This window comes from Spermophilus citellus (assembly GCF_964194105.1).
Source record: "Spermophilus citellus genome assembly, chromosome: 4".
Taxonomy (NCBI): Eukaryota; Metazoa; Chordata; class Mammalia; order Rodentia; family Sciuridae; genus Spermophilus; species Spermophilus citellus.
Genome location: NC_138185.1, coordinates 14,834,137 through 14,905,383, shown reverse-complemented (window position 1 = coordinate 14,905,383; position 71,247 = coordinate 14,834,137). Strand labels below are relative to the sequence as shown.

Sequence of the window (71,247 nt, the reverse complement as noted above, 5' to 3'; positions counted from 1 at the left end):
GAAGTTTAATAGATAAATGAGCTTGTTCCACAATGGCTTGACCTTGGGGGTTATAAGGAATTCCTGTTTTATGATTAATTTTAAACTCCTGGCAAAATTGTTGAAAGGAAGAGCTTACATAAGCTGGGGCATTATCTGTTTTAATCTGCATAGGACACCCTAAAACGGAAAAAGCTGCTAAGCAATGAGAAATTACATGTTGAGTATTTTCCTTAGTACGTGCTGTGGCAAAAATAAATCTAGAATAAGTGTCCACTATGACATGCACATAACATTGTTTACCAAATTGAGGAATATGAGTTACATCCATTTGCCATATTTGATTTGGTTTTAATCCACGGGGATTTACCTCTGATGGCAGAGATGGAGTGTGAATAACACACTTAGGGCATTGGCTTACAATCTGACGAGCTTGTTCTCTGGTAATATTAAATTTTTTACGTAAGCTAGAAGCATTTTGATGATGCAAGGAATGGGAAGCTAGGGCACAGTCATATGAAGACATCTGTTGACAAAAGGCTACTAATTTATCAATTTTGTCATTACCTGAAACTAGAGGTCTAGGAAGATTAGTATGGGCACGGATGTGTCCTATGAAACATGGGTACTTTCGCATTAACACTGTCTTTTGTAAGTTATGAAATAATTTAAATAACTCCTGTGATGAAGTATACCCAATAACTGAGGTTTCAATATTTTTGGTAACTCCGACTGCATATAAGTTGTCAGAATAGATATTAATAGGCTCATTTGAAAAGTAATCTAAGGCACAAATCAGAGCTTGAAGCTCTGCCCTTTGGGCAGAAGTATAAGAAGTTTGTATTACCTCTGTGTGAACACGGCTGAAGAAACCTGCCTTACTGGAGTTGGAACCATCCGTGAACACCGATAAAGCTTCCTCTATTGGATAAGAACGTACAATCTTTGGAAAGATAAGTGACGTTAATGATGCAAACTGTACAATCTTATCACGAGGATAATGGCTATCTATCTGTCCAGGAAAATCTGCAAAAGCTATCTGACATGAGCTAGAAGTTTGAAAAAGCCAATTAGTCTGTTGAACAGAAAATGGAATAATTATGATATCAGGCTCAGATCCAATTAATTGTAAAATCCTAGTTCTTTTAATTACTAATTGAGCTATAGGATCATGAAAAGGAATTAATGTTTTTTGAGGGGAGTGGGATAAATAAATCCACTCAAGAACTCCTAATCTTTGCCATATGGCTCCTGTTGGGGTATGCTCAGTTGGAAACATTAATAAATACACTATTTCTTTAGGATCTATTCTAGTAAGCTGTGCATTTTTAATTGCAATTTCAACTTTTCTCAAGGCTGTTTAGGCCTCTAAGGTTAGTTGACATGGAGAGGTTGGAGAAGGATTTCCTTGTAATATCTGAAATAAAGGACTTAACTCCGAAGTAGTTAGTTTTAAGGATGGTCTTAGCCAGTTAATATCTCCTAATAGTTTTTGAAAATCATTAAGGGTACGTAACTCCTTAACTCTTATCTGAAGATTTTGAGGAAGGACTATACTTCCTTGAATTATCTGACATAGATATTGAAAAGGAGATACCTTTTGAATTTTTTGAGGAGCTATACATAAACCCATTGCTGTAAGCGAAGTCTCTAACTGAGTAAAAATTTCTGAAAGTATCTTTGGATTAGCATGAGCCAATAATATATCATCCATAAAATGAATAATATATGCATCAGGAAAACTATTTCTTATGGGATCTATCGCCTGGTCAACATATTTTTGGCACTGTGTAGGACTATTACGCATTCCCTGGGGAAGTACCTTCCAGCAATATCTTTTAACAGGTTCCTTAAAATTAATTGCTGGGACAGTGAAAGCAAATCTTTCACAATCTTCAGGATGTAACCTTATAGAGAAAAAACAGTCTTTTAAATCTATTACCATCAAGCTATAATCTAAATGAATGGCTGTGGGGGAGGGAAGTCCTGGCTGTAATGATCCCATAGGCTGAATTGCATGATTTATTGCCCTTAAATCCTGTAGTAATCTCCAATTCCCTGACTTTTTCTTAATAACAAAAATAGGGGTGTTCCAAGGACTAAGTGTTGGTTCAATATGACCAGCCTGAAGTTGTTCCTCAACTAATCTATGAATTATTTTAAGCTTTTCCCCTGAGATGGGCCACTGAGAAATCCATATAGGCTCCTCTGTGAGCCACGTGATTTTTTCAGCTGTCTTAGGGATCGGGGAAGTACTCAGGGCCCCTAGTAAAAATTTTGGTCTGGAGTATTTACTAATCTTTGTCGTGGAGACTGGCTTGTAAACAGATATTCTTCCTGAAAGGTCTCCTTATCATCTCCAGGAAAATACCTTTGATTAACTTCCTCAACTGACCTTATAGAATTTGGGGTAACTAATAACAATTCCATTTTGGCTAAAATATTTCTTCCCCACAGGTTAGCTGGTAAAGACTCTAATACATAAGGCTTAAATATTCCACTGTTCCCATCGGAATCTTCCCAATGGAGATAGTTGGCACTTTGAGCAGGCTGTGAAACCTGTCCTATTCCCTCTAGGTTAGCTGGTGCTACATGCAAAGGCCAGTTCCTAGGCCAAAACCTACTGGACCATACTGAGATATCAGCCTTTGTGTCTATTATACCTAGGAAATTTTTATTATTAATTTTAAGTTTTAATAAAGGGCATTTTTGTCGTACTAACTGGGACCAGTATACTGTCTGGCGGTTTAGAAACTGAATCTACCGGCAGGTGCCTTTCTGAGACACAAGGCAATAATATTAATTGAGCAAAAATATCCTTTGGGGTAAGCCTTAGGGCATAATTGGATTTTACAGTAACATATAACTGTCCTTTAAATTCTGAATCTATCACACCAGGTATTACCTCAATAGCTCCCTTCGATTCATCACGTCCCAAAATCAAACCTACAGTATTATCAGAAAGCGGCCTGAAAATCCCAGTAGGGATTTGTTTTGGCCCCGTTTCAGGATCTAATTCAACTGTCTTTGAAGGTCCTAAGAAAACTGTCTGTGATCTCTGTCCCTGTGCTGGTAAAAATCGCGGACTGTCCTGGTCGGCGTCAGTGACGTCACACTGTGCGACCTTTCCTGGAATTCCTGGGCTCCCGCTAGGAGGGAACGATGGCGGCGAGAAGGCGGGCTGATCCGCGCCATCTGAATCCTCTGCGTGGGGCTTGGCCCCTAGTGCTTTTGTTTTTAAAGGGCTCAAGGGAAAGGAAATTAACTTAGCCTCAGGCTGATTCTCCATTTGAATAGACTTAACAGCTCTTTGAATGCCTTTTAAAAGGTCTTCAGGGGGACACGAACTTTGGCCCATATATTCAAAAAGACAAACTTCTAGGGCTGTCCAAGTTTTCTGTATATTTTCTATACCTCCAGGTATTTCAATAGAAAGACAGACTCTCTGTAACTTTCTTCCTAATTTCTCCCAAGTAAGTAAATTTGGAGACTCTTGGTCACAAAACCAAGGACAATATTCACCTACAATCTTTAAGAATTGTAATAACTGAGTTTTCTTTATCTGTTTTCCTTTCTGATTAATTATACTGTCTAAAATAGTCAGATACATTTCCTTATCCATAGAAGTAGAATTTCCCATTTTAAGTAATTTAACGTCTCTTTCCTTCAATATCTCCAGGTACTTTTGTGACCCAACTGTCACCTCTTCCTTTATCTTTATTTTTATTCCTTATCTTCCTTTATCTTTATTTTTATTCCTTATCTTCCTTTATCTTTATTTTTTTCCTTATCTTTTTAGCGCGCACTCCCACTCAATCTAACTAATCTAGAATGCCCCACATTGGGCGCCAATTCTACCACACGGCCTGCGCAATGGTTTCATTAATGAGGTTCTAGGCATAAAGTTAGTTAGAAGAGATCGAAATAAAACACACAAACAAGTTACCTTATTTATATTGCTAGGTCCGAGACGGCTCACCTCTCTGGTTCCCACCTCTAGCCGCCCAGCAGGGCAGCGAGGATTACTCTGGGCTAGCAGGAGAGAGAGTGAACACGCCAGGGAGTAGCCTTTTATTTGGGGAACAAGAGATTCAGGGGAGAATTCCATCCAATGAAGGTTGAGGGGGGGCTGCACTCCAAGGTCAGGGTCAGTGATTGGGTCCCCGGGGTCAGTGGTCAGGCACACCCCCACACGGATGGGCTCTCTCATCAGGAAAGGGTCGGGAAAGCTTCGACAGAGCCAAAGCACCTCAGGCCCTTAACGGGAGTCACCCAATCACGTGTCAGAATGGCTCCCCACATGCTGGGTTGGATCCTCAGCTCTGAAGGAAGGAAAGAAGGAAAGGAAGGAAGGAAGAAAGGAAGGAAGGAAGGAAGGAAGGAAGGAAAGAAATAAAGAAAAAGTTGTTCTTTGAAAATCAAATTAGTTGATATACTTAAATCCTTTGAATGTAGCTTGGTTTTTAATTTCGTTACTGATTTTAGGGAATACACTTTAACAAATAGTATAAGGAGTATTTTTTTTTCCTGGTTTTTGTGTTTGTGAGATAGAGTTGAGAACTATGTTTCCCAGGCTGTCCTTGAACTCCTGGCTTGAGGTAGGAGAGAAGAAATTAAAAAAAAAAAAAAAAGGACACGGAAATAAAATTTTAATTCAGAAGTTCTGAATACGGTTCCAGGTTGGTCACATCGCAAAGTCCTCTTTCAGGCCTATTTCAATTTCCTGGGGAAACTGTAAATTTCTCTTGTGTATTATTGATTAACAACCCTCCCCTAATAAATAGACTAAGCAAAGAGAGATACATTTTAAGAAACCTATAATCTAGAGGACTTTTCAGTTTTATCAACCAATCAGATAATGGAGGCAATATCAGCCCAAGATCCTAAGAATGGCCAGACCACCATAAAATTCCTTGAGCTCATCAGACTCATATCATCCCTACTTCCTTCCCATACCCACCCCTCACAAAGTTTCCTTTAAAAGAGAAGTTGGGAACCCCCCAAATGTGTCTCTCACTCTCATGCTTGTAATCCCAGTGGCTTGGGAGGTTGAGGCAGGAGCACCATGAGTTCAAAGCCAGCTTCAGCAAAAGCAGGGCACTAATAAACTCAAAGAGAGCCTGTAAATAGGGCTGGGGATGTGGCTCAGTGGTCGAGTGCACCTTAGTTCAATCTCAGGTACTCAAAACAAAACAAAACAAACAAACAAAAAAGGACATGGGGTCTGCAGGGGAAACCACAGGCTGACTATAGCCTTGCTGTGGTTGAAGGTAGGCTCCCTACTGGAAGGGTGGGGACCACTGCGTGAGTATGGAGACACCCTGAAAATGCAAAGCAGGGTGCCATAAGAGTTGGAAGCAACCCCCAAAGTAGTAAGCACAAGAAACCAGTGCGACTGCAGTGGCACAGCAGAAGAAGCCTGTGCACCTCAGAGTTAGCCACAGCCCAGGATGTAGCTATTCAGGCTCAGTTCCACAGAGGGTGGAAATAATTAAAACTAGAAGGAGACATCCCTTTTAGTGCAGGTTGACAGTAAGGATGTGCTGTCACAGTACTTAGAACTTGCAGACAAATGTCCACAGGTCATGGAGAGCCATTGTGCTAAATTAAGGGAACGTCATAGCTTGGATTCCAGATTAGGGCATTGGTGACTAGTGAAAACTGGGACTCTCAGACTTGGGGCCCCCTCAGGGAGTTCACTATTTCCAGTCATTCATGGAAGTGGATGTGGCAGATGAAACTATAGTGGAAATAGACCCGTGGTGGCCCATAAGGAAAGGCCCAGCAGGAGCAGCTTGAGGGGTGGGTGCAGACCTGCTGCCCATACCACCATTGGGCCTCATGCCCTGGTAGAGCTGGTGGACCTGGGGTCCAAGTTTAGGCAGAAAACAAAAGAAAGTGTGTGGGAGGCCAACCTTATGGGTGACTGAGTTACACTCCCCAGCTGGGTGCTGAGGCGCTCAGTCACAGAAATGGGTGTGTCTTGCTACAGCCCCATGGGTGAAGCTATGCTCACCTGTTCCTTTGTAATATAACCCCTTGCCCCATTTAGGATAGAATCTTCCATGGAAGTGCCTTGTGTCCCCTCCTCTTACTGTGCCCTTGGGTGTGGCCTACCCAGGTGTCAGTCAACCTGCTGACAGTGGCCATCATGAAGATAGACTCAGCCCCTGAAACCTGACCCCTTGCCTCATTTGAATAGCTTCTCCTCAATAAAAGGGGTCAGCGCATGCTCTGGCTCTCTCTCTTTCTGCGGACCCTTAAGGTCAGAGGAGCCATCACAGCAACCCCAAAGAAAAAGGTATTTGTGTCTCTTGTGTGGTTATTTCGTGCAGCCCATTTAGCCCAGTTTAACTAGAGTGACCCCTGAGCCTTTTAGTCGCGAGAACAGAAACCCGGCAATTGGCGTCCAATGTGGGCGGAAAGGTCTGCATCTTTAAGCCGCTGGGACAAAAGCAACAAATGCTGGCTCCTAAGGGGACTCCAATTTAAATATTAAAGAAAATTAGTGAAGTTGAAATTCTCTCCAGAAGTTAAGCATGCTTAGGATTGCAGAGTATTGTGGGCAGAATTGTAGGAAGTAAGTGAATTAGACAAAAGGAAAATATGTGACGTTAAAATTTTTAATATTGGGGTATAATTGTAGAGACTCTAAATAAATATAGTTATTAAGATGATTGATGGGCTATGTTGTTGAGTTGAGTCCTCTCCATGGAAAGCGCGCTTTTGTGGATTTTTAAAATTTGTTTTTATAAATCTTTATAAAATAATTTTTGGGGCTAGGATTGTTTCTCAGTGGTAGAGTGCTTACCTAGCATGGGCAGAACCTGAGTTTGATCCTCAGCATCACATAAAAAAAAAAAAAAGCTTTAAAAAAAAAAGGAGATTTTTTTGCCTTTATGTTCTAGAAGTTTGTGCTAGGAGAGTGAGAAAAAAGGAGAGAAAATGTGATGTTTACCTGGAGAGAAATAAGTTTCAATTTTCTATTGTTTTTGTCAATACTCAGAAAGTATGTATGGACCTTTTTACTACTTGATTGTCCTATGAATCAGAATGCCTGTAACTTGGCTGCTGGGGACAAGAGACTTTAGCTGCTGCTGCTTGCTGCTCTCTATGGGGTCCTAGCCCCTGCTGCCAGCAGTGCTTTTAACCCTTGAATTACTTGACCTAAATGCCAAATACAGACTAACTTAAGATCTGATGGTAATGCTAGCATTTGCTGCTAAAAAAAACCTTTGGAGCACCCACGTGCCACAGAAAAAAGTGCAGGATGTACACAGGTCGCAGAGACAGAACAAGCTGCTACCACAGTAAGATCTTGGCCAGGCGGGGGAAAATGCAGACAAAATCAAACAAAATGCAATCGGCTAGGAAAACTTGGGGAACTTTTGCCCCAACAATGGGCAGCGGACTCCATGTTGTTTGCATCACCATGGTAACCACGGGGTGCCTGGCCGGAAGAGCGGGCTTCCTGGTCCCACCTCCCACACTTTCACAGACTTCCGATTGGTTCTTCCACAGTCACTCAGATAGGACTTCTAGTCCCACCTTCTAGCCACTAACCTGTACTACTGTGTTTCAGATTTCTACTGGAGCTGTTCAGAGCCTGTATTTTTAAGAATGCCTACCTGTGAATGCTAACGAAAGATATCTTTTTCAGACAAAATTTAATTCCACAGGTTTCTTTGTTGCAGTCCTAAATTTAAGTTAGTTCTGAGTTAAATAACCTGACTTTTCTCTATACTTGTGTTACAAAATAATGTCCTATTGATGAGAGATATCAAACATGCTTCTTTATATTTTACTTTTAATTTTGGAGGTTATGAGGATGCATTTGCTCGCCACAGGAACAAAGCCGGCAATGTTCCTGTGATGACCAAAAAATCCTTATTCTCATTCCTAACTATAAAAAATAAATATGTGTACTCAAGGATCTTATTTCAGTTACATCAAGTGATATCACATAGAAGAGTGCACTCCTAGTTAAAAATAAATTAAAATGGATCCAAATATTTTAAGACCATGTGGTTACATAAAATTAATACAATTATAAGTTATGTTCTTATTCTTAATATATATTTTTAGATATTTAGATAAATTATATTTGTTAATCTATAAAATAATTAGCACATGCCTAATTGATTAGTTAATATATATTTGCCTAGTTGTTTTTCTTCAACAGAAAACCCATAATTTGTTTTATATTTATCAGATATGCTGCCTTTTCAGTTACAGATATTTGAGATAAATGTGTTTACTATAAATTTGCTTTTAAGTGAAAATACAATCTTCAAGTAGTTTCTAATTCTCAAAGTTACTGTTCAAACTCATAAGATGATAAATAATTATAATTATGTCTACAAAATATCTAAGGATTTTAACTATATTTTCATTGATATTTTTAATCAAAGTACAATAATTTGTTTATAAATTCTAAGGTTTTCAAAAATTGTTCCAAAGTATAACCAAAAAAAAAAATTTTGTAAAAGAAAAAGATGCTTCAACAAAGAAAAAGGCACACATGGATCCTAAAAAGAAAAAAAAAAATCATCTTTGGGTAAGACAAGGTCTTTATATTCATATTTCTTTTTTTTTTTTTTTTTTTTAAGAGAGAGTGGGAGCGAGAGCGAGAGCGAGAGCGAGAGAGAGAGAGAGAGAGAGAGAGAGAATGAGAATTTTTTAATATTTATTTTTTAGTTCTCGGCGGACACAACATCTTTGTTGGTATGTGGTGCTGAGGATCGAACCCGGGCCGCACGCATGCCAGGCGAGTGCGCTACCGCTTGAGCCACATCCCCAGCCCTATATTCATATTTCAATGATAAAAGTATTTTCCTAAGTAAAAAAGATTTTTATATTGTTATCTAAACAGATGATGTAAAAAGTTAGAATGATTAAAAAGATTTATATATACTAAACTGACTATAATTAATTTAAGGGTATTTCAGGCTATTTTCCTAATTTAATTATACTAATGTGAGCTAAGATCTTGTTCATATATATATTTTTTTAAAATATTTATTTCGTTTTTTAGTTCTCGGCGGACACAACATCTTTGTATGTATGTGGTGCTGAGGATCGAACCCAGGCCGCAAGCATGCCAGGTGATCGCGCTACCGCTTGAGCCACATCCCCAGCCCTCTTGTCCATATTTTGACATGATAAGCAACCTATTAAAATGTAAGTTTATTTCTTTAAAGTAAGATCCTTATTGCCTAATAATTCTTACTGTTTAAGACAAAGATTAGTTTTGGTAAATAAATTCACATTGTTGATTAAACATTAAATATATTGAACTACTAACATAAATCCCGATTTTAACAATTGTCCTTAGAGACTAAAATTGATTGATTCTAAGACAGTAAGATACTAATTTTTACATATTTTGTTTGTTAGATAATTATAAAATTTAAAAAAAAACATTTTATTAAGACTAAGGTTCTCCAAATTAAAGTTTTATATTAATTTTAAACAATAAAGGTTACAAACTTAAAAAAAATTCATTGATATTATATAAGATCTCTGACTAGATCTATTGTCCATAAAAAATATGGTAAGATTTATACACTGCTCCCTACACACAAAAAACCTTAATCATATTTTTAAAGACAATTAAGAGATACCTATTTAAAGGATAATCTCTCAAAAAGATTGAGGATTCTTTCTAAATTGTTAGGATGGATCGACTAGTCTATATTAAAAATTTTAATAATCAATAAAAGGTAAATCTATTCTTAGTCATTTAAATACTTGTACTATTATCTATAACTTAAACTAATAATACTATGACTTATGCCAAGCCTTTACTCAATTTTATTAAATAAGGAAAAGGGGGAATACAGGATCCCAGAGAGACACTAGATTTTACAAAATACTTTAAAAGTTTTTTTTCTTAAATTGTGATATTGAGAGTCTTAGTGTTACTGAACATGATTCAGTAAATTTAATCAGATATCAAAGGAGAGTTTAAACCAGTCATCATTATAATGAGTGAGAAACCTGGCACAGGAAGGTAAATTTCCAGCTACAGAGTTTGTAGCCTTGCAGCTTCACGACCTTGTCAGGTAAATAAAAATTATGAAAAGACTTGTATGGACCCATTTCCCAGGTCCACCTTTAATGTGTCTTGCAGTGTGGACTGGAAAGTCCACCCATGAAACTAAATTAATTGTCCTGACTGTAATGGTCAGTTATACCTATATATTGATTCTGTGGTAAACAGACTGCCTGGAAGTATCTTTTGAGAAAAAGACAGTGTTGAAATAACGGATTGTCTGCATCCGTATGGATAGCAGCTATGGACCAGATGTGAGTAACACCAACTAAGGGCCAGTTATCTATGAGGGATCTCTTCTTCACCTGTCTCTCTCAGCTTTGTCACTATATTACTGTTTGTCTTTCTATGGCCTGTCTCCTTCTATCCTGAACGCATCCCCACCAGCCCAGTGCTGTGAGCTGGGCCCTCCATGGAGAAGAAACCTGAGTTTGCTGATCCTAGGGTAAATGCTGGTGTAGAGGCCATGGGGGCATTATCTATCAAGGAGACAGAAAGCCCTCTTGGGGACGATGCCTTGCACACTCCATATCACCCTGTTTGGCCCCGGAGAATGGCTGGTTAGCCAATGATGGGTAAGATTCCTCAAGGGAGGGACAACCTAAGACAGGCACAGTTGCAGAGGGGCCATCAGGAGAAAATGTGGGGGCCAACAGAGGTGAGGCAAAGAACCTCACCCCCCCCCACTGGTGCAAAGGCCTAATTCTTCTCCCCTTCTGAGAGAGGTCTCCTGCCCCATGGCTGCTTTGCTCCCCACATCCAGCTCAGATCAGAACCCTAGTGACAGAGACCTAGTCAACAGTGACTGCCTGCTCACACAGCAGGAGACAAGTGCAGCTACAGGAATGGGCCATGTCTGGATGCTTTTCTCTTTCTTGGTACTCATTTTTTTTCTATGCCTTTCCTTTTCCTTTCTTTTCTCATCAGGATTCTCCTCTGACAATAAATTTAATAGAAGAGGAGAAAATGTTAGAATAGCCTTCAGTTGCAACTGAACGAACATATAGAGTTTCCTCACAGTATGGTTACATTAGGCAGAAGATGATTGGCTTATGGATATTATCTTGCTTATGTAGATTGACAGGCACGCCCCACTCAAACCCTATAATAGTTGTGTACATTCCAAAAAGAAACTGAGTTACTGGACATTGACTTGAGGTTTGTCACCAGTCAGTTATCACCCACTCCCGGGACTGAGGTAGCCAAATAGCGGAGCAACAAATTGACCACACCAGTGACAGAAACTTATGCTATACAGCAGATAAAAAACTCAAGGCAGCCAATTTTGCTGGACTTTAGTGACTAAGACTACATTTACCTTTATGAACAATTGTTGGAAAGATTATTAAAATAAATTGTTCCAAGGGTATTTGTATTACTGACAGACCTAATTAACTCCTTAAATATGAGAGTGAAGAGAAAAAATGATAAATAACCCGTAGCCTATAAGAATACAACTTATTGCCTCATTAATTATTGCCAGCTAAACTATAAAATGCTTAAGTTAGTATTCAGGCTTTGAAACAGGTGTATGTCTATTAACCAGACCTAGACAAATTGCTGGTCTCATAATCCCTAAAGTGACTACTTTAAATATTATTCCTTACTTATTCAATTTTGGCCCTTGTGGCTATGTCTTAAAACTTACATTGTATGGATTTTCTTAATGTTTGACTTAAACTACATCCAACTTCCTTCATGGTCATATAAGTGCTGATGGAAGCATGAGAACTAAGTAATGATGTTCTAGAAGACAATGTAATAAATAATGTGAGTGAGCCCTTTGCTCTATGGTTTATGGAGAGGCCTAAATGCCATGGCAATGAAAATGTCTGTTACTATGGCCAAAAACAATGCATCCCAATAAAATTGGGAAAAGATTAAAAATCTTCTGATGAGTGTTTGGCAAAGTAATAATAATCCAGATTATTGTGTTGACTGTTATAAAGATAATATGTTTTCTACTAATTCTTTTTGTGTTTCAATAACAGATTGTGATGACCTTGGACCAAGAGCCAAGTGACTGAAAAAAAAATCTTCCACATTCTTTTTTTTTTTATATTAAGAAAGGGGGAATATGTGGGAGGCCAACCTTACAGGTGACTGAGTTACACTCCCCAGCTGGGTGCTGAGGCGCTCAGTCACAGAAATGGGTGTGTCTTGTTACAGCCCCATGGGTGAAGCTGTGCTCACCTGTTCCTTTGTAATATAATCCCTTGCCCCATTTAGGATAGAATCTTCCATGGAAGTGCCTTGTGTCCCCTCCTCTTACTGTGCCCTTGGGTGTGGCCTACCCAGGTGTCAGTCAACCTGCTGACAGTGGCCATCATGAAGATAGACTCAGCCCCTGAAACCTGACCCCTTGCCTCATTTGAATAGCTTCTCCTCAATAAAAGGGGTCAGCGCATGCTCTGGCTCTCTCTCTTTCTGCGGACTCTTAAGGTCAGAGGAGCCATCACAGCAACCCCAAAGAAAAAGGTATTTGTGTCTCTTGTGTGGTTATTTTGTGCAGCCCAGTTAGCCCAGTTTAACTAGAGTGACCCCTGAGCCTTTTAGTCGCGAGAACAGAAACCCAGCAAAAGTGTACCTGCATGGCTGCTCTGCTTGTGGGACCCAGAGCACATGGGATAATGTTGAATGGTGTAAAATTGTGGAAAGTGGCTTCAGGAACTCCCCACCCTGCTTCGTGTCAGTTCCTTTAACTCCAGTGCCGCTGATGAAAGTGTGGCACTGTTACTAGCTTGGTTGCTTCTTGCTGCTTGCAATATGTGTCCAAATTCCAGAGATATTTCTATGCCAGAAGCACCTGGACCTCAATGGAAGAATTACAACAAGCCTGTTTGTGGGACTGGGGATGAAATATGTGATCTGTACCAGGACCTGACATTATAACTTTAATTACTGGGGTGAGGGATACAGCCTTCCTTACACGTGGCCCCTCCATCCATTTAGGGTGCCCTGGTATCCATACTATTCCCATTGACAAGGCAGCCCCTCTAGAAAGCAGCACAATGAATATCAGATCTAAGGGAGACCAAAAGACTGTGGCAGAAAACACAAGTCTGTAATATCCAGCTGAAACTAGAGGGACCTCTGTGAGTCTCTTTAAACAGATGTGGGTGGAACTAAGAACAGCAGGAGTGGATGAAAGGAAAATAGGTAAACAAACTAACGCCGCCCCCCCCCCCCCAGTACAGTTATGGAAGCCACTGCCAAAGGATGAAAGCTTCCTGCGTTCCCTCTTAAAGTGGCACCCCCTTTCTCCACTGAAAAGTGGGCCTCTCCTGAAATCTTCACCCAGACTGATTTTTGGACTGTCAGCAAAACAGTCTCTGCAAAAGAGTTCAATGTGGATATGCCGCAGTCTGGCTGGGCACAAAATCACGAGCCACTCAAGCAGGAACAAACTTTATTTTTGAAACTGCCGCCTTCTCCCGGATCCCAACAGGAAGTCCCTCCTCCGGAATTCCCTCCTACCGCACTTCCCCAACCAATGGGAACTCTCCAGGAGTCCTGTAGCAGCCCTAGGTGGACAGCAGGAGTCCAATATCCATATGAATGCAGATCTTAACATAATCATATCATCTCAATGGCTTGCTGGCGTCACCTTTCAACCAAAAATGCCATGCATCATATTACTTGGCTGTGGCTCTTAGCATGGATAAACTTCCTGTTTTTGTGTCACCCTGTTTTACTTGGCCACTGGCCGAGAAGATACCAGCACTCTAGGTGCTGAACACCCCTTACTAGTTTTTCACAAACATATCCAGTATAGTACTTTGAAGAAATGTGCAAACAAGGCCTCTGGCCTTGAGCTGGGCTTCAAAGAGATGTCTATATTTTTAAGATATGTTACCAACTGGGCTCCATGGTAATAGCTGGCAGAGGGAGGAAAGAAGGGGAAAAAAAGCTCTCCCCTTCTCAGGTGTTGTCCTTGAAGGGTTAACATGCCCAGAAAAGTGAAAGAGAAAGCTGCTTTTATGTGAACTTCTGAGCCCCTCTCTTACATGCTGGGTATAAAACTCTGAAATTACCTGAACTCGGGGTTCAGGGGGTTAATTGATTACAGCAAAGGCTGTGCCCTATGAACCTGCCTGAAGCCAAATAAAACTGTTTCCTGCTGTCTTACACACTAGTACAAAGACAATGGTCCAAATGTTTATAAGGAAAAAAAAAACAACAAACAAACGTGGCCAGACAAAATAGGAAGCCTCCAGTGGACCTGGCAGACAAGTACCCACTGCCATGCTGAAAAGCTAAGATTTGAACAGAGAAGGAATGAATGTTTTGTCCCCAGCCCCTCCTTTCAGTTTCTTCCCACTTGCTCAGAAGTCTGTGATTTACGAATATGGCAGGGGTCCCATAGACACACACAAGTGTATCTAATGCATGGGACCCAGCGCCTCAGGAGGGCTCAGCTGCTGCAAGCCCCTCAATGAACCAGGAATATATTTATGTTAACAGCTGATAGTGGGCCATAGGGTGCTCACTTCAAAAGGATATGCCACCCTGGCTCCAAGCCACACGCTGTGAGCCACCAGCAGGAAGGGCCACAGAGCCCCATGCACCCAGGCTTACTGAACAAAACACAAGCGGGGCAGCCGCTATATACAATTAGAGCAGGCTCCCACCTGGCAAGAAAAGAAAGCCACGCAAAGAACAACACCTAGGTGGGCACAATGTGGCTGCCACACTGGGACCTTCACGGAACTGCATCACTGCCCTCCAACCTTGGCAGAAAGCCCACGGCGAGATTGACATAGGTGACTTTTATACAAATTATGTCCCAGGTCATCAGTCTCTGCTAAGATTTACATTAGATTTAAGAGTTGGAGAATCCTAGCAGCCAAGATCTTGCACTGGGAGATAACAAAAAAATTCCTGCATCTTAAAGCACCAGAGGTTCTATGTACGCCTCCCTTTCCTAAATGACAGTTTCTCCCAGGGGCTCGAGTACACCATCCTTGGGATAGCACTGGACTCTGACTTAAAAGCCCATAGCTATCAAGAAAAAGGTCAAATATGTTGATTACCATCTAACTCAGCAACAGAACAGAACAACCACTGAGCCTCAAAAGAAACAGGAGATCTGCTCAATTCCAGTCCCTTCAACCTGCCATCAGACTAGAGAATTCTTGGGGGCTACTGGGTTCAGCCATATATGGATCCCCAATTTTCAGTTATGACAAAAACCCCTCTATGAAGCCACAAAGGGGGGAGAATGGGATCCTCTGATGTGGGGATCAACTAAGCAAAAGGCCTTTGAGGACATTAAACAAGCACTCACCAGTGCACCTGGATAGGGCTCCCTGACCTCACAAAGCCTTTCTTTCTGTATGTACATGATAGGTCTGGAGTGGCTATGGGAGTTTTTGACTCAGATGCTGGGGACCTGGCACTGTCCAGTGGCCTATTTGTCCAAACAGCTGGACTCTGTAGCCCAGGGCTGGCCACCTTGTTTACGTGCCCTTGCAGCCACAGCTCTTCTGGTGTTAGAAGCTGACAAACTGGCCATGGGACAAGAACTGGTTGTCACAGTTCCTCATTCAATTTTGACATTGTTAGAATATAAAGGACACTATTGTTTGACTAATGAAAAAATGGTCAAATATCAAGGCATGTTATGTGAAAACCCACGTATCCACACTGAGGTCTTCAGAACTCTAAACCCAGCAACTTTGCTGTCCATTGGACCTGGAAAACCTGATCACAAATGTGTTGAGGTCATGGCTCCAGCAGACCAGACCTAACAGACCAGCCTCTCAAGGACGTTGATGCAGAGTACTTCACACATGGAAGCAGTTTTATAAAAGATGAGGTATGTTTTGCTGGATATGCAATGGTCACTCTGGACTCTACTGTCAAGGCAGAATCTCTGCCTCAGGAAACTTCAGTACAAAAAGTAAAACTTATTGCTTTGACTCAGCACCTCAGTTGACAGAAGTCTGTGTGAATATTTACATAGACTCTGGGCTGGGGATGTGGCTCAAGCGGTAGCGTGCTCGCCTGGCATGCGTGCGGCCGGGGTTCGATCCTCAGCACCACGTACAAACAGAGATGTTGTGTCCGCCGGAAAAAAAAAAAAAACTAAAATAAATAAATAAATTCTCTCTCTCTCTCTCTCTCTCTCTCTCTCTCTCTCTCTCTCTCTCTCCTCTCTCTATCCCCCCTCTCCTCTCTCTTTAAAAAAAAAAAATATTTACATAGACTCAAAATATGCGTTCACCACCCTTCATGTTCACAGGGCCCTATGTAGGCTAATTAACTCAGGAGAAAAAATCATGGCTGATTTTAGGACTGTCAGCAAAAGAGTCCAATGTTGATAAACTTCCTATTTTCATGTCACCCTGTTTACTTGGCCACTGGCCGAGAAGATACCAGCACTCCAGGTGCTGGATACCCCTTTACTAGTTTTTCACAAACGTATCCAGTATAGTACTTTGAAGAAATGTGCAAATAAGGCCTCTGGCCTTGAGCTGGGCTTCACAGAGATGTCTACATTTTTAAGATGAGTTACAAATGGGCCCATAGTAACTGCTGGCAGGGGGAGGAAAGAAAGGGAAGATGAAGCTCCCCCCTTCTCAGGTGTTGTCCTTGAAGAATTAACATTGCCCAGAACAGTGAAAGAAAAAGCTGCTTTTATGTGAACTTCTGCAGACTGTGAACTTCTGAGCCCCTCCCCTTACATGCTGGGTATAAAACTCTGAAACTCCCTGAACTCGGGGTTCAGGGGATTGATTGATTACACCAAAGGCTGTACCCTCTGTACCTGGCTGCAGCCAAATAAAACTGTTTCCTGCTATCTTCGGTGACTTGCCTCATTTGTCCCTATAACAGGATGCTTTGAAATTTCCTCCACTGGATTATTTAGTGCATCACCTTTAAATTTGGCCTCAAAATTTAAATCTCAGAACACAAGAAAAATGTAGAAATTTTTTTTCCAGAAAATTAGATGAATGGCCTCTAGTCCAATTTCCAATACAGTCCTTATTTCCTCCGGAAACCTCATGAGCACAGTCTTTACTGTTTGCATTCCTATCAGCATTCTGGTCTTCTGAGCTCCCAACAGAATTGACCATCAAGCTCCACTTACAATATTCTAAGGCTGAATTTCCAAACTTTTCTAAACTCCTTTAGCAAACCAACTCCAAACACTTCTGAATCACAGGGTCAAGGTTAATCACAGCTCCAACCCAACTTCTCAGTACCAGTTTCTGGATTAGTCAGCTTTTCAGTGCTGTTACCAAAATACCTGACAAGAGCCATTTAGAGGAGGAAAAGTTTATTTTGGCTCATGGTTTCAGAGTTCCATGGCCAGCTGACCTCATTGCTGGGACCTAAGGTGAGATAGTACATCACAGCCAAGGAAAGCTGCTCAGCTCATGGCCAACAGGAAGCAGAGACAACATCCTGTTCTTAAAGATAAGTAGAGTTAGGAGTAGGACAAGAGTTCAGCCAGGCTGCATGATTATTATGTGGGTAATAGGACTTGTCAAGAATCACAAGATGATTAAAAACCCTATTGTTTGAACAGCTTTAGCACTCCAAGGAACAGGACATTTATATCTTCCATATTTGAGTATTATTTAAAGGTTTTGTGTTTCTTTTTTCAAGCTTTCCAAAATAATCAAGGAATGGTTTTCTGGACTTTGGCGGGACATTGTTGAATCTTTTTCCAATCCAAAATTTTAGGGAAGACTTGGGAAATAGCCTGAGCTGATTCTTGTGCCCTTTTAGCTCTTGGCTATTTTAATTAATTAATTAATTTATTTTCATTAACATCCTCTATAGATTGGTCCATCTAACCTCAGTGAGCCAGATTTTAGCTTTCAGTTTTCTCACATATACAAGTTGATAAAGATGAGAGTGGCCTGGCTTATGTGTTCAAATAATGAATTCCTTGGCTATCCCTACTGGGTCAGGGAACCCTTAATGATGGTCCCTAACTCAGTCTTAGTCCAAGGGACGCACAATGTTGAAGGCCCCTCTTGACATGGGCCAATTCCCATGACAGAGAGATCAAACCTTGTGAGTGACTGGTGATGACAAGGCAACAGTGCTGGTGAAGCAGGAAGGGAAGAGAAGAGATGAGGCGAGGCAATGGAGGGAGCAGAGGGCGTAGAGGAAGAGGCAGCGATGGAAGAGTTTCATCCAGAGACAGTCTCTGTTGGTTTTTTATGTAGCTCAGTGGTTCAGCCCTTGCCTAGCATGTGGGAGACTCTTGATTCCATCTCCAGCATCACAGAGAAAAACGTTTTGATTTACCAGTTGCAGAGAGGCTATAGGCTGCATTTAGAAGTGTCCAAGTACCATTTAAAACAAGTCTTCTGTTCTTTTTTTTTTTCCTTGGTTTTAAAACTGGATTTTGGCAAATGAGCAAACCAATTTTGGAATTTCAAAAGATCCTGTTTTGGTGATTGGAGGCTTTTTTTAAAAAACCATTTCTTTTTTAAAAAAATCTTTATTGGGCTGGGGATGTGGCTCAAGCGGTAGCGCGCTCGCCTGGGATGCGTGCGGCCCGGGTTCGATCCTCAGCACCACATACCAACAAAGATGTTGTGTTCGCCGAGAACTAAAAAATAAATATTAAAAAAAAATTCTCTCTCTCTCTCTCTCCTCTCTCTTTAAAAAAATGTATTTAAAAAAATCTTTATTTTTTATGTAATTCTTAAATTTATATATGACAGCAGAATGCATTACAATTCTTATTACATATATAGAGCACAATTTTTCATAACTCTGGTTGTATACATAGTATATTCACAACAAATCGTGTCTTCACACATGTACTTTGGATAGTAATGATTGGTTGGAGTTTAGGATCATACTTAGTCAGATTAGACCACTTTCCAAGGTACCTGAAAGATGAAGCTTCTTAAGTGTCATGCACGAGACCAGCTGGGGCACAAATGGAGAGTCCCCAGTAGAGAGACCCAGTGTGGAACATTGGCTTCCTGTAACTTTGGTTCCTGTTCTAGGTCAAGCGTGTTTCTTGTGGGTATGGCTCCCCAAGGAATCACCATGGAGAGCCTAACACCTCTTCATGTGTCACAGGAATCCAATTGCCTATGGTATGTGTGGTGCTTGAGGTGCCAGGTTAGCAGCCACTACATGCACCTCCTGGAGAGCCAAAAGTTTCCTAAAGATGTTCTTCTGGTGGCAGAACCCATGAGACCACTGCAGGCCACAGACCAACATCTCAACCTGTCCACTGAGGCAACTGGACATCTAGGTCCCCTACCCCAGTTGGCACAGACATGATGAAACCCCTCCCCACCATGGCAGGGACCCCCTGGCTGGAGAGTCTAGAAGGGTAATCTGAGGTGATGTTCACACAGGGCTCAGGACTGGCTGGCACATTCAGCTCCTTAGCACTCAGATGGCCTTTTCTGTTTTGCTCTCTTACTCTTCTCCTCTGGGTCACAAGGAGGCTCAAAGACTTAAGCATGAGCAGGTGACATGGAGAGTAGCATCTGGTTTCCTATTAACCAGCCTTCCACTTATCCACACATCCCTCCTCACCCTCTGGGTTACTTAATGTGGCAGAAATGGCTGGTGGCCTTCCAGTATCTACCTACTATTCTCTTCTTTAGTAACAGAGCCTCCCTTTTTATCAGGGTACCTTGCTTTCTGGCCAAAAGACATTTCCCAGTCTCTTTGCAATTATTTGGGCCATGTGATTTTACAAGTAGAAGTTGTAAAGAAATCTAGGGACCAGGAGCTTTCAAGGAGGCATGGCAGCTTCTCCTCTTCTTCCATTCCAATCTCTGAACAGCAAATGTGATGGCCACTGCTCCGGCAGCCATACTGGACAATGAGAAGAGTGGCTGCACACAGGGATGAAGGCAGAGAGAAGGAAGGTGCCATCTTCATGGGGTTGCCCTACCAGCCCTGTGTTGCTGTCTCTGGGCTTCTTTAATGTGTCAGAGAAATACACTTCTATCTTGTTTTCACTACTATCCTTCGTAGGGTTTCTCTTGTGTGCCAGTGATGCTAATCCTGATGTGAGTTGAAATGTGAGTTGAAGGACAATCTCTCTGTTGTTCTCTTTTCATTGAGACATCCTATGAGAATCAGCAGGGACCTTAAGTGTATGGAGTCCACAGGTTCAAGGACTATCTGGTGTACAGTTTTTTTTTTTTTTTTAATTGAACCCAGGGGCACGTAAGCACTGAGCCATTACCCTAGCACTTAAATTTTTTTTTTTTTTAAATTTGGAGCTAGGGTCTTGCTAGAGAGTTGTCTATGTGTTATCTTATGAACCAGGAATGTCCACAGGTTATTCATGAATTGGGGACATCTATGGCTTATCCCATGAGCTAGCATGAGTATGTGCTAACCCCACTCCCCAGATGAGTAAACCAAGGTTTAGAAGGATTTGCTGAAAGCCACAGAGCTGTGAGTGGGGGAGCTGAGGTTCCCAATCATCTGCATTCTATGCCTGTCTGTCAACATTTGAGTTTGCAACCTTTGACCTCCTAAACCTGCTCCGTTTCATAGAGGAAAACACTAGAGACAAGGAGGAGGAAATATTTGCAACCATTGTCCCAGAACAGTGATCCTTTCACTTTCTGAATGTAGCCCTCATTGCTCTGAGGCTTACTTTTTAAAAAAAATACTTTTTTCTCTCTTCTCCCCTCTCCCACTCCCTAACAAGATTAGGGAGACAGGGTTACCTTTTCCTTCCCTAGTTAGCTGCCCTCCCACACACCCACTACAGGAAGGAGATGCCTGCTGGAGATCTGGGGAGTGACTATCTCCCAAATTCACAAATGAATCCTATCAAGCCATCTGGGAGCCCTGGGACCCCCTACCAGAGCACACCTGGAATGTAACCCTTAAGGTTCCTTTAAAACCCCTCTGTGCCCCCTGATCAGGAGAGTCACAGCCTTTGGGACAGGAGTCCCTTGTGTTTCTCCTTTGCTAGCAAAGCCATAAATCTTCTTTTTCCTTTTTCTCAAAACTGTGTCCTCATTATTAAATCGGCATTGATTGGCATTGTGGACAGGGACAGAGCTTTCAGCTACAGTCATACTGTGTCAAAATGGGGAGCTGGTTCCCTGCTGCACCATGAGCAACTAGAGTGGGTTTCCCCTCTATTGTCAGTGCCTGGAACAGAGCCAGCCTAGGAGACTGTGAGCTGAACAAACAGGGGACCCACCCTCAGCCACATGGAGCCAGAGCAGAGCCAGGATGCAAACCCAGGACTCCTGCCTGCCCATGCCTCTTCCTGCCACCAGGCTCTTGTCCAACCTAACCTGCTTTCTTCTGATGCTGACAGAAAACAAGCACACTGGCTCTGACATCTAGCACATTCACATCCAGCCCAGGTTGCACTTCTCACCAGCTGTGCCCACTTTGAGCCTTGGTTCTTCCCCCCGTGATGGGGCTAATCATGGTGTCCACCTCACAGGGAAGATAAGGTGAGATCATACATGTGATCCTCTCTCAGGGTGACCAGCATAATAGGTGCTCAATAAATAATAGCTATTGTGATCTTTTGTATGAACGTGTGTGGTGGGGAGGCATGACTGCAGACACCTGGAAATCCTCACCCTTAGGCAGCAACTTGCCCTCCCTTAACCCAGGCAGCAGCAGTCCTGCTGCCCATGAGGGCTTCTGCTGCACCCCAGGACAATAGTTGAACTGCCCACTTACATCCTGCTATTTCTCCAACACACAAATACTCTTCTCTCCACCAGGCCCCAGACTAGGGCAGCAGATCCGGAGAGAAAACTGGCATTGGGGACAGGAACAGATTAGCTATCTTGATTAGACTATCAACATTAGCCAAGGCCATGTGACATTTTGATGCAAGGAATGTGATGGCAAGTCTCTTGGGAAGGGAACAAGAGTCTTCCTCAGGAAAGGTGCCCCCACTCCCAGGGATTGCTGGGAGTGCTGAATACATTTCCCAGGCTCCCCTGCAACTCCACATGGCCAGGTGCCCAAGCTGTGGTGGGCTGGAGAGAAACCTAAGGCTTCCAAGTCTGGGTCTCCCCAAGCCCTCATACTCTCTCCCCCTTGACTGCAAGGAACAAAGATCACAGACAGGGTGACCTTGAGCAATAGGCTGCAGGCTCAGCCTGAGGTCCCAGAAGGATTGAGAGGACACGGCCTCCCACCCAGAATTGTTACCCGAGCAAGAACTCTATGGGCATGATGTGGGGGTTATTTGTAATATTCTCTGTGCTACAGGAGCTAGGGTTACCCTCACTAATGTATCTTCCTTGAAAGTAAAGAAAAAAAATTTTTTTTTTTCATGTAGCTTTTCCCCTTCAAACTTTTAAAAGTTACATTTGTTGTCTTGGTACTGTGTTACCAAAGCTATCCTTGCAACTGAGTTCGTGGTTTCTCTGGAGAGAACTCCTGACCAGTTTTCTGGTGTTCTTGTATTCTTTCACATTGGGATTCATTATTTCTGTTTTGTTTTTGTTTTGCTTTGTTTTGTTCTGTCAAAGTGAGTCAGAGCTCAGAATAGATTTCTCAGGAAGGCTATGTGAGTTAGAATTCCTGCATGTGTGAGAACATAGCTCTGATGCCTTCTTAGATCAACTCATGCTGTGAGCATAACACATCTGGGGAAGGTGCCTGTCTCCATCCCTCCTCCAGCTGTCTGTGGACATGTGCCCTCTGTGGGTGACAGAACTCAGTAACTCAGGGTCAGCTTGTCTCACCCAGGGTCCTGGTAGGAGCCAGGTGATGCACTACAACAGAAAAAAAAAAAAAGATAGTTTAATTAAGGAATTATTTTAAAAGGTGTGGCCAGGGGTGGTGGGTGTGGTCAGTGTCCTACCCAGAGGCTCTCGTGCCCTTGGCATCACTGCTACATGGCAATGGCTACTTATGCTAATACCTCAGCCTCAATATCTATCATCTATCTATCTATCTATCTATCTATCTATCTATCTATCTATCTATCTATCTATCCATCTCTCCCCTCAGGTGTTAACCAGCTATGGGAGTGAGCTTAGCCAGTTATGCTGATCTGACTGAAAGTGCCAGGAAGTTAGTGTCCTGGAAGCAGTCCTAGAAATACAGAGCAGGCCTGGGGGTGGAGCTCAAGGGTGGAGTCCTTGCCCAACATGTGGAGGTCCTGGGTTCAATCCCCAGAACTACACAAAGCAAATACCAGAGTGGGTGGATAAGCCCGCAGCTTCCTGGCCCCTCAGTTGGGGTGACTCAGACACATCGTCCATCATCTCCCAGACTGACCAGGGCCTGGAGCTCCAGGAGTAGAGGTAGTAACCTGCCCACTGGCTTCCTCCGCTCCCTGTCTTATTCCTGCTCTATCCCTCCTGTGTGTCCTGGGATTTCTTCCCAGGTCAACTATTTGCATTCCAAAGTATCTCAGCCTCTGCTTCTGGGGAAACCCTACTCCAGAGAACAGAGTTTAGGGAAAGAACGGGTCATAGAGTAACTGGGGGCTGGTTTAGGAAGGAAGGAAGGAAGGAAAGAAGGAAGGAAGGAAGGAAGGAAGGAAGGAAGGATGGAAGGAAGTAAGAAAGGAACAAACTAGCTAACTAACTTTACCCTTGGAGAAAGGGCAGGAGGGGACCTGGAGAGGGAGGGGATTGTATGGAGAGGAAAGCCTGCCATCAACCAGAGCCATGGCAGAGCCATGACCACCCCCATGACTGCAGGGAGGGAGAAAGAATAAACACCTGGCTTCTGCCTCCCTCTCACCCAATCTGCCTGTGCCCATCATTGACCAAATAAAACCAGAAGCCAGAGGGCAAGGGGGCCTGTGGTGTTACCCAGAGTGCAAGGCTGGGGCACAGAGCTGTGGCAAAATGTAGAGTGCGACTGGAGGACACACAGGGGACCTCAGGAGGACACACAGACTCTGCTTTCCTGGGTATCTAGTCTGCCCAGAAAGCAGAATTCCAGTAGCCTAGAATCTGGGAAATTGAAATTGCCCCCCTCACCCCCAACATTCCAGCTCAAAAGAACAACCCTCTCTCTAGCTATCACAATTGTGTAGGCCAGGAGTTGGGGCTGGGCTCAGCTGGGTACTTCTGTTACTTCTGGGTACGCACTGAGGGGAACAGCAAAGAACTCCCTTAACTAACTGCAAGTCATCCAGGTTGACCAGGGTTTCAGGAACATGCCGGGAAGCGCTGGGACTGATTTTGGAGAGATACTTGAATGTCACGACAGGATGAGGAGATGATGATCAGGTGGAGATTCTAGAGTTAAATTCAAATTCAAATCCCAGTTCTGCATTCTACTTACAATGTATGAGCCAGGCATGTTGTTCCCTCTGACTCAGTGTCCTTACCTGTAAAATGAAAACAGTTCCTGCTTTGCAGGGCATCTGGACAGATTAAATGGGATGGTTTGGATAAAGAACTGGGGCCAAGGACATTATCAGCATGGCAGCATGAATATTTATCCTGAATTATACCGAGAGATCTTCACAAAGTGACTCTGGAGCTTTGATAATATACTAGAAAGGATTACTTTAGACTCTCTCTCTCATTCCCATATACAATCCAGCCCCAGGTCCAGCTAATTTTTTTTTTTTTTTTTTTTTTTTTTTGTACAGAAGATTGAACTCAGGGGCACTGGACTACTGAGCCACACCCCCAGCCCTATTTTGTATTTTATTTAAAGACAGGGTCTCGCTGAGATGCTTAGCACCTCACTTTTGCCGAGGCTGGCTTTGAACTCACTATCCTCCTGCCTCAGCCTCCCAAGGCGCTGAAATTATAGGTCTGCCCACCAAGTTTGGCCCAGGCCCAGCTAATTTTGCTTGAACATATGTAGCTTGAATCTGAGTCTCCCGTCTTCCCTACTGTCACCACCATCTTCCACCCAGAACACAGCTGTTGCTCCTTTCTGGTCTTGGACTCTTAACTGAACTCCAACAATGAATTCTTCCCTTCATGGCAGGGCACTCAGTCTTCTCAACCTGTGATGTGGACTCAGAATGCCTGATAGTGGCTCCATAGATCTAGAATGGGGTCTGAGAATGTCCATTTCTTTTCTTTTTCTTTTTTTCCCCAGTACTGGGGATTGAACCCAGGAGCACTCTACCACTTAGTTGTATCCAACCCCTTTTTATTTGTTTATTTTGAGACAGGATCTAAGTTGCTGAAGCTGGCCTTCAATTTGCAGTCCTCCTGCCTCAGCCTTCCCATGCACTAACTATGCCTGACTCTGAGAGTGTCCCTTTCTACCCAGCTCCCCTGGGATGGTGATGCTGATGGTTCCCAGGCCATACTTTGAGCAGCTGGAGAATTCCCCCCCAAAAAATGAAAGCTTGATCCTGGCTTGCAAACACTTAAAAACCCTTCATGGATCCCTAGCACTCTCAGGGGAAAGACGAAACCTCACTGTGTCCCACAGGCCCCACATGATCTATTTTGCACCTGACTCTGTAGTCCTTACCCTCTCACGCTCTTTCCCCCTTATTTATGAATTCGTTAATTTATTTATCTATCATTTTGAAGCAAAACCAGCATCCCACCCCAGACTGGAATACTACCAATAACTTGAGCAGCCCTTTGTGCTCCACTCCTGAGATAGTGTTCTTCTAATATTTATGTTTATCTTTCCTTTGCTTTATATTTTTCCTTACTGATGAGTGTATCTAAATATGCATATTATGGGTTTTGCTTTTATTTATTCTAAGAATTGCACATTAGTGTGTGTAGTTTTCGGGATTTTTTTTTTTTAAACTCACATTATCTATCAGTAGATGTCTGTTTTTCTCTTGCTTTTGTTTTGTTTTTTAAACAGGGATTTGCCTAGACTAACCTCCAACTTGCAATCCTCCTGCCTCAGACTCCAGACTCACTGGAGTCATAGGTGAGCTCAACCACACCCAGCTACCAGATGCCCCTGGTGGGGTCTGTGGCTGAAATGCATTCAGTTTCACTGCTGTAAAGGAGGCCACGGTGTGGATATTTCAGTTGATTTGCTCATTCTCCTGTGAATGGGCCTCAGGGTGCCTCCATTACAGCCAGTGAGGGTGTGAACGTTTGGTTCAGGTCTCTGGGCAGGTTTATCCAGGTAATTGCTCAGACTTACTGTGTCCTGGTCCCCTGGAGGTCTCCAGCCACCCTGGGTTTTCTTTCATCCCCAGCGCCCTGGAGGCTTCTCCACCGTGACCCCTCCATTGGAGCTCTCTAATCACACAGTTCTGTCCAGTGATTCTGCAGCGAGCTTGGATCTAGCACGTAGACCCAAACCTCCAAGGCTTCCGAAGCTCACGGGTCCCCTCACCCCACCGATCCCCCCGCACCCCCGCAACCTGGCCGCCTCTAGCTCCAGCCTGCACACAGTAGGCGCCCAGGCAGCAGTGGAAGTGTGGTTTATTGTTGGAAGCGCCGGGGAGGAGGCAGAGCCCGGCTAGGCGGCTGCGGCCGAGCCCACAGGTGGCTCTGCACGAGTTTTCGGGTCGGTGACAGCCCTCCAGAACGCGGGGTCCGGAATACCAGGAAATGCGCGGGCCCGGAGGCGGCGAGGCTGGGGCTCCGGGGAGGGGCGGGGCGGGGCCTGGGAGCGGGGGGGCGGGGCGGGGCGGGGCCCGGCCCGGTAAAGAGCAGCGTGGCGGGGAGCCGGCTGTGAGGGCCACCGGGAACTGGACCTGCCACTGAGCCAGAGGAAACCCACCGGCCTTCGGCGGAAGGAGCAGCGCCGGGACGCACGCTTGGCACCATGACCCAGAGGCCCACCTTCGACAAGCCCAAAGTGAGCGCGGGCCGGGGCTCCGGGTTCGGGTCTGGCTCCCGATCTGTCGGGGTTTAGGGGGCCCAGCCGCGGGCGTGCTCGCCCCAGAAGCACCCCGGAGCTCCTGCGGGCGCTTTCTTCCCTAGGATCAAGTCTCGGCTCGCCTCCGGGTGTTCAGTGGGCGGCAATGAGGCAGGGAGCTTCCAGAACCCGCGGGCGTCCCTGGCCGGCCTGCGGTTCTGCTTCTGCCCCTGATTTGTTCTCTGGTCTCAGCCTCCCCGTCTGCCAAATGCGCGCCTCGCGTCGCAGCACTGAGCAGCTGTGTGAACCTAGGCAGGGGCTGGGCGTCTCTGAATCTCAGCGGTATCCTAGTCCTGAGGTCTACATCTGTAGGCACCTAGCTTTGAGCCAGGGCGCACTGAGGATCAAAGCAGCAGTGAACTTTATAATGGCTTTCCCCGCGCCAAGGAGCCCAGGTTTGTGGATGCCCCCATGGGATGAACCCTGAGCCAAGCCAGGAAGGGGAGGGAAGCGAGCGCGGCGCTCCCCTTCCTATGCTGAGGCCAAGGGACTGAGGAACCTGGGCTTCGGGCTGCAGTAGGATTCACTGGGGCCAGGACAGGGCCCCAGGCCCCAAGGGAGAACCCCTGGTCTCTCCACCCACCAGCTGTGGAGTCTTTGTGGCATCTTGGGAACAGCGGGGAGTCAGGGTGGGTCCCAGTCCACTTGGCCTGCTTTGGAGCCCTACAGATTCTGTACAGGAGGGGCGGGTCCCAGGAGTCCACCAAGTCCTGCGAATCAGCCAATAGGGTGTTGAGACTGAGAGGCCTGGGGACCTAGTCAACTGCAGCTGGTCTGAACTTATCCAAGAGAGGACAGCGGATATCACAAAAATTTTAGTGAGAATCATGGGGGACAGAGTGGGGAGACAGGAGCAGGCAAGCCTGGACCCCATTATTGATGCCCCCACCACAGAAAAAATGCTCCGCTGCACCCTGTCAGAAGTAAGGAGTGTGGGGACAGCCCTCCTGCCCCAACCCAGGCCTCCATAGCGTCTTGTCTAGAAGCCCCAGCCCATCATTGCTGCTCATCAGTGCCTTTTTAAAAATTTATTTTTTATTTTTAAAATGTTTATGCTTTAGATTCCCTCCGCCCTTGGGCTGCGAACCACCATCCCCTGATGTGAATCTAAGGGAATAAGGGTGAAGCCCCTCGATTGGGTGTGAAGTGGAAATTATGGAGCCAATAACAGGTGACACTTCTATAGTGTTTGGTATGCGCACCAATTTGACTCTGGTCATACTTTTGTATCAGTCCTATAGGGAGGCCTCATACTGTGGTTCATGTTCTGGGGTCTCATCCAGTCTCCTCATCTGATTCCTATTGGCAGGTCATTTCTTCCCTCTGAGCCTCAGTTTCCACATCTGAGGAATAGGGCACCATTTGCTTGCATGGGTGTCTGGATGCTTGAGAGTAAAGATGGCATGTCACCTGCCATGTCTGAGATATGATAGATCTTGTGTCATTGAGCTGGCAAGAGGACAGGAAAGGAGCTGCTGTGACTGGGCCTTCCTGTGGGTGATCAGATAATAAGTATGACCACTCGTTATCACAGGAGACACTTACCGAGGGCTGGTTTTTCTGTGCCAGGCACCAGCCTAAACACAGTAACTACGAGAATTTATTGGATACTGGCAATGACCCTGTGAAGCAGCCAGACTCATCCCCATTTAGAGATGAAGAACAGGCACAGAGAACTTAACTAGGCCTGAGTTCAAAGCAGCTGAGTTGAGATCCGAGACCAGGGAAGGTGGCTTTGAAATTCTGTGCCCCTAACCACCTCTCCTGAGCTCTGTTTGTGGGAGCCTTGGGGATGGGGATGCTGGTATCTAGGTGCAGACATCTGGGAGAGGGGCATTTGCTGGGTTCTTTAGCTTCTCAAACCTGTCACTCACTGGGGCCCAGGACCTGGCCAGCTTTAAGAGGGCAGCATGGGTGGTACTTTTCAAACTTCATGTGCACCCAAATCAACTGGCTTTGGGTGTTTGAATATTTGGGCTTTGGTTGGGGACATCTGCCTCTGGTCTACAGACACCTTTAAGAAGCAAGTCCCTCGGATGTGGCTATCCCATTTGATGATCATTCCAAGAAATGCTTCCCAAGAACTTTCTGGGCACCAGAGAAGGAAGCAAGGGGGTAGATGTATGTCCCTTATCACTCTTTGTTCCCAGGAGGCAGGGTTAGAAAATCCTGTGGTCCTCAGGTGTTATTTATCCTGGAGGGCAGGGCTGACCACACACCCATTTTTGTAATTATAAAAATGGCTGTCCTGTGAGTGGCCTTGGGTACCCTCTGGCAATTTTTCCTCAGAATTCTGGATGACCCAACAAGGCAGATGTCTTCATCACCATTTATAGATGAAGAAACTGAGACCTATAGAGGTGAGGGAACTTGCCCAATGCTACACAAAATCTGAGCACCTTGAAGCTGTAGACTGGCATGTGAAGTGCCCAGGCTGGGGAGGGGCTGTGCTATCTCTTCCCCATGCAGAGGGATTGGGACCAAGCACCAGTGTGCTTTTTCTTTCACACACTTAAATATCTACCCTGTACCAGGCACAGTTCTAACTGCTTTGCATATATGTTAACTCATTACATGCTCACATAGCCTTACATATGAGGAAACTGACTCAGAGAGGGGAAGGAACTTGCCAAAGTCACACAGCCAGAAAGCAGCAAAGCTAGATTTGAACCCAGATGGACCTGAAACTCAAGTGAATGCTATTAACTGTTTTCTGTTTTGCTACATTGTCCTCCCCACTTTGTCGGTGGGGGTGGGGGGGTGGAAGGAGGAAGGAGGGTGTGGGCAGAGAAATTAGAATCAGGGTGGCAACTTGGCCTTGCACTTGAGATACACCATTACATCCTCAGATAGGCAAGTCCTGAACCTCAGCTACTTCTTCCATAAAGTGGATTGAAAAATACCAATGTCTTTCTGGGCTTGGGAGCACATACCTGTAATCTGGCTTTAGGAGGCTGAGGCAGGAGGAACATAAGTTTGAGGCCAGCCTGGGCAAGTTAGTTGAACCCCAGTACCAAAAACCAAAACCAAAACAACAACAACAACAAAAGCAAACAAACAAAAAATCCAAAACACAATGTCCTGGGGTTCTTGGGGAAAACTGAGGTGCCAGTGTTTCTTCTGCAGTGATTGGCAGGCCCTCGGGTGTGTGTGTCCTAGCTGTAGGGTCTTTGGAAAGCCTCCCCACCCACAGAATGGCACTCCTTTGTGTCCCTGGGACAAAGCCTCTGATTGCTCTTGTCCTGGCTCTCAGTGCCTTTTAGTAACCAGAGCCACCAGGACAGCCTGCCTACTATGGAGATGAATGAAGGAGACTGGGTTTCATTAAAACCTTTTGACAGAAAAGGACAAGGACCGGAGAATTGACCCGTGGGTACACAGGGAGCAAGGAGGCCAGCCAGCCTCATGATTCCACATCCAACCTCAGCATGGTGTGGTGGGGGGAGCTGGGAGGACTTGTCCTCCCGCCCAGGCATTCTGAGATGATTTCTATCTTGCCCCTCTCAGGATGCTTGGGTGGGAGGACAAGTCGGGGAAGGTGACAGTATGGTCTGACCTTGGACCACAGTGGTATGGGGGAGCCCGAGGTGAAGTTTGATGGTGCTGAGGGAGGTTCACCCTCACCCCTAAGTGCACCAAGGTCCCAGAGCAGCTGTGGGGGCAGATAGCCACTGTGGTTTTGGTGCCTGTAATCTGGCTTTAGGAGGCTGAGGGAGGTAGAAGAGCTGAGGATTTGATCTTGAGCCCTAGACAGGGCCTGGGTTGCCCAGGTCTGAGTCCTGATCTCCCATTTATTAGTGAGGGAGTTTGAACAAACTACTCCACCGTGCCTCCGTTTTCCCCTTAAAATGGGAATTTTACCCACATGCATCTCACAGACCTCAAGCCTGGGCTCAGCATGGACGCCAGGGCTAGCTGCTGTTGGTTAGTGAGCAGCAGCAGCAGCTGCAGCCTAGTTGTGAGTCGTGCTGCTTGACTTTCCCATGGTATACCCAGCCCTGGCCTCGCAGGGTGTGGGGGGCTTGTTGCTACAGTGAAAACTTTTGGATTTAGGGTCAAAACAATTTCTGGCCGTGGTATCCATTAGTCTCTGACACTCATCAGTCTTACGTTAATCTCTCTGAGGCTGAGTCTGGTCACCTAAAAAGTGGGAGTAACTGGATCATTTCTAGGCTATGGCCCCACATAGTATCCATTAAGCAGAAAGCACATCTTGCCATCCGGGAAACCTCTGGGGAGGCTCACGGCAGCAACAGAGAGCTCAGCCAGGCGCCAAGGGACTGCTCGGCCAGCACCTTCTACTCTGTATCTAGCAGCTGCAGAAGCCCAGAGTGGGCTGAGCATGAAGGGCTTCCTGGAGGAGGCAGGGCTGAAACTGTGTGGACCCAGGGCTGCTGTCTCCTGAACTGCCCCCCCAAAAAATTCAGTTGAGAGACCATGGGGGCATGAGGCACTGACCCCTGGCACCACCCAGCTGGTTGCCAAGCAGAGTTGGGAAGGAAGGGCTCATAGCTGGCAGTCGGCACCTGGGGCTCATCTGGGTTCTGGCTGCAGTGCTGAGGCCCCCAGGGTTGGTCAGGCCCTTTCTTACAGCAAAGGGACGTGGCGCAGGGGAGGAGATGGCAATCACTGGGTCATTTGAGCATGTTTTGTAGTGCCAGGTGCTGTGCCAGCACTGAGGGTGCAGCAAGATGACACAGACAAGGTCCCTGCCATGAGGAGGCGGGGGGGGGGGGAGACAGATGTGTTATATAAATGAGCCAAAGGTCAGCAGATGAGAACAAGACAGAGTTGTTTTGGGATGGGGGAGGGCTCAGAGCCAAGGAGAAGACATCTGATTGCGGCCCGTCCTGCTGTCCCTGTGGTTGTCAGGAGCCTGAGTCAGACCTGGGAGTACCTGGGCAAGGGGTCCAAGACCTGGGTCCTCACTCTGGCTCTGCCATTGACAACTGGTGGCCTAGGGTGATGCAGGGTGGGAATGCTCCTCCCTGGGCCTCACCTGGCTGGCTCGCATGTCTTGAGACAGACATAGTAAGCATCTGCTGCTAACTGAGGCTGCTTCTCTCTGAGCTGAGGCTGCACCTCAGCCCAGGGAAGGTTTCCTGGGCCAGCTGTGGTGAGTGCAGAGGAAGGAGACAGACGTGTTATATAAATGAGCCAAAGGACAGAGGATGAGAACAAGGAAGGAGGGTGAGATTGCTCCCCAGAGAGGTCAGGAGGCCAGGCACAGGCTTGGCAGGAGGGCCAGGGAGGGACTGAGGCCTGTGGGTGGGACTCCAGCTCAGAGGCGGGAGGAGATAGGTTCCAACCTTGCTCTACCATCATCAATCAGTGTGACCCTGGCAAGGTCACTGTGGTCTCCAAGCTGAGCTTGGCCATCACCACGTTGAACATTGTCAGTTGCTGTACCCATTTGAAGAGAGCCCTGGCTCTCTCTTGCATTGACATTTAAACACTTTTCCCAGAAGTCATCTCACAGATCCTTCATGTCTCCTTTCCTGTTCACTGCCCGAGTTCCCTGCTCTCAGAGGCTCTGAGGAAGTAGCCCAACTCCCTGTGGTGGCAGGAGCCCCATCTGGGTGGTCCTGCCTGGCAACATCCCCTGTCCCATGACCCCCTTCTCTGAACCTGAGCTTCAGTTCCTCCATCCGCCCCATTTTCTCTTGCTGCGTAGAATTTGCAGTGCTGTTCCCTGTGCCTGGAATGCTCTTCCTGCCCCTCCCTCTCCTGCGCTGCCTCACTGGCTCCTCTTCATCCTTCAGCATATTGCAGCTGGAGGCCTGCTTTCCTGGGAGGCCACCACTGGCCTCCAGCTGGGCTCAGTTCTTTGGCTGTTGCTCTCCATTTAGGGCTATGTTTGTATTTCCTGAGGGCCATCATGTTTTGAGCCTGTACATTTATCCATGTGACATTTGCCTGACCCCTGTCCCCTGTACTAGACGGCATGTGCCATGGGATCCCCTCCCCCAGCCTCATTTCTCAGCAGCCTCTTACAGCTCACATCTCTCAGCCTCCATCATCCCCTCCAAGGTTTAGGACCAAATTCAAAGAAAACAAACTTCTCTTGAACCCACATCCACTTCCTGCCCTCTTGCAGGTCATTTGTTTCTCATTCAGAGATAAAATTTATGAAATAGTCAAAAATTTTCCATTTTTTTACTCACCCCCCCTCCCTGTTCAGTATGGATTTGGCCCTTGCTTAGGCCTCTCTAGGGCATTTATTCTCAACTTGACTGCATGTTTAAAAAAAAAAGAGTAGATCTTTAAAGACAGTAGGGCTGGGGTGTAGCTCAAAGGTACAGCACTTAACCTAGCAGGTGGAGGAGACCCGGGTTCATTCTGCAGCTGAGCCTTTTGTTCACACACACACACACACACACACACACACACACACACGCACACGCTAGGCCTGAGCCCACCCCCAGGATCGTGATATGAGTGATCTAGGGCTCGATCATTTGTGACTTTCTAAAGGTCCCCTGGTGCTCCTAATAGGTTGAGAACTACTCCAGGGTCCCTAGTGCCTACATTCTTAAACCAAGGGGTGTTTTCCTGCCCGCGTACCCTTGACTTCTGGGAGGCCTGGCTGTATGTGTTTCCTGTAACAAATTACCACATACCAGGAAGCCTAAAACCACAGAAATTTATTCCCTTATAGTTCTAGAGGCCAGAAGTCCAAAATCAGGGTGGCAGCGGGGCTATTCACCCTCTAAGGACTCAGGGGAAGGGGGTCCCATTCTGTATTTTCCAGCCTCAGGAGCACTGGTCTCTGGCTTGGTGATCACAGTGCTACTTCCTGTGGGGTGCATATCTCTGTCTCTGTGATAAGGATACAAGGTTTTATCAAGGCCCACCAGGTTGTCCAGAGAATGTACTTTCTCTCAAGATTTTTGAGAGTCTCATATTCTGACATATAAGGTCATATTTTACAGGTTCTGGGGATTGGGCTATAGACAGCTTTAGGGGAGTCAGCATCGAGATCCCACTATGCTGACCTGGTGGGCACTGCTCCCCCTTGACGTCCCATGGCCAGGCCCTGCTGCTCATCAGGCAACTCTGTCCCTCCTACTTCTGCCTCCCTGGCTCAGCCCTGGAGTGCTGGCCTGTCAAGGCCTGGGCCTAGGCCCAAGCCTCTCCTTCCTTAACATGCTGTCTCTGACTGCAGCTGCAGGTGCCATCTCCCGCCTGGGTCTCAGAGCGCCTCCTGACCCTGGTATCACTCTGTCTGTGAGACAGTTGACAGAGAAGGTGACCTCCCTTCCCTGAGCCTCTGCTTTCTCAAGTGTCTCAAAGGTGGCTCCGGCTGAACCAAGCCAGCCATGCCACTCTCTTCACATCCCTGTCCCCACCCTTAGGATCTGGCTGTCTTCCAGGCTCTCTGCCTTAGGCTGTGGGAATCACCACCCACCCAGGCCTACTCTGAAGTGTATGTTTCCTTTGACAGCTTTCTGTCCCCATTTTCCCCTGTCTACCTCGTGACAGGGGTCCAAGCATCTGTGTCACCCTCTCCCTCTGGCCAGCTTTGAGCCCTGCATGGCTTCTCCATGGCCTCAGGAGAAAGCCCAGCTCCCTGTGGCTGCAGAGCCTGCCTGGCTGGTCCTGCCCTGCAGTGCCCCTCTCCCGGGACCTCCTTCTCTGAACCTGACCTTCAGTTCCTCCGTACATCCCATTTTCTCTTGTTCTGTCTGCCCAGAATGTTCTTCCTGCCTTCCTCCCCACTCTTGCCTAGTTAGCTCCTCCGTGTGGAGCTCAGGGCCTGTTTCCCTGGGAGGCCACCACCGCTGGCCTCTAGCTGGGCTCAGTTCTTTGGTTTGTTACTCTTGCAGGATTTATGCTTGTGTTTCCTGAGGGGCCGTCTTGGTTTGAGACTGCACATTTATGCACGTGACATTGGTTTGTTACCTCTGTCCCTTGCTGGACCGCATGTGACACAGGAACAAGACTTCATCCCTTTTGCTTTGGTCTGTACCCCTAGCACCCAGCAGTGCTACATGATTTTTATTAATTGATTGATTTTTCTGTTCTGGGGTGCTCTACAACCCAGCTGCATTCCCAGCCCTTTTTAATTTTTTCAAATTTTATTTTGAGACAGGGTCTTACTCTGTTACTCAGGCTGGCCTGGGACCTGTGATCCTCTTGCCTCAGCCTCCTGAGTTGTTGGGACTCCAGGTGTGGTCCACCTAACCTGGCACTGTTTTTTAGTGAAAGGTTGGCGGTGGACTCGTGTTTACCTTTTGGTGTGTGTCGCTGTGTGTAAGGTGCTCCAGGTGCATTAATGTGGTTGATCTCATGAAGCCTTAGGAGGAAGGCATATTGTTCTTCCCATTTGACAGATGAGGTTATGGAGACACAGAGAGTGGTGACTTTCTTCAGGTCACACGGGAAGTGAACGGAGAAGCCAGGATGCCAGCTGTCACTGCATGATGCTCTCAGAGTAGTATAACTGCCTCTGTTATATCTTCCCCATAGCCTTATGAGGGTTAAGGATAAGAAAGTAGAGATTCAGAGAGGGGAGGATACTTGCTCTAGGTCACACAGCTGCTTGGCAGATCTCTGGGCTACAGGGTCCTAATGCTGAGTGTGCTTTAGCCAGGGGTGGGAATTAAATTAGTTGGTCAGGGATCCAACAGCTAACTTGACCCCAAGTCTGGGTGTGAGGACTGCTGTTCCTCACAAGGTGGAAGACCTCAGGAGAGATCTGGGCACCCCAAGTCCTGCCTGTAGGAGGCTTGGCATCTCTGCTCCTTGCCAGTCCTGTGGGTCCCAGCCAAGTCTCCTCTGTAAGGGCCAGCTCCCTAGTTGCTGCTCTTCCTCCCCAAGGCACCTCACTTTCTTATCTGGGCCTCCAAGTTCCAGAGGTGGTCCTTTTCTGTGGAGATGTCAGTGGGGATTTTTTTTTTATTCTTCCCTGGCCTGGGAAGTTTCCTCTCTGACCTGGAATAGGCAAAGTCCCTTAGCCCACGGTCTCCCGGTGTGCCTCTTACCAGCTCACAGTGAATGCCCTGGTTGAAAGGCAGGGCTGTTCCCCTGGGGCCATACCTGAGTGCCATAATGTCTTTTATAAATCCTTATAATTTTTCTTAGACAAGGCAGTGTAAAGTCCCATTGTTTTTGAATTGAGGAAGCTGAGGCTTAGGAGATATCAAGCACCTTGTCTGAGGTCCCACAGCCAGAGAAGGAGCAGCACTAGAGTAAAGCCAGATGGGTGGTCTCCAAGCCCCTGCTGGTAGTCTTGGCTTTGTGTACAAGATGTGAGATGAGACTGAGTCCATGGGGAGTGATCGCCAAGACCACCAAGTATCCAGTACCCTACCTAGAGTACTAGAAAGACCTCGTGCTGCTGAATATCAGTTCCCCCAACTTGGAGCCTGAACTTTTAAATGTGTTGCAGGTTCTCACTGTGGTATCTGTAGTCCTTAACCCTCTCTGCTGAACTTGGATTTGGAGGTGGCTGAGAGTAGGAGCTATCTGAGAGGTGGCTGGTGCTGAGGGCCATTACCAAGTAGGAAATTTCCTTGCCAGCGTACCCCATGTTAATTTCGCTGTTGACATTGCATGTTAGGTGACCCTGCCCAAGGACGAGGATGGATCCAGGATTAGGGTGTATCCTCAGTTTGAGGAAGTATCCCAATCCTTGGGTTTAGGGCGTTCCCAGTTTAAGACCTTGGATTTTAGGGAAGTTCGATGTTGAGGATTATTGCTGCTGGAATTAGGGCGTTCCTGCTGCCTAAGCTCCTGTTGAACTCTCGTGAGATTCAGAGAGCATTTTGGGAAATAAGCCTCGTGGAGTAGGTGAATTGGGTGGCAGGAGAACGGGGATTGCGAGAGAACGTGTGTGGAGGCCGGTGTGAGTTCGGGAATAAAGAATTGCTGTTTGAATCTACAAAGCTGTGTGGTGGCTCGTGATTCTGTGCCCAGCCAAGACTGCGGCAGCTGGGGCTCAAGGGTTCCCAGGGGACCCTGGCTGGCCTTGTGGTTAAGAGCACAATCTTGGGAATTGGCTCTGCCATTGCCTGGCTGGGGTTAGGAGCAGGGCCCTGGGTCAGGTTCCTGTTGACGTTGCTTGCTCCATGGCCTCAGACAAGAAATTTAACCTCTCGGAACCTCAGTGTCCTCAGTTGTGAAAGAGAGATAGCAGCTGGGCCCACCCCATGGTGAGGGTTAAATCAAAGCATGTGGTCAGTGTCCAGGCAGTGGTGGCCAGTGGTCCTCATGGTTGACGTTAACAACCCCTGAAAGTTTCTTCAGGCACCCATGGGTGTTCCCTCTCTCTTCCCTCTGCCCCTTGCAGGTAGAACTGCATGTCCACCTGGATGGAGCCATCAAGCCCGAAACCATCTTATACTACGGCAGGTAAGTCCATAGCCAGGAGCTGCCTCCCCAGAAGTTGAGGGAGTCCATGGCTCCTCAAAATTTCCTAGAAAAGTCCAGGGTCACTGCTTCTTATGGATCTTTGTGGGAATCAAGCCAGCCCATGGGCAGAAAAAGGTGGTCTGTGGAGACATTTTCTCTCTGTGCACTTGGCCTCTATGGGTTGAGGTCAGCTAGGGCCTCCTTCTGGGGCTGTCTGGGAGATGCCCCCACCCCGCCACTCCTCTCTGCATCCTTCATCTGTTTGCTGCCGACTCTCTGTTTGGAGCTGGAAGGACTCAGTTCTCCCCCATGATCTTCAAAAGTTCAGCTCTGGATCTAAACTTGAATGTTCTATCCTGTAAACTAGAATCCTCTTGGTGTCCAGGCACCTGCCCCTCAGGAGAGAACTAGTGGCCCTTGAGAGTTTGTCCCTGACTCGGGAGCACCTCTTCCACCTCCCCAAGACTGTTCTGGTGAGCCGCTCCCTCCACCTTGGTGCTCTTCCAGTGACCCTTGGCCCTGGGAGGCTGCTGGTATGATTTCCTTAGCTGTGTAACACGGGCACACTGGCATTGCTGGTGCTCCACCCACTCCCCAGCACTCTGCCTCATGCTCTCGTGAGGTGGGTACTCTGGTGCCCCACTTCATAGGTGAGGACACAGAGCCATGGCAGGTGCAATAGCTTGCCTGGTAAACACAGGGCAGAGGTTTGAGCAAGAGGTGGACCCAGTCCATGTCCCCCACCATTACACACGCAGCTGGAGGTTTTGGAGAGGTAGCACAGGAAACCCACTTAGCTCAGGGCCTCCCACCCATAAACAGCCCAGGACGATTGTGTTATCAATCAGCACCTCCTGGCTCCAGCGAATGGAGTGAATCATTGGGCTTATTCTGCCTTCCCTTTACCCACTTGGTGCTGCCAACTATTGCCACAGAGCCCCAGTGAGGTCTTCGGGGTGGGACAATGGGGTTGAATCTGATCACCACTGCGAAGGGGTCAGATAGCGCTCATTAGCGAAAGCATGAAGGCCAGAGCGCAGGGGCAGGGTGTTGGGGAAACGGAGGGAGGAGTCAGTATGGCGGCTGGTCTGATGTCCCTTGTCTCCTGCCACCTCTGTGGACCCTGGAGAGAGGGTGGGCAGGTGCCAGCTGGAGTTTGGCCTGGAGTCAGCAGACAGGGGCCTGGACGTGGGTATGGAGTTCGGAGGGGGAGCCACTAGCCTGTGGCCTGCAGATCCAACCCACGGCGTCTCCTGTCTCGGTGACTCTCTTCTCACCCTTTCTTCTTCCTTCAGCTCCATGACTCCTTCCGCCTTCTCCAGGGGCCTCTTTCACCTCTTCTCAGTCTCCTTCATGACCTGTCAGCTTTCTCCAAAGCACACTCCGAACCTGGCCACTCTCTCCTCCTGTTGGTGTCCTGCTCTGACTCCCTCCCTTGGCCCTGGGAATGACCTCCCAACTGTGCACAGATGCCTCCAGTGTCCACTCTGGCCTCCCCATCTCCTGAGCAGGGCCACCATCAAAGTCATTGTCTTCACACAGTCTTACGGCTCGTTCGCCCACAGGCTCTGCAGGGTCCAGTGACTGGACATGGACCTATGGAGGTGACCTTGGGGCAAGGTGGCCAGCAGTGGGAGACTCGACACTGGGGGTTATCATAGGGTGCCAGGCATCTGTCCTCTATATACCAGGACCACACAGGGTCACCTTGTCCCCTACAGTAAACAGCCATAGACAGCTGACTGGCAGCCTGGTGGGCACCCACAAGACCTGGGCAGTGCCTAGTGGGTCCCCATAGGGAACTAAGTCTACCAGATAGGAAGGGGCATATTCACAGGGCTTGGGGAATAGGCAGTTACATATGAAAAGACTTTAAAAAGTTCATCTTCAGTGCTGGGGATGCAAATGTGATAGGCAAGCACTCTACCACCGAGCCACCTCCCCAGCCCCTTGAGGTCCCTAAAAAAAAAAAAATCTTGCTTCAAGGATGCAGCATCTTCTCAACTCCTTAAGGCCGTTCCCTCTAGATTTTTTTGTATGTCCTCTTCTCTGCTTTGTTCCCTGAGTGACTATTATCTGCTCTTGTTTTGTCTCTCGTGTTGGAAGCATTTCCTTGGTTGTCACTTCTCTCTCTCTCTCTCTCTCTCTCTCTCTCTCTCTCTTGTTCCTTTTATCTTAAAAGTGGGGAAACTGAGGCCTGTGTGCCAGGGTCTGGGTGGGACAGGAGAAGGAGGCAGGAGCACGTGCAGAAGGAGGCGGCCCTGAGCTGGCACCACCTTCCCATAGCCACAGGGGGGCAGGGACACCAGTGGGTAAAGGGGGCTCTGAGCAACAGGGGTATTCTCAGCAGGTTGCCAAGGTCCAGCCTGTGCCGGGAGCTGGGGAAAGGAGGGGACAGAGCTCTACGCTGGATGGCCAGCTCATTGAGCCCTCCCACCTCAGGAGCTGCCACGCACCCCCTCCTAGTGTGCTAGACCAGGCAGGCCACTCTGATGTGCCAGAGGAGGGTGGAGGGGGAAGTCGTGCCCCAATTTCTGCCTCAGGCATTGTGAGGCTGCAGTTATTGCCCCTGATAACCCCTGCCTGGGCACAGGACCAGCTGGCTCTAGTCACTCCTGGGGCTTGGGAAGAAGTCCTGGGCTGGTTCTGGCACTTGCAGATGCTGGCCCAGCAAGGACGTGGAGGGTATGTGACATGGAGACTTCAACCCCTGCTTGTCACTCTTGAGATCTGCTGACTTCCCCTGGCTTAGGGCCAGAAGGTCTGGGAAGAATTCCAGTCCTGGTTCTATAGGGGCTGGACCTCAGTTTTCCCATTCATCTGAGGGAAGGAGTTGGATGGAGAGTCCCTGGGTTTCCTGCTAGGCTCCGAGTGGAGACTTCCATCCCACCCTGTCAGGCCTGGCTGGATCCTCCACCCTCACTGTCTTCTTCTCAGGAAGCGAGGGATCGCCCTCCCAGCCAACACAGCAGAGGAGCTGCAGAACATCATTGGCATGGACAAGCCCCTGTCTCTGCCCGAGTTCTTGAGCAAGTTTGACTACTACATGCCTGCTATCGCGTGAGTGAGCCCAACCCACGGGACCCAGGGCAGGGTGCATCTCTGTGCCTAGCACCAGGTCTAGGCCTCAGCCTCTGGGAACCACAGAGGGGCCTTTTGGACACATCTCTCCAATGTCTTTGGGCCTTGGTTGTCCCTTCTGAAAAGTGGATGTGATGAATGGAAATGCCTGCCATGTCTACAAAAAAGTGGCAGAACATGGGAGTTAAGAACACTGATGCTAATCTCAGACTCTGGGGTGGAGTAACAGCAACACTGGGCAGTTACCTTCTTTGGGCCTCAGTTTTCCCATCTGTATAATAGGGCTGGCATTTGGAAGGGACCCAGCACTGTCCTCAGCAGATCCTTCTCACTTGGAAGATTAGAAGATAATTACTCCCTCTGTAGACACCAGGCACTGGGGCCTGTGTAGTGTAGCTCTCATTGCTTCCTTTTTTGTTTTTGTTTTTGCAGAACTAGTGGTAGAACCCAGAGGCACCCTACCACTGAGCTACATTCCCAACCTTTTTTAAATTTTGAGTCAGGATGTCACTGAATTGCCCAGGCTGATCTTGAACTTGTGATTTTCCTGCCTCAGTCTCCTGCGTAGCTGGGACCACAGACGTGTGCCACTGTGCCTGACTTGCTTCCATTCTTAACAGCAGAAATCTCTTAGGCAAAGAAGAGTATAATACATGTACAGCTTACAGAATTGGATTTGACTTTGTAAATTGTCAGTAGTCCTGCAAGGTAAACATGGCCCTCATTTGCAGAGGCTCTGGGTGGTGAAGGAGCTTGTCAGGACCACAGAACTGGCCAGGGAGAAGCTACAATCTCACCCTGGTCATGCCTCGATCCTCATTCTGGTTATGTCTCAGACCTCCTGGCCCGAGGAGAGGGCCCCACAGCAGGCAAGGATCTGCCTTAGCACTCGGTCCTGTAGACTCAGGAGACAAGAGACAGGGTGGGGTGGTCTGGGGAGGCTTCCTAGAGGTGGAAGTGTGGCCTGTTGTGAGGGACAGAGTTGTGGGACATCATGCTAGACTTGAGGAAAGTATTGCAAGATGGGCCAGAGAGGAGGGTGTGTGAGGTGGCCCAGACAGGCTGCTGAGAGACAAGACAGAGCGCAGAATCCGGGGAAGGACGAGGTGGGCCCAGGCTGCTGACTCCTTGCTGGAAGCCTCTGGGCTCAGTGTTGAAGGTACCTCTGCCCTTGCCCATGGCCTGGTGAGCAGACAGGCAGGGACAAGTGTCTCTTCTCCCCACAATACCCCTATGCCGACCACACAGGTGCATAGGCAGAGCTCCGGCCCACACTGTGGTGCCTCATGAGGCCACCATCTCCCATGCCACTGGGCAGCTCCCATCTCACTAGGCAGAAGAGGCCCAAGTACCTGGAGGCCTGAGTTGGGCTGACCATTAGACACCATCTGTCCAGAGCTGCGTGGTCCCTGAAAGTCTGTCCTCCCTGACTCCCTGCCACCACCACAGATGACAGACAGGGAGCCCCATCTGCACCCTATCTAGACCCAGGGAAACAGGTCCAGAGAAGACATGGGGTCAAAGGCCAGCATGCCATGAATCCAGGGCTCTCTCCTTCAGTTCAGGGTCTTGTGTTGTGAGGCGGAGGCTGTCTTCCGGGGCCTGGGTTCGGGGAGGGGTTTGAGGCTCTTTTTTGCCTGTCTTGACTCAATGAGTGGGTGGGGACATTATTAAGCCATGAAAAGGGTCCAGAGGTGGGCATGGGACAGTGCCAGAGAAGTCTCATTGACCCTTTCCCATCTAAGCCCCTTCCCTGCCCCAGTTCCCTGTCTTCTGTGTCCTTTGGAGTAAAAGCCAAGGGCCCCTGTCAAGGGCACAGCCTGTGTGCTCTGGGTCCTTACCTCCTGACCCCCACCCACCATGTCCCCTGCTCACTCCTCCCCTGTCCTTGGACACCAGGCACACTGTGACCTGGGACTTCTGCCCTTGCTGATCCCTCTGCCTAGAACTCACCTTCTTCACATCTCAGCTCTGATGTCCCTTTCTCAGTGAGGCCTTCCCTGACTACAGTCTTGAGAGTCACAGTGCCTTTTCTGCTTTCTTGGTGTCTGTAGAACTGGCAGCCGTGGGGCCTACTGCGCATCACACACTTGCTGGCCTGCCTCTTGCTGGATGGCGGCCTCTACAGGGCAGGGACCTCCCCTCCTGCCCACAGCACACCCAGTGCCTAGGACCATGTGGCCACAGTGCTGGGACTCAACACCCTCTTGGGGAACGAATGAGTGACAGCACCACATTAAAAAAATTTTTAAATAAAGTTCTTAAAAAAAATGCACAACAATGGTTTAAAAAAAAGAAAGAAAAAGAAAGAAAGCCAGGATGGTCTCAAGAGCTGAGGAGCAGACTAGCCGGCAGGAGCGGCCAGTGGGTGTTCCAGTGCTAGGCATGGAGGGTTTGTAGGGCTCAGCCACACGGAGGCCAGCAAGAATGGTGACCCTGGCCACCCCAGGGTGCAGGGACAGGGTGGCGCAGCCTGGGACTGCCTGCCAGCCACCTATCTGCTCTTGCAGGTCTGCCCCTGGTCTAGCTACCTCACAGGCGCCTGGAAGCCAGACACGGAGCACGCAGTCATTCGGTGAGGTCTGGTCCCTGGGACCCATTCGATTTTGTTCCTGGGAAGCCAAAGATGGGAAGGCAGTGCAGGGCTAGGGACCGGCCCACGCTGTAGGATACCTTTGGGAAACAGCTTAGCTGTCCTCACCTTCCACACGGGGAACCTGGAACTCAGATGTGCTAGAACTTGGCTGAGGTCACCCACCTACCCTCTGGCAGAGCTCTTCTTCCTGGGCCTGCAAGGTCAGTCTTGCCTGTGTATGCTGCTCCTGGGGCCGGGGTGCTCTTGGTTCCACTTTCCCGGCTCTCAGGCCAAAGCCCTTCTGTCCTGTGACTGAGTGCTGGGACGTGGTGTCAGACTCTGGGAGAGCCAAGCTGCCTTTTCCTGAGGAGGATGAGGACAGCCATAACTCAGAGTGACTATGGCGGCCAGTGCTGGCCTGCCTGCCACGCTTAGTGAAGGGAAGGAGTGTGTGATGGCGAGGGTCCCCAGCTGGCCTTGGGAATCTGGAGTCGAGGTGCTCCAGTGGGGGCTTTCCGGGGCATGTGGGCAGACAGCCCGCGGGCTACGAAGGCTCAGGAGCCATCTGCAGAGTCATGGTGCCTAAAGGGGAAGCAAAGACACCAGGAGATCCTGGGCAGAGGCTATGTTCCAGGAGGCCAGGAACATTCAAGGGACAGGAAGAAGACATAGGTAGATGGAAAACCAAAAGTGTCAACCAAAATCTAGGGAAAGCACTTCAAGTAGTGTCAAATTCTGCTACAAAAGTCAAAGTAAGGGGGTCTGGGTTGTGGCTCAGCAGAACGGCACTCGCCTAGCACCTGAGAGGTTCGATCCCCAGCACCACATAAAAAATAAATAAAACAAAGGTATTAAAAAACTAAAAATTAAAAAAAAAAGTCAAACAAGGGAACAGCTAGGAAAACTCCATTACATTTAATAAGACGGGGGTCAGGTCAGGGATGCTGCCAAGAGGAGAGTGGAGGGAGGGGACTGAGGACTGGTTGGGGAAGGGTGTGGAGCACCGTCCCTGAGCATGGACAGGAGGATGGTGGCTGGAGGGCCACTGCTTTCTCAGCGCCCCAGCCCCCACTCTCCCTGCTCTCCCATCAGGCCCCTCCTCTGCCTGGCTCTGGACTGATGGGATACATTAGTGTCTTAAGTTGCTAGTTAGGTGGCTTTGGACAAAGTCCCCTGAGCTCTGTGATGTGTTTCCTACTCTACCAGAATATGGTCCTTCAGGTCTAAGGCTGTGACGATCCGTGGGGGCTGGGAACCAACATGCAGGGACCATTCACAGGAGAGTGAGGAGGCTCTTCTCCCTCCCTCACCCCAGGTTCAAGAACGACCAGGCCAACTACTCACTCAACTCAGATGACCCGCTCATCTTCAAGTCCACCCTGGACACTGAGTACCACATGACCAAACAGGACATGGGCTTCACCGAGGAGGATTTTAAGCGACTGGTGAGTGGTTCCTTGCCCTGGGCCTTAGAGCTTTGTGAGCCTGTAGGTCATGTCCAGGGCTTAGGACCCCCATTGAATGGGAGTTGGTTTGTTGATGGGAGTCCACCATAAGCCAAGCCTACTGCCAGCTGCCTTCTGCAGAGGGGACACCTTGGTGATGGCGTCTTGGGTTTAGCCTCTGCTTAGGCCGAGCATCTTCAAAGACTCCCTTCCCCAGAATGGTGTGCCTGGCTTATAAATGTGTTCTTAGATCCCAGGCTGAGCCCGGGATCTGGGGACATGATGCCATTACTCCCTGCAAGGGTCTCTGGCACCACACTTCCAAGGATCTTCCAGTCTCCAACATTCTCCGCAGATCCCATATCATGTAGTGCCACTTTAAGAACACTCTGCTCTGCCACTTGATGCCATGTGACCCAGGACAAGTCCTTCCCCTGAGCTCCCCTGCCCGTGCTCTCAGGAGGATGGACTACCAGTAGGTTGCCAAGGGCTCCCTTCCTTGCTGTCTGGTTCTATGTGGTCTGTCACCCTGGCCCTTCTAGAACATCAATGCAGCGAAGTCCAGTTTCCTCCCAGAGGATGAGAAGAAGGAGCTCCTTGACCAGCTCTACAGAGCCTACAAGATGCTGCCAGCTGCCTCTGGTATGTTCTTATCTGGGCGACTGCCTTACCCTGGCTCCTACAACTTTCTGTGACTTCTACTAAGAACCGTTCTTCTCTCAGGAAATACCAAGAATGGGCAATGAGTGCCTGGCTCCTGGGCCACAGTTGGTGACAGCTTCAACCACTGGGTTTATTTTCTGTAGAGCTAGCACAAGGGTAGATTTGTGAAGGCCAGTCCCAAACTCCCGGGCATCTCTAAGGCTGTCTAAAGCCAAAGCCCAGGAGTTTTGGACCACATCCTGGCTCATTCTGCTCCCTCCTTCCTGTGGCCTTGGAAAGACATCTTATTCTCCTTGCCATCTAAAGAAGGGAGCTTCTGGTTTTGGAGTTATCCGAGTTTTACAGTATCCAGGGACTGTGAGTGTTGGCCTGATCTTTCTGCTTCTCTGACCTGACCAGCAGGGCAGAACCCCTGAAGACAGCATGGCTCCCTCTCCAAGCCCTCACCTTGTGGATGGAGTCCTCACAACTCTGGGATCAAGCGACATTCTTACCTGTATTCCTTCCAGGAAGACTGATTTTAAGAGCTACTGATTCTCTCAAGACTGTATAAACACAGAACTCGGCATGGCTGCATCTCTCCTCTGATTATGTGCCTTGGCCAGGGCCGGGGCCCTTGCCAATGGCATGGATGATTCTGAGGCAATACTTGCTGAAAATCTCGTGGGAGGCCAACCTTACACGTGACTGGGTTACACTCCCCGGCTGGATGCTGAAGTGCTCAGTTGCAGAAATATGGCAGAGCTTTCCCCACCCTTCTTGGGTGCAAGGGTCACTGTCTTGTTCATGTGTGTGTCTTGCTACAGCCCCATGAGTGAATCTACGCTCACCTGTTCCTTGTAATATAACCTCTTGCCCTGTTTAGGATAGAATCTTCCATGGAAATGCCTTGTGTGTGTCCCCTTCTCTTACTGAGCCCTTGGGTGTGGCCTACCCAGGTGTCAGTCAACCTGCTGACAGTGGACATCATGAAGATACTCAGCCCCCTGAAACCTGACCCCTTGCCTCATTTGAATAGCTTCTCCTCAGTAAAAGGAGTCAGTGAGTGCTCTCTCTCTCTCTCTTCCTGGGGACCCTTAAGGTCAGAGGAGCAGTCACAGCAACCCCAAATGAAAAGGTATTTGTGTCTCTTGTGTGGTTATTTCATGCAGCCCAGTTTAACTGGAGTGACCAGTTGTGAGAACAGAAACCTGGCAATTGGCGTCCAACGTGGGCCAAAAGGTCAGTGTCCTTAAGCTGCCAGGAGAAAAGCAACAAATGCTTGTTCTTAAGGGGACTCCAGTTTAAATATTTAAAGTTTAGTGAAGTTGAGTTCTCTCCAGAAGTTAAGCATGCTCAGGATTGTAGAGTGTTGTGGGCTAAATTGTAGAAAGTAAGTGAATTAGACAAAAGGAAAATCTGTGACATTAAAATTTTTAATGTCGGGGTATAATTGTAGAGATTCTAAATAAATATAGTTATTAAAAAGGGAGAGAAAATGTTGTGATGTTTACCTGGAGAGAAATAAGTTTCAATTTTCTATTGTTTTTGTCAATACTCAAAAAGTATGTACTAACCTTTTTGCTACATGATTGTCCTATGAATCAGAATGGCTATAATTCAGCTGCTGGGGACAAGAGACTTTAACTGCTGCAGCTTGCTGCTCACTAAGGGGTCCTAGCCCCAGGGGCCAGCAGTGCTTCTAACCCTTAAATGACTTGACCTAAATGCCGAACACAGACTGATCTGATGGTAACGCTGGTGTCTGCCGCTAAAAAACTTTTGGAGCACCTACGTGCCACAGATAAAAGTGCAGGTTGGGCCATTTAGTGGACGCCAGGTGCATCTCTGGACGCTGAGCTGGAGTAGGAGCAGGAAGATCCATCGGATCATGTGGATTTGAGCCTCCACATTTCTAACCCACGATCTCGAAATGCATCCTGATTCTTGTCCATTGGACTATAAAGTTTATGTAGGTAATCTTGGAAACAATGGCAACAAGACCGAATTGGAACGGGCTTTTGGCTACTATGGAGCACTCTGAAGTGTGTCGGTTGCTAGAAACCCTTCCGGCTTTGCTTTTGTTGAATTTGAAGATCCCCGAGATGCAGCTGATGCTGTCCAAGAGCTAGATGGAAGAACACTTTGTGGCTGCCGTGTAAGAGTGGAACTGTCCAATGGTGAAAAAAGAAGTCGAAATCGTAGCCCACCTCCGTCTTGGGGTAGTCGTCCTCGAGATGATTATCATAGGAGGAGTCCTCCACCTTGCTGCAGATCTCCAAGAAAGAGAAGCTTCTCTTGCAGCTGGAGCAGGTCCCTTTCTAGAGATAGAAGAAGAGAGAGATCACTGTCTCGGGAGAGAGATATCACAAGCCATCCCGATCCTTCTCTAGGTCTTGTAGCCGATCTAGGTCAAATGAAAGGAAATAGAAGACCAGTTTGCAAGAAAAGTGGTGTACAGGAAATAACTTCATTTGACAGGAGTATGTACAGAAAATTCAAGTTTTGTTTGAGACTTCATAAGCTTGGTACATTTTTAAGATGTTTTAGCTGTTCAAATTTATTTGTCTCTTGGAACAGTGACACATATAATGTAATTCTCTATGGTTTGAAATGGATCATATAAGGCATGTAATACCAATAATTGTTACTTTACAATGTTCCCTTAAGCAAAATTGAATTTGCTTTGAACTTTAGTCTTGCAGAGAGTGAAAATAAACCTCTAAATCCTGCCCAGCTAAAGTGTGATGTTCCAATATTATAGGAACCAAACTGGCAAAAAAATCAAACTAAGATTTCCCTTTTTTCATAGCTGAAGTATAATACACAGGTGTAGATGAATAAGCAGTCTTTAAAAGCAGCTGTGAACACAGGCAAGCAGGTAAAGATGATAAAATTGGCACTATTAAACTAGAGGTTTTGTAAAATCCAACTAGTCTTCACCCCTGGGCAGAGGTTGCCTAGCTGGTATAGAATCTGATAAGTTTCAAGAAAATTTACCTTTGCTTAGGTCATAAGTTCTTATGTGATTGCTATATGTGAATGCATAGCTATTTGTAACATTCATTATTTGTAAATTTGAGATTTTAAAATACCAATGTCCTGCCAATTTAAGGGTACATTGTAGAGCTGAACTTTTTTGAGTTACTGTGCAAGATTTTTTTTTTCCATGCTGTCATTTGTAATATGTTTTGTGAGAATCCTTGAGATTAAAATTTTGGTTACAAAAAAAAAAAAAAAAAAAGAAGAAGAAGAAGAAGAAGTGCAGGATGCAGGAGTACACAGGCTGCAACCGGCTAGGAAAACTTGGGGAACTTTTGCCCTGACTAGGGCAGCTGACTCCATGGTGTTTGCGTCACCATGGTAACTATGAGGTGCCTGGCAGAAAGAGCAGGCTTCCTGTTCCCACCACCCACACTTTCTCGGGCTTCTGATTGGTTCTTCCACAGTCCCTCAGACAGGACTTCTAGTTCTGCCTTCCAGCCACTAACCTGTACTTCCTCTTTCAGATTGCTTACCAAAGCTACTCAGAGCCTGTATTTTTAAGAATGCCTACCTGTAAATGCTAACGAAAGATACCTTTTTTAGACAAAATTTAATTCCACAGATTTCTGTGTTGCAGCCCTAAATTTAGGTTAGTTCTGAGTTAAATAACCTGACTTTTCTCTGTAGTTGTGTTACTAAATAATGTTCTATTAATAAGAGATATCAAACATGCTTGTTTGTATTTAACTTTAATTTTGGAGGTTATGGGGATGCATTTGCTTGCCACAGGAACAAAAGCCGGCAATGTTCCTGTGATCACCAAAAAATCCTTATTCTCATTCCTAACTATAAAAAATAAATATGTATACTCAAGGATCTTATTTCAGTTACATCAAGTGACGTCACATAAAAGAGTGCACTACTTAAATTGAAATGGATCAAAATATTTTAAAAACCACGTGGTTACATAAAGTTAATACAATTATAAGTTATGTCCTTATTCTTAATATATATTTTTCTAGACATTCAGATAACCTATATTGGTTAATCTATAAAATAATTAGCACATGTCTAATTGTTTAGTTAATATATATTTGCCTAATTGTTTTTCTTCAACAGAAAACCCATAATTTATATGTTTTATACGTACATTTATCAGATACTTTGCCTTTTCAGTTACAGATATTTGAGATAAATGTATTTACTATGAATTTGCTTTTAAGTAAAAATACAATCTTCAAGTAGTTTCTAATTCTCAAAGTTATTGTTAAAACTCATAAGATGACAAACAAATATAATTCTGTCTACAAAATATCTAAAAAATTTAACTATATTTTCATTGATATTTCTTATCAAAGTACAATAATTTGTTTATAGATTCTAAGGTTTTCAGAAATTGTTCCAAAGTATAACCAGAAAAAAATTCTAAAAGAAAAAGATGCTTCAACAAAGAGAAAGCATACATTGGATCCTAAAAAGAAGAAAGAAATCATTTTGGGGTAAAACAAGGTCTTTATATTCATATTTCAATGAGAAAAGTATTTTCCTAAATAAAAAGATTTTTATATTATTATATAAACAAATGATGTAAAAAGTTAGAACAATTAAAAAAAAAGATTTATATATACTGGACTGACTATAAAAATTTTAACTGATTAACTCAAGGATATTTCAGGCTATTTTCCTAGATTGACTATACTGATGTGAGCTAAGATTTTGTCTATATTTTAACACGATAAGCATCTATTAAAATGTAAGTTTATTTCCTTAAAGATCCTTATTGCCTAATAATTTTTACTTAGTTTATTTCCTTAAAGATCCTTATTGCCTAATAATTTTTACTGTTTAAGACAAAGATTAATTTTGGTAAATAAATTCACATCGTTCATTAAACACTAAATATATTGAACTACTAACTTAAATCCCAATTTTGACAACTGTCCTTTGAGATTAAATTTGATTGATTGTGAGACACTAAGACACTGTTTATTCTTACATATTTTGTTTGTTAGATAATTATGAGATTTAAAAAAACATTTTGTTAGGATTGAAGTTCTCCAAATTAAAGCTATATGTTACTTTTGAGCAATAAAGTTTACAAACTTAAAAAATTCATTGATATTATATATAAAATTCTCTGGCTTGACCTATTATAAAAAATACAGTAAGATTTATACAGAGCTCCATACACTGGGAAATAACCTTAATCATATTTTTTAAAGACAATTAAGAAATAGCTATTTAAAAGATAAAATTCTAAAATATACAGATATTTTGAAACCTTCTCTCAAAAAGAGATTGAGGGTTCTTCCTAATTTGTTAGGATGGATTGACTAGCTTATATTGGAAAATTATAATAATCAATAAAAGGTAAATCTATTCTTAATCATTTAAATACTTGTACTATTATCTATAACTTAAACTAATGATACTATGACTTATGCCAAGCCTTTACTCAATTTTATTAATAAAAAAGGGGAAATACAGGACCCCAGAGAGACACACACTGGATTTTACAAATATTTCAAGTTTTTTCTTAAATTGTAATATTGAGAGTCTTAATGTTACTGAGCATGATTCAGTAAATTAAATCAGATATCAAAGGAGAGTTTTAACCAGTCATCATGATAATGACTGAGAAACCTGGCCTAGGAAAGTCAATTTCCAGCTACAGAGTTTACAACCATGCAGCTTCATGAGCTTGTCGGGTAAGTAAAAAATATGAAAAGACTTGTATGGACCCATTTCCCAGGTCTACCTTTAATGTGTCTTGCAGTGTGGACTGGAAAGTCCACCCATGAAACTAGATTAATTGTCCTGACTGTAATGGTCAATTATACCTATATATTGATTCTGTGGTAAACAGACTGTCTGGAAGTATCTTTTGAGAAAAAGACAGTGTTGAAATAATGGATTGTTCCACATCCTTATAGATGACAGCTATGGACCAGATGTGAGTAACACCAACTAAGGGCCAGTTATCTATGAGGGATCATGCCCTGAGTCTTAGTACTGCTCTCTTCATCTGTCTGTGTCTCTTGGCCTTGTCACAATATTACTGTTTGTCTGTCGATGGCCTGTCTCCTTCCTTCCTGAACGCAGCCCCACCAGCCCAGTGCTGTGAGCTGGGCCCTCCATGGAGAAGAAACCTGAGTTTGCTGATCCTAAGGCAAATGCTGGTATGGAGGCCACGGGGGCATAATCTATCAAGGAGACAGAGAGCCCTCTCGGGGACAATGCCTTGCATACTCCACATCACCCTGTTTGGCCCCGGAGGATGGCTGGTTAGTCAATGACGGGTAAGATTCCTCAAGGGAGGGACAACCTAAGAAGACAGGCACAGTCGCAGAGGGGCCATCAGGAGAAAATTTGGGAGCCAACAGAGGTGAGGCACAGAATCTCACCCCCCCACACACTGGTACAAAGGCCTAATTTTTTACCCCTTCTGAGAAAGGTCTCCTGCCCCATGACTGCTTTGCTCCCCACATCCAGTTCAGATCAGAACCCAAGTGACAGACAGAGATCTAGTCAATAGTGACTGCCTGCTCACACAGCAGGAGACAACTGCAGCTACAGGAATGGGCCATGTCTGGATGCTTTTCGCTTTCTTGGTTCCCATTTTTTTTCTATGCTTTTTCCCTTTTCTTTCTTCTCTCATCAGGGTTCTCCTTTAGCAATAAATTTAATAAAGAGGAGGAAATGTTAGAATAGCCTTCAGTTGCAACTAACAGCTATGAGCATTTAGAGTTTCCTCAGAGTATGGTTACATTAGGCAGAAGATGATTGGCTTATGGATATTATCTTGCTTATGTATGACTGATGGGCATGCCCCACTCAAACCCTATAATAGTTGTGTGCATTCCAAAAAGAAACTGAGCTACTAGATGTCAACTTGAGGTTTGTCTCCAGCCAGTTATCACCAGCTCCCGTGACTTAGGTAGCCAAAGTAGTCAAGCAACAAATTGACCACGTCAGTGACAGGAATGTATTCGAGACAGCAGATGAGAAACCCAAGCCAGCTAATTATGCTGGACTTTAGTGACTAAGAATAGATTTACCCATATGGACAATTGTTGGAAAGATTATTAAAATAGATTTTTCCAAAAGTATTTATATTACTGACAGACCTAATTAACTCCTTAAATGTGAGAGTTAAGAGAAAAAATGATAAATACCCTGAAGCCTGTAAAAATAAGACTTATTGCATCATTAGTTATTGCCAGCTAATATTACAGAGTTATAATATGATGAAGTTAATATTCAGGCTTTAAAACAGGTGTATGTCAATTGACCAGACCTAAGCAAACTGCTGGTCTCATAATCGCTGAAGTGTCTATTTTAAATATTATTCCTTGCTTATTCAATTGCAGCCTTTGTGGCTATGTCTTAAAACTTACAATGGATGGATTTTCTTAATGTTTGACTTAAATTACTTCCAAAATCCTTCATGGTCAGATAAGTGCTGATGGAAGGATGAGAACTAAATAATGATGTTCTAGAAGACAATGTAATAAATAATGTGAGTGAGCCCTTTGCTCTGTGATTTATGGAGAGGCCTAAATGCCATGGCAATGAAAATGTCTGTTACTATGGCCAAAAACAATGCATCCCAATAAAATTGGAAAAAGTTTAAAAATCTTCTGATGAGTGTTTTGCAAAGTAATAATGATCCAGATTATTGTGTTGATTGTGTTATGAAGATGATATGTTTTCTACTAATTGTGTTGTGAAGATGATATGTTTTCTACTAATTCTTTTTGTATTTCAATAGCAGTTCATAATGACCTTGGACCAAGAGTCAAGTGACTGAAAGAAAATTTCCCAGTTACATTTTTTTTTTTTTATTAAGAAAGTGGGGATATGTGGGAGACCAATCTTACACGTGACTGGGTTACACTCCCCAGATGGGTGCTGAGGCGCTCAGTCACAGAAATGTGGCAGAGCTTTCCCCACCCTTCTTGAGTGTGAGGGTCTCTGTCTCATGCATGAGTGTGTCTTGCTACAGCCCTATGGGTGAAGCTATGCTCACCTGTTCCTTTGTAATATAACCTCTTGCCCTGTTTAGGATAGAATCTTCCATGGAAGTGACTTGTGTGTGTCCCCTTCTCTTACTGTGCCTTTGGGTGTGGCCTACACAGGTGTCAGTCAACCTGCTGATAGTGGACATCATGAAGATACTCAGCCCCCTGAAACCTGACCCCTTGCCTCATTTGAATAGCTTCCCTCAATAAAAGGGGTCAGTGCGTGCTCTTGCTCTCTCTCTTCCTGGGGACTCTTAAGGTCAGAGAAGCTGTCACAGTGACCCCAAATAAAAAGGTATTTGTGTCTCTTGTGTGGTTATTTCATGCAGCCCAGTTAGCCCAGTTTAACTGGAGTGACCCCTGAGCCTTTTAGTCATGAGAACAGAAACCAGGCAAAATCTGGTGCTCAATAAAGCAGCTGGTGTCTGATATCACGCAGCCTGTGGTGTGTGCTGCTGTGGTCTCAGGTGGGTGACCTGATGGTAGGAATGAAAGGAATCCCTGGGACAAGAAGCAGGGCCCAAGGGCCTCATGGAGGCCTCAAATGGGAAGCTGGGGCATCCAGTGCAGGAGCCCCTCTGGGGAGTGTAACCCAGTCACATGTAAGATTGGTCTCCCACATATCCCCCCTTTCTTAATAAAAAAAAATGTAACTGGGAAATTTTCTTTCAGTCACTTGACTCTTGGTCCAAGGTCATTACGAACTGCTATTGAAATACAAAAAGAATACACAAGGCTCCCACACTCCCACTCTACTCTAGGATTCAAGGGGAACCATGCTTTCAGGTTCTTGAAGCCGTGAATGGGGTGAAAGAGGGTGAGGCAGAGGAGGACTCATCAGAGGTCACCACCTAGGAGTGTGCTGGCAGCCACATCTTCTCAGTAGCTCACTGGGATCCTGGGTGGCAAGGGAGCCCAGCTGACTGCAAACCCTGGAAAACAAAGCTTGCTACTGCTTTGAAAAAAGAGAGTACCTGAAACAAGTCACACAAATCATTATTTATTTCCTGGGGCCTAATTTTCACTTATCTTGGTAAAAAGGGCACAGAATTGCTCATTTAGTTTTGAGCCCAAATTTCTCTAAAACTGGATCTGCGAGTGCCCCCACCCTGTATGCGGTGATGTGGGGCGCTTCCCCTGCTCCCCCTGGTTGAGAGGGGTCTTGCCCCTTGTCCCCTCCACTCTAGGTGCAGTGCAGTGGGGAGATCCCTCTGACACCCAGGGTTTAGAGGCCTCCCCTCTGGGGGACAGAGTCCCCTGTACAGTGGGTGTGGTGGTGTCTGGAGCCCCCATGGTATCTGGGGACTTCCCATTTACCGTTCCTCTGGTTGACCACCCAGGCACAGTGTGAGCCCTCTTCAGCTCTGCCAAATGTCCCACACAGCACCAGAGAAGGGTGACCTGCTGAAGCTGCAGTGCTTCTCTGGGATAGGTGTGACCCACCAAGATGCTGATCAACATGCTGAGTGGAAGACATCATGAAAAAAGACTCTAGCCCTGAAGCCTTATCCCTGCCTTGCTGTGCCCCCTTAAATAAACCATAGGAGTGATTTTCTGATTGTTGATGAACACATACACACACACACACACACACACACACTATATATATATATATATATATATATATATATATATATATATATATATATATTAATGAGGCGCTGAATATTGAACCCAGTGCTTCATGTGTGCTAGGCAAGCACTCTACCAGTGTGCCACAAACCCAGCCTTCATTTCCTAATTGTCTAGCTCCAACACCTGTGTGGACTGAACCTATCAGGGCTCCATCCCTTTAAAACAAATTCTGACTTTGTCTTTTGTCCTTCACTAACTATTCTTGACTTTGATTTCATACGTAGCTTCCACCCTCCCAAACAGGAAAAAGAAACCCGCAATGAGTATGAGGTGCTGGTGGCCTCCTCAGATGTCTATCTATCTATCAGTCCATCAGTTCATCCATTCGTCTATATGGCCTATATAAACCAAAGATTCTTTGAATGTCAGTGTGTTTTAGAGCTATAAAGATCTCAAGACCAAAAACTGTGAGGGTTGCTGTTTTGGAAGATTTTGGAGTGGAAGGTGTCTGTCTTCTAGCAGCCACAAGGGATCTACTTGCTTCTCTATTTAACTTAAGCTAAGGTCATTCTACAGGACACAAATTCATGGAGACCCAAGATCCAGGAATCTAGGTCAAATTAGCTATTGGAGATTATGAACTTCTGGACCATGGACCTTTGCACAGGGCATTAGCACAGATGCAGCAGGAAAGCACTCATCAGCTAGTAACTGTTTGTGAGGTTATTTTTGCTATTTTACATTTTTCATTCACAAACCTTAAGTGCCCATGCCCTTCCATGTAACGTAATGCTGATCACCCTATTAGATCTGCAAATGCAAAGTTGGGATGTCCTGAATCACACAATTCTGTATTGATGAGATAAAAGCAAACTAATTGCTCTGTAGAAATATAAATCAATCACACTGAAGCAGGTACCCACCTCAACCTGGGGCACTGCCCACAGCTCAGACTAGGATTTGGGCCAGGAGGGGTTGGTACCTCCACAGCAGAGTGTCTTCCCTGCTACCTCCACCCTGACAGGCTGCACCTGATGGGTGCTGCTGGGACGCGCATAGCCCTGGGACCTCTCTGCTCTCCTGAGTGCTCTGCATGTGGACAACCCCTTCAGCACTGGCTACCATCAAAGGGAGCAGTATGTGAAGCAGAGAGACCTTGGCACAGGCCAGAATAGGTCAATCCTCATCACAGGCAGCACTCTGAGGGGCCTGATGCTCCTGCTTTCTTTCACAGAGAGGCATGGGGCTCAGAGCCACGTTAGCAGGTCAGTGCTTCAGAGAACTCTGGGAGGAAAGTGGATAAAGACCAAGGTCTGAGCATGAACAGACCCAGGAGAGGCAAAAGCATGCAAAACCCACCGGGTCCTGCAATGGCCTCTGCTTGAACAAACATACACAGGATCCCAGCTTCTAGGTCAATTCTAGGGTCACTCCCAAACACCAGGGCCTTTGATGCACCTGAGGGTTAAATGAAGGTGGAGTGACAACCTGGACCTTTGTTCACCTAGACCATGGACTTGTGTTTTTATTTTGACACAAGCATCCCTATGCAAGCAATTAACGTGCTATCCCTAAGAAACAAATAAGCTGTAAACTTTCCAGGATTTTGAAAGATAAAGCCAGCTGCAACAGAAAAGTCACCCACCCGTGCCCTATCAGGTCTGCCCAACTCGATGGCAGTCCCTCCAGCCGCCACCAGAGGGAACCCTGATCGCCTCCAAGACTCAGGCTCTGCAAAAGAAGCTCACAGGTAGAGATACACACCTGCTTTCTGGGGAAGAGCCACAGTCTCCCAAAAGTGAAGACTGGAAAAGAAACAGTGTGCCCTCCCTTAGATCCACCATCCAAGTGCTCAACATTTACCCAATCTTGTTAAATCCATCCCACCCATTGTCCCCTTATAATTAAAGCAAATCTGAAACCTAGTATGCAACATCCTATGAAGATTCAGTGTTTCCTTCCTCCAGAAAGTATTTTCCCAAATATTTTCCAGAAATATTTTCCCAAAACCCCACCCAAAATACCACACCTAATAACCTGACCACAAACCCTTAATGTCACTTAATAGCCAGGTGATCTAATGGCTTCCAGGTGATCTTACAAAAGCTTTCTGGCTGTGGGTCTGTTGAAACCCACTTGCTCACAGGCAGCCTGATGCTGTCTGTCTCCACAGGTCTTCTGAATTCAGAGCATCCCCCTGTGTTTGAGGTTTGTTTGCTTCCTTGTTAGGTTTTCTCTTTGTTTAACTTTGGCAAAACATTTTGTTGAAGAAGTTGGATGCCTGCCATGTTCCACAGACCCCAGGTGTGGTTCAATGGCTCTGGCACCCTGTGCTCCTGGAACCAGCTGTGGATTCCTGTTGTCTCCCACCCAGAGGAATGGAACACAGGACATGTGGCCCTCTGGCCTCTGTCATCTTCACCATGAAATTTACTGTCCTCTTTGACCTAATGGTGTGAGCAGCCACTCAGGAGCAAGGGTGAGATCCACCTTTCACTAGGAACTGCCAAAGGACAGTGTTCCCATTTTATCTTTTCTTGGGAACATATGAGCTGAGATTTGCCTATTGGTGAGAACAGTAAGACCAACAGCATGCTGACCTGGAAGGCAGGTTGCATAGGAAAGTCAGGATTGGTGCTTTATTTTATTTACATCACTTTTCTTAATGAAGTGTTGGCCTCTCAGAACATTAGATTTTGTTTGGTGGTGTGGCTGAGCTGAGGACTGAGCCCAGCACCCTGCACACACTAAGCTGGCTCTCTAATCTTGAGCATTGCACAGACCCAGTATCTGAGTCATTTCAATCCTTTCTTTTTTCTCCAATGCAAACTGAAGTACTCTTAGAGCTCCCCGTGCATCAGTGAAGCCCGACCATCATTCTTGAGAGTGGGCCCTGGCTGCCCCAGGCAGTGGGAACCTTCCCTTCATGCCACCTGAACCTCTGAGCATTCACCAGGGTCCAGGGAGCACCTCACCTCCTGGTGAGGAGAGGAGGTCCAGCTCAGCTCTGCTTTTCCTGCCAGCAGTGGCAGCAGCCTTTTGTCTCAGGAGCTCTCCTCCTGAGCATGGTGAGCTGAGGAGGGAAATTGTGAGGCCCCTGGTGCAGGACAGACCTCCCTATGGTCCCTGAGTTCCAGCAGCAGCACTGAGATTTGCAGTGCATGAGAAAGAGGAGGCACGGGGCGTCAGGGGCATCAGGACAGGGAGACACTCCTGGGTGCCTGGCACTTACAGACGCCTCTGCCCTGGCCCTGCTCCCTTTTTTGCCCCTTCACCCACCATGCAGAGTCCTCTCAGGTACACTGCTGACTCAGGTCCAGGAGTGCCATCTCTGTAAGTCCACACTGCCTAGGCCGTGTCCCCACCAGTTCTCAGTAATCCATGACATGGTGAACGCCAGGCCCAGGCTGCTGTTAAATGCATCCCATCCATTGTCTCTCTATAGTGAATATATCTTAAAGCAAATCTCAGACCTGGTATGCAACATGGTATGAATTATTCTATGTCTTTTTTCCAGAAAGGATTTTGTAAATATTTTCCCCAAACCACAGCAAAACATCACACCTAATAACATTTCCAAAAACCCTTAATGTCACTTAATACCCAGGTGGTTTAATGGCTCTCAGGTGATCTTACAAAAGCTCTGTGCCCTGCTCACACTCCCCAGAAGGACACCCTGTGTCCACTTCAGGCCCCTTTCTCCTGAGCTCTCAGTACCCCAGGGTCCTCACTGTCACACTGCCATCCATTACAGTGAGCTTCAAAATGTGGTGTCTGCTCCATTCCCAGCATATCACAGCCTCATCGATACATCTTTCCACTCCTGCTTGGTCACCCAGGAAAGTCCCTTGAGGGGAGGAGGGTCCAGCCTGGAGCAGGCTGCTGCAGAGCAGTCACTGGCATTCAGATCAGCTAAGGGGCAGGTATGGTGGCCTCCTCCTCTGGTGTGTGTCCCTCTGGTGGCAACCTGAAGAATTGCATGGGGACTTTCACTTCCACACCAGGACTCACATAGGGGGAGTCCCTACAGGTCCCCAGGACTATGGCCTAGAGGGAAGGTCTCCCAGTGAGGACCACAGCTATGTCCCTGACAGGGCCTCATGTAAATGCATGCAAGTCACAAGGCGTTCAGATCTTGCCTTAGCTCAGGTCTCAGTTGGCTGGAATACCAAAGTAGGGAATTGAGCCCTAACAAATGTGAGCAAAGTGGAAATCCTGAGGAAATGCCTGATATTTAAAGTCAAAAGCCTTCACTAACACCCACGACCCCACTTAGCACTCTTGGTGGCCAACAGGGCCTCCTTGGGAAGGACGAGGTGAGCCAGGAGCAGGAGTGGTGCACATCAAGGGCAAGGTCACCTGCCCTAGCTACAGGGCAGGAATTGACCATGGAACAAGGAGGTCAGCACTCTGTGTTGGACTTCACCTTAGTTCAGGACTCCTGGAATTTCCTCAGGTATCACCTGGAAACATCTATATGGCCAAAACTCTGTCCTTAGTCTGTCTAGTCCTGGGTGCTCCTGTTGCCCTCTGGCCTCTCTGATGCCATGACGGTCACTCTGCCACCAGAGCCCCCCTCTGGTCAGGCAGCCTGAGCCAAATATGTCTAGTCAGAGCCCCCAGGGATGGTCCTGCCCAGCAGAGACAAATGCCCAAAGGCTGCTTCAGACCCAAAGTGGCCTTTGCTAGCTTGGGGTCCAGTCTCTGAAGGCCAGGCTCTGCAGCCAGGCTCTGCAGCCAGCACAAGCCCTCTCCAGCATTGTGTTTTCTGGACAACATCTGGGTTCCCTAGGGAAAATCACACCTTTCTGGATCTTAGGGATGTGGTTTAATAGTTTTGCTAAAACAAGACAGAGAGCTTGAGAAGGTGCAGGAGAAGATGGACAGTGGAAGAGAGAGATGCTAATTATTAGCATGAGCCAGAGCAAGACCTGGAGTGGAGAATACTCAGCAGAAGTGAGGAAAGCCTTGGTGTGCTGTCAGTGGACTGGACACAGCTGAGGAAAGAAGCTCTGAGCTTGATGAGTCTCAATAGAAACCACCCAGAGAGAGCAAAGGGAACCAGTGCTTCAAATACATCAGAACAGAACCTTCAAGAACTCTGGACTCCTAGCCGCATTGTGACCTGCACATGCTGGGACACTCAAAGGAGAAGAAATTCCTGAAATAATGAGAAGTGAGGATATCTCTGGAATTTACATGGAGGCACTAACGCACAGGAAACTCAGAGCTCTAACAGCAGACCCAGAGCAGGTACAGGTCACCCATCATTTACAAACCACAATAACTGAGGTTTGTAAAGGAGTCAGAGAAAATATTCTTGTCAGGTTGGTGGCAATGACTTAGGACAAAGCAGCCCACGTGGGAAAGAAACATCAATCAGGCACAGACTGAAACACCTGTCAATCAGCAGGGTCTTGTGGCCAATGCTGGAGTTCAGCCAGCTCTCCCAACCAACTGCAGAGGGACAAGGGACTCTAAAAACACCTTTTACTGTCCCAAGCCCTTCTCTTCCTGCCATAAGCCCCATAAAATTCCATTCCTGTCAAGCTCCCATTCGGTTTCTCCTCAGACTCTTCTACTGTCCACTCTGTGGGTCTAATCGAGTTCCACCAGGGGCTAGTCTCAAATAAAGCCTCGTTCAGCAGCCTTTTAAAGTCAGCCTCCTTTGGTCACACCACTTGCCTTGCCTGATCTCACAATCCCCTTCCCTAGACAGGACCAGAGATTGGAATTCCATCTGACATCATCTCCAAACCCTAATACAGGATCTGAAGCAAGGTGTGCCCCAGACTTCCCGTGCTAATGAAGGAATGTTCAGAGGTAAAATGAATGGATCATGAAATCTGGAGCCTCATCAGTCTTTTCTTATTTGGACAGTCTGGGTATTAACTCTGGGTACGTGGGGTGTGGCTGGAGCAGGTGGTCCCTGGGCCCAGGTCCTGGAATGCACATCTTCCTTGCAGTCTCTTCCCCTCTCTGCTTCTTTACCTGCCATGAGTTGAGCAGCTTTCCCCACCAGGCTCTCCAGCTACTGTGTTCTGTCTCACTTTGAGCACAAAGCAATGGAACCAGCCAAGCAGGGACTGAAGCTCTGAAACCATGAGCCAAAGTCAACTTTTCATCCTCTCAATTGTCCTTGTCAGCTATTTTTGGCCACAGGGGTGCAAAAGCTGACTAACACAGAAATTGGCACTAAGGGTGGGGTCGTTGCAATAACACTACCTGCCCATGTTGTTATGCTCGAATTCAGGACCCCCAAAGATCACCAGAGACCCAAGATCGATGTAAACAGCAAAGAGGTGTTTATTGCGAGCTAGCTTCATCCTCCGCATACACACACAACAACTGGTGACGCTGAGAGGCCCTGAGCCCAGGGTTTGCAGCAGTTTTATACATTCTTTGGAGAGGGCAGGGACTTCACATACCTCATAGCCTCTTTTAGCAAATCATCACACACCGCGGGAAAATCAAATAACAACTCAACTCTAAAACATGATTAGCACATTCACTGGCAGGAACAAGTTGGGTAGGGGTGATTGGTCAGTATAAAAGGGGTTTTCATTTGAAGTGATTGGTTTAAGCCAAGAGGGGTGTACTGCTGAACTACATGGTTTCCCAACTTGTTATCAACCACCATAAACTACTGGGAGGGTTATCTGGCATCCCAGGTATTTCCCTGTCTCATGCTAATTGGTGGCTGCTAGGGGGCTGCTATGGATCCCCACCTAGCCTGACTGAGTCAAGGACACCTGGCTCAGCAGATCTCTCCTGTTATTTGTAGATAAACAACTTAGCAGCGTGGGAATGTGCTTAGGAGTGCTCTGAGGGTTTTTCCAAGGACAAAGGCCATGTCCCTTCCTTGGACAGGCTTTGCTCTGAGATAGAGGCTGGTTTTTTCATTCCCCCCTTTGTCTGGAAACTTGGGAACCAATCATGGTTTCCTCAGTTGGGGGCCTATTTGGGCTGGCTCTACATCTTGGTAAAGAGTCATCCTCAGGGGACAGTCTTCAACTTCCCAGACTCACTTAAAATTGGCCTCCTAGATTCAACCTGACTCGATTTACCTATCTACACTGCCTATCCATTTCTGGCTTTATTTCCCCCTAATTTTAGAAACTTTATTGCTGTGTGGAGAAGGGGCGACGGCTTGTTCTGGCTGCTTCAGAGCTGAAAAGGGGTGTCGAACATGAGGGGGCTCGATGACATGGGGGACGATGGACGACATGGGGGGCGACGACATGGGGGACATGAGTTCCCTTTTAGAAGTCAGTTCCATTTGAGGTCTGGTTGGGGAAAAACAGGTTGTCATCTGGGGATGGGTGCTTCTATGAGAGAAACAAAAACCATGAGTACTGAATAAGTGTTGCAGCAGCTGGAACATGTCATTGTATAGAAGTTCCTTCACCAAGCTTTAACATTTCCAGTTATCAGGACTGTAAACATAACATTTAACTTTTAGGGTTACAGATGTCCTTCCCCTTAAGACACAGTTTAATAATTTAATGTCATCTGATCTTGCAAAATCCTTTTACTAGTATGACCTCTGTGTCTAATAGAGAAACCTTTAATTCTGTTACTTAGGGCTGGATACTCATACTAGCAAACACCATGCCTACCTGTGTAGATTAGGAATATCTGTAGGCCTTAAACTAAAAACTACTCTGGCAGTTCCTTTTGATAGTTATCAGGCATTCCTGCCTAAGAATCTCTTTTGTAGCCTCCAGTTTACTTACTCTTGGAAGTTACGTTTAACTATTATTATTATTTAAAATGCCCAGGAATAGCTGTGTTTTGGTTTTAACTGTCTTTGCTAGGTGTTTAAGATGAAGCAGTCAAACTGACTTTTGTTTCTATCTATTGTTAACAGTCAGCTGAGTTTCCCTGGGAGTCCTGGGGGAACTTTACAGCAGCTTCTCAGTTCTGCTAGTGCCATTTACGCTAGGATGGGTCCAGGCCTTGCTTGACCATGTGGCTTCCCTTGGAAGCATCAGGGATGTCTCCCTCTTTTGATGACCCTCCTCTTCACAGCAAATGCACTGATTGGCTTTCTGTTCTCTAGTGGCCTCATTAATCTTCCTGATTGGGAGGTTATGTGGCCCAGAGTTGCAAAGCTCTTTAGAGATGTCCCCTGTTCCCTGGATTCAGACTGACTCAGAGGGCAAGAGCCAAACATTGGTTTTCTTGGCCCTTTTAATTTAACTTTAATTTTAAAACTTAATCTTAAACATCTAGCAAATAAATTTCAAAAGCCTTATATTAAGAATACTGGGCTTTAATGTCTATCTCTATCCTGTAGGTGATAACTCATTATCTTAAATCAACCCAGGTTGTGAGTTCTTAAAGCAGTACCTCTGCAAAACATTATCAGGCAATCTTTGGACCATTTATAAGAAAACTACAAAATAAAATTAACAAGAGTAAAAACATATTTAGTTCATGTAATAGCTACCTTGAATTTTGGCAGAGTTATAATCCATTTGAGATCCTAGTAATCTTGACAAAAACCAACTTTTGGACACAACTTTAAATGTACTGAAATCTGGCCTACTTCTTTTGCAGTTGTGAGATGGGACACAGAGCCTTATCTCAGGTAAGGTGGGGTTCTTCATAAATCTTAAGTACTGTAGATCTGAAACTGATCTTTGCTTTTTAAACATCATTTTACAAAGTCTACATAAATTGTTGCTCAAGTTTACATGAATATTAGCTAACACAATATAATATCTCATCTAAAACATGAATTAAAGAAAGGCTTAAGGCTTTTCACCTTTTGTAGAAAAGTAGCAAAGTATTTTTGTGTTTTATAATAAAACCTTCACACAGATTAGGCTCTCATTAACTTAAAACTACATTTAAATTGTATCTCAGTGTAAAAAGTAACATAGAACTTTACATATCTTATTGATAACAAGTCCAGTTATAGAACACAAATGATATAAATAAATCTCCAACATGTTTTTCTTTTAAGCCTAAAATTACCATACAACTTTAGAACACCAGCTTGATATAATGCTCTTTTGAAGCTTCTACCTTACAGACTTGTATACCTGGAAGATATGAATACATTAATAGCACCACAATTACATTGATGTTTTTATATTAACCAAGTTTAGCTTTTAAAGAAATAACATCACAATATTGAAAAATAACAGTTGTTGTTTAACCATAGTTGTATAATTTTTAATTTCCTTTAAGATTACTTGCTCAAAAAAAAACCTTACAAATATAACCAACTTACATAGACCTTTTGTATCACTTACTTAAACCCTCTTATTTACTTAATCACAGAGACTCTCTTATCCAGAAACACATTTTTTTCTATTAAATTTACATCTAAAACATTTTAATTATTTTTTTTATCTGTTAACCTCCTTTTTTGTTCACATTTTGAAACAATACTTGTAAATTTCTGAATGTAGGCAGATTATTTTATAGACATCAACATTTTATTAGGGTTTTTTTTTTGAACATCTAGAAAAACTTATAAGCTTAATTTTAAAGACATCTTTACTTTTATCTGTTTACCCAATTTAAATTGAACCATTTGAATCACGTGAATCAAAGATATTTGGATCCATTTTTTAATTTTTTATGAGCGCTCTTCATATATCTGCCAATTGTCATATAATTGCATGATATATGGACATATACATACAGACATACAGACATACAACACATAACACAAGTGTGCACACATACACAAGGCCTTGTAGCTTTTTTTCAGGTGAAATCTCCATTGTGATGTTTAAAAACTCCACAGTTGATCAAAAATAGAACTGATCAGAAAACATTAACTTGTCCGTGGGATCAAAATAATAAGCTCAAAAAAAAAAAATACAGAATCTAAGAAAAAGCAAAAGCCCTAGAAAATATGACTGGCCAGTAATTAGAAAATGCCATACAATTTACTTTTTGTTTTGGTCTAGTTTGATTTCAGGTAAAAGATACTTTTACTCTTTTTTTTTTTTTTTCCTTGGGCCTCAGCTCAGTCTCCTACTGAACTCCAGGTTTTTTCTATTTGCATTTCAATTTAAATCCTGCCTGAGGTCTGAAAGGAACAAGAAAAACTGGAATTCTGAGGAGAAGCCTCATGCCTAAGGCATTTTAACCATAAGTCACAATTTTCAGATTGGGATATTGAAAATTAAGATACAAGTTTAAGATGCAATTTTCAAAATTTTATATCTTTACATCTTTCTACACTAGAAAAACTTGCTCACACAAAACTGAAAATAGGATCTTTCTTGGTAATATAAAAGCTACCATCAGAAGAAATTCCTTCAGGATCATTAAGCTACTTTCTTTGTTGTGAAGTTCCTAAAGTAGTATTAGGTTACATTAAATCACCTGAAAAAAATTTCAAAAGAGAACCACACACTACCATGTATATCCAAAATTAAGCTTTGAAAATTTCCAAGACTGTTGCTATTCAATGTCATTTCAATAAGCCAGACCAACGTTCCAATCCAACACTTTCTTTTCCTGAATCTTACACACTGAGGGGAACAGATATCATATCATAATTTATTATCCTTGCCCAAGTTAATGTACTGGTACACCTAATGAAAACTTTTCAGGGTACCCAGTTCAAAAATTGATGAAAAAAATAAAACTAAATGATTGGGAGTTACTTGCCAACTTGGAAGTAGAGTTCTTTAATTTTCCATCCTAAGTATTTAAGTTTTCTAGCATGAACTATCTGAAATCACAAACTAAACAATTACTTAAACCCAACTTTTAACTGCAAGATTGTGCAATGCTTTAGAAACCCATTCAGATACCAGATTGTTACAATAAAAAATCATCTTTTAGATACACATTCAGCCAAGATCATCACCAAGAAACAATCTATAATATCAACACATTACTGCATTCATTGTCCCTTTTTTAAGTAAACAGAGGTGGAGTAATCCTTAAAGTGCAGGTAAGGAAGAGGGAGTTCCCCAAAGCAAAATCGCTTCAGCAGCTGCTGGGAGTCCCTCAGTCCTTTTACTTACAGGATTAGTTCCTCTGGTTTGGTCCGACCCCAGGCACCAGGCACTCTCCATATCTCCTAACTTTTCAGTAGTCAGCTCCCAAAAAGTTAATCCTCTGCTTGCAGTTATTCAGAGTACTAGATTCCCCAAGAAAGCAGAGGGGAGGCTCCTCCCTGGGGTGTCAAAATTTGTAATTGAAAATTCAGTTCCTGTTCTTGAAGCCAATTAATGCCAATTTAATAATGAGGACTGGGTTTTGAGAAAAAGAAAAAGTGAGGTATCAAAGTTCTTAGATCCCCAGCAGGCATTTCCCTCTGCAGTGGGTGCACTCCAGACAACTATGGGAAGAAAAGAAAACACTGCTTCCCTAATCTCGCTTAACAAAGGGGAGTAAAGTTTATCAAAGTTCTTTAAAACATAGCTAAAAGAGGTGTAAAAGGTGAGAACAGAAAAGCTGTTCTATTGACTTTTGGTCCCTTACAGGAGAAGCATACTAGGGACATTCTTAGGCTAAAATTTAGCTAAAGTTACCTCCACATATCTAAGGCAGATTGGAACTTGGGACTCTGAATCTGTTCAAAGTGAAACAATGCCATCACACTTAACACAGACACAGACAAAAGACACACAAAGACATAGATTCCCTTTTCAGATTGTCAAAAAAACGAAAGTTGGTGCTGGCCCCAAGCCAACTGGGGCCTTCCCTTCAGACAAAGGGATTGGGGGAGCATCCCCTTCAGATTGGGTCTGACGACTCCAGATTGGGAGATTAGTTCTCTTGCCAGGTTTTTGGGGTGGAGATAGACAGGGCAATAGAAACAAACACACATAACACAAAATTCACAGTGCGGCCACAGAATTCGCAGTGCATCGTGGATTGCTACCCAGAAACTAAAGGCTCAGGCAGACCGTGGATCCGTCAGCTACAAAACACTTTATCAAATACTTCACAAAATACTTTACTACAGGCAATCCACTCAGAACCCAGAAAGGGGCTGGGGACGTCTCCCACAAACCCCATTGGCTGCCCTTCGGTGCGTCCACCTGGACCTTTTGCCAACCTCACAACACAAAACCAGACCTGCATGCATCCAGAGTACAGAAACTTACACATCGGCAATGCCTTTACTTACCGGCCGGGTTTTCATCACCTCTCAATCGGGGTGTCTGGGTAGGCTTATTTGGGGGATCCTGGAGAGCCCCCATATGTTATTCTCGAATTCGGGACCCCCAAAGACCACCAGAGACCCAAGATCGATGTAAGCAGCAAAGAGGTGTTTATTGCGAGCTAGCTCCATCCTCCGCATACACACACAGCAACTGGTGACACTGAGAGGCCCTGAGCCCAGGGTTTGCAGCATTTTTATACATTTTTTGGAGAGGGCAGGGACTTCACATACATCATAGCTTCTTTTAGCAAATCATCACACACCGCGGGAAAATCAAATAACAACTCAAAACATGATTAGCACATTCACTGGTGAGAACAAGTTGGGTAGGGGTGATTGGTCAGTACAAAAGGGGTATTCATTTGAACTGATTGTTTTAAGCCAAGAGGGGTGTACTGCTGAAGTACATGGTTTCCCAACTTGTTATCAACCACCATAAACTACTGGGAGGGTTATCTGGCATCCCAGGTATTTCCCTGTCTCATGCTAATTGGTGGCTGCTAGGGGGCTGCTATGGATCCCCACCTAGCCTGACTGAGTCAAGGACACCTGGCTCAGCAGATCTCTCCTGTTATTTGTAGATAAACAACTTAGCAGGGTGGGAATGTACTTAGGAGTGCTCTGAGGGTTTTTCCAAGGACAAAGGCCATGTCCCTTCCTTGGACAGTCTTTGCACTGAGATAGAGGCTAGTTTTTCAATGTGGTTCAGAAGCATTTAGATCTAGTTGCTGAGAGAAGTCTGGAAAAGGTTGGTGTTGCAGGACAAAGAAGCCTTACAATGTGGTAAGCAGAGCTAAATGGGTGGTTCTTACTTCTGATTCTCAGAAAACCAGGACACTGACAGAAATATGGCCAGTGCTTAGGCAGTTTCAGAGGGGAGTGGGGACTCTATTGGCTATTCAGCTGCATGTCATTTGTGTTATATTCTGGCAAAAAACTTTCCTCCATTTACCCCATATCCTCAGACTTTTTGTGAGACCAAATTCAGAGGTGATGGACTAAGTAATCTGGTAGAGGAAATTTCAAGGCAGCACAGCCTTTAGTCAGAGGCTTGGACTTTGCTGACAGATTTTAGTCAGGTTTACTATGCAAATCAGGACCAGAAAGTAGGGATGAAGGTTTTTAAAAATTGCATTTTGCCCACAAATGTGCATGTATAACTAAGGCCAAGAAAGTCTTGGTGTTTTTTTTTTTTGTTTTTTTTTTGTTGTTGTTGTTGATTTTTTTTTGAGATTATGGAAACTAAAAGTTGCTAGGTAGTTTGCAGAGACAATAGAAAAGATGGCTTGAGGGCATCTCAGGGATTGGCAAAACAAGTGGAGATGAGTCACAGGTTAAAGGGTATAAGAGGAAAAATTCATTTGTGAAGAGACAATGGGGGCCCTCTGCTCACATGGGGGGACCACGGAAAATGTTTCACCATGCTCATTCCCTCAGGCACTCAGAGGCTGTTGCAGTTTTGATCCCAGGGGTCCAGGTACTATGCAAGATGGTGTTGAGCCTTGGAATTATCCATGTGGAGACTTTTCTGCAGGAATGCAGGATGCTGGAGGAGTTAGGGGTTCATAGAGTCTTCCACTAATATTTCAAAGGAAGCCCTGGGATACCAGGCAAAGTGTAGGAGGGTCAGAGTCCTGTAGTCTGCCTCTGAAAGTGATGCAGATGCTGGGAAGATGAAGCCAACGAAATGAAGAGGTGCCAGTTATGTGGGCTGTCTCCTGAGAACAGCAGCTGGCTGTGTGGAGAGCCAGGCTAAAGGATACCCCGTGTGCATGGCAACTGGCAAGGCCAAGGAGGCAGGGCTGCCCAAGTACTTTGGAAATCACCTCTTCCTGCCACGTGTCCCTGACACTATAGGTGGAGCTCCACAAAATGATTGCCCAGCATGTTTAGGTCTTGCTTTATTTAGGTCTCTCCACTGGGCAGGGCTGTCTTCAACCAGCCTCTGCTACCCAAATGAGGCTCTTCCCAGAGTTTGTGCTGTGCAGAGGCGACAGGCTACAAATGTGTCTGTCATCAGCAGTGATGGTTCTGCTCCACATCGCAGACCCACGGGAAGTGTCCAGGTGCTCAGACACAGGTGGAAGCTGGGCTAACACTTCAGGAGTTGGCTAGAGCGAATGGCAGCAGAGTGTGGAGTCTCGATTGTGTCCAGGCCTCCAGTCAGAGGAAGCCTTGCCTGCCGCTGTGTCTCTGCCCTCTGGACATGGAGCTCTTGTGACTCTGGGCAGGAGGCCTCAGCTCCACAGTGCTCTGTATAAAACTCAGAAGCCTCAGTAAATGCAGGGAGGTCTGAGGTTTTTCCCTGACCTGCTCTGTGGTAACCAGGCCCTGTCTTGACCAACAACATCTCAGCTTCTGCAGGCTTCTGAATGTATTCAGGGACACAGCATAGAGCCTGATCTGAGGTAGCCACTATTTTAGAGCTTTTCCTATATTTAGAGATCATTGTATATTCACTGTGGCCCCTCATGTGACATAGCAGCAGGAAGAAAAGTCCTTATTTTTACTGTAAAAAATTCTCCCCAAATGAGAAGTTCAGGTGACAAGTCCTGCTTCCCCATATGTTGAATTTTGAATATTAGAGAAGCTCAAAACTTGACTTGACCCACAGGTTGGGGGCTTGTCCCACCCCCCTACAGTGACATGCAGAGGCCACAAGCGCATGTGGTACTGTCAGCTGATGAATCATAGCAGGTCAAATCCTAGAGGTGGTGGATTTTCCTAAAAGTCTCCAGTTTGAAAAGTATAAATCACAGATTTTTTCCATCTGACACATTCACACCAACTGGAATGCACTGGTAAAATATTGTGACGTGTCTTTCTTAGTTTCCTAGTGAAAGGTCAGCCATTCAGATCTACTGACAGAGTGGCTGTTGGTAGGTCAGGGAGATGAGAGGACTGAGCTCTCAGGCCTGCTGGCATGGGGGAATAAACAGGCAGGGGCAGTGAGGAGGGTCCTGAAGATTTGATCATCATATTGATACCCCTGGTTACTGGTGACAAGTCCTACTTCCCCACATGTTGAAGTTTGAACATTAGAGAAGGACGCCAAGGCAAGCATATGAGACAGGGTTTATTTTAAAAGGGGTAACATAGACTTCTCCTGTGAGAGAGAAGGGAGCCTTAGCTTGTATCCTGGTATCCCAAGAAGTGAAGTGTTCGGCCCTTTTTAATCATCTTAGGATTCCTTTGTTCTCCTGCTTTTCCCTCTTATCTTTCTCCTTCTTGCATATGTGACTAGGCCTAGGAATGCATGGTGGGATTGCCAAAAGGTGGGAAATAGGTGGGCTGAAGGGGTAAAGGCAGGGTGGAGTAGACAAGGACACATCAACAACCCTGTAGGGAGGGGAAATTCCTTGGACAGGTTACCTTGGCAACATTTGGAGCAGGGGCAGGTTCTTGATAAGATCCTTCCTGGGGCAGTCTCCAACTTCCCAGAGTCACTCAAAATTGGCCTCCTGGATCCAACCTGACTCAATTTACCTATCTACTCTGACTTCCTGTCTAATTCTGGCTTTATTCCCCACTCTAATTTTAGGAACTCCTTACTGCTGTAAGGAGAACGGGCAATGATCTTTCTGGCTGCTTCAAAGCTGAGAGGGGATGACATGAGGGGGTAAGCAGCTTTGGAGTTCCCTTTTAGAAGTCAGGTTGGTTTGAAGTCTGGTTGGGGAAGAACAGGTTGTAAAGTCATCTGGGGATGGGTGCTTCTATGAGAGAGAAACAAAAAACATGAGTTTGATAAATGTAGCAGCAGCTGGAACATGTCAATATATAATAGAAATTTTCTCACCAGGAGGTGTGAAGGCTGAGAAATTGTCCCCATAACAATTTTGGAGAGGACAAGGCATTTCTTTGGGAAAACAAGGTTGCAAAAGACAAGGCTGTTAGTTGGGAATGTAGATCTTTAACCTCCCCAGTTATCAGGAATGTAAACATTTAATTTTTAATGTTACAGATGTCCATCCCCATAAGATCATCATAAGATGTAGTTGAATAATTCAATGTTATCTGACCTTGGAAAATCTCTCAAATGGTATGTATGAGCTCTGGGTCTAATAGAGAAATTGTTGGGTGTGTGGGAGACTCCCTGCTTAAGTTTCCCTCTGGAAAGAACATCAGGCATCCCTTACCCCTCCCCCTCCTCTCCAAAGGGTGACAAGCTGAAGAGGACCAAATTCAAAAGTTTTCTCAACCAATCCCCATGCGACACAGTGTCTGGTCACAGTTCGTGAGTCACCCTGCCAATCAGCTCCCACCACATTGCCTACACAACCCTTTTTAAGCCCAAGCTTTCAAGCTCATGCTCTCTGCCCTCTTCCTCTCTGCTCTCTGTTCTCTTCCTCTTCTTTCTCCCTACTCTTTCACTTTCTCTCTGCTCTCTTCCTCTCCCTATCTGCCCTCCTCCTCTCCTCTCTTTGCTCTCTGCCTCTCCTCTTCTTCCCTTTCGGGCAGCCCCCCAATTCTTGGTTGAATCTTCATCTCAAGTGTGTCACTCACCTTTCAGAACCCTTTAATTCTGTTACTTAGGGCTGGATAATCATGCAAGCAAACATAAATCCTACCTGTGTAGGTTAGGAATAACTTTAGGCTTTAAATTAAAACTACTGTAGCAGTTCCTATTGACA

General features: G+C 45.7%; 2 protein-coding genes and 1 pseudogene across 6 annotated transcripts; all 3 read left to right on the top strand.

Annotated features, from left to right (window-relative positions):
• The first annotated feature begins 25,951 nt into the window (after positions 1-25,951).
• Positions 25,952-40,204, top strand: LOC308647155 (uncharacterized protein). Of its 4 annotated transcripts, none has more exons than XR_014021599.1 (5): positions 25,952-26,731; positions 27,104-27,186; positions 27,853-27,962; positions 37,083-37,144; positions 40,086-40,204. XR_014021599.1 is itself a non-coding variant. In XM_081291075.1 (3 exons), the coding sequence occupies exons 1-3, from the start codon at positions 26,699-26,701 to the stop codon at positions 38,726-38,728; spliced, it is 384 nt and encodes a 127-aa protein (XP_081147201.1). In that variant the 5' UTR covers positions 25,952-26,698; the 3' UTR covers positions 38,729-39,975. The 4 variants fall into 4 exon arrangements, 1 of the variants encoding a protein (XP_081147201.1); XR_014021600.1 differs by having other exon boundaries at positions 40,082-40,156; XR_014021601.1 differs by lacking the exon at positions 40,086-40,204 and adding an exon at positions 38,440-39,975.
• Positions 38,735-45,291, top strand: LOC308647316 (adenosine deaminase-like; the record flags this gene model as incomplete). Its single annotated transcript, XM_081291416.1, has 6 exons — positions 38,735-38,748; positions 40,082-40,204; positions 40,658-40,665; positions 42,581-42,800; positions 44,116-44,245; positions 44,788-45,291. The coding sequence occupies 6 exons, from the start codon at positions 38,735-38,737 to the stop codon at positions 44,938-44,940; spliced, it is 648 nt and encodes a 215-aa protein (XP_081147542.1). The 3' UTR covers positions 44,941-45,291.
• Positions 45,292-46,820: 1,529 nt separating this feature from the next.
• LOC308647154 (serine/arginine-rich splicing factor 3-like) lies at positions 46,821-47,317 on the top strand (annotated as a pseudogene). Its single transcript has one exon. The product of its transcript is annotated as a serine/arginine-rich splicing factor 3-like (transcript).
• The last annotated feature ends 23,930 nt before the right edge of the window (positions 47,318-71,247 follow it).

Coding starts and splice junctions, on each gene's coding strand:
- LOC308647155 (XM_081291075.1), top strand. CDS start 26,699: ATGACCCAGAGGCCCACCTTCGACAAGCCCAAA. Junction 26,732..37,082: donor CCACCTTCGACAAGCCCAAA/GTGAGCGCGGGC, acceptor TGCCCCTTGCAG/GTAGAACTGCATGTCCACCT. Junction 37,145..38,439: donor ACCATCTTATACTACGGCAG/GTAAGTCCATAG, acceptor TTCTTCCTTCAG/CTCCATGACTCCTTCCGCCT.